This window comes from Humulus lupulus, chromosome 2 (genome assembly GCF_963169125.1).
Source record: "Humulus lupulus chromosome 2, drHumLupu1.1, whole genome shotgun sequence".
Lineage (NCBI taxonomy): Eukaryota > Viridiplantae > Streptophyta > Magnoliopsida > Rosales > Cannabaceae > Humulus > Humulus lupulus.
In genome coordinates, this window is record NC_084794.1 from 64,722,251 (window position 1) to 64,794,339 (window position 72,089).

General features: G+C 36.2%; 6 protein-coding genes and 1 long non-coding RNA gene across 11 annotated transcripts in view; 5 read left to right on the top strand and 2 right to left on the bottom strand.

Annotated features, from left to right (window-relative positions):
* Positions 1-7,113: 7,113 nt before the first annotated feature.
* LOC133817942 (early nodulin-like protein 17) lies at positions 7,114-9,537 on the top strand. Its single transcript, XM_062250594.1, has 2 exons — positions 7,114-7,410; positions 8,900-9,537. The coding sequence occupies exons 1-2, from the start codon at positions 7,209-7,211 to the stop codon at positions 9,241-9,243; spliced, it is 546 nt and encodes a 181-aa protein (XP_062106578.1). The 5' UTR covers positions 7,114-7,208; the 3' UTR covers positions 9,244-9,537.
* A 2,011-nt stretch (positions 9,538-11,548) lies between these two features.
* LOC133814347 (early nodulin-like protein 20) lies at positions 11,549-12,233 on the top strand. The gene is made up of 2 exons (XM_062247318.1): positions 11,549-11,725; positions 11,833-12,233. Exons 1-2 carry the CDS (start codon positions 11,566-11,568, stop codon positions 12,231-12,233), a joined length of 561 nt encoding a protein of 186 aa, XP_062103302.1. The 5' UTR covers positions 11,549-11,565.
* A 30,603-nt stretch (positions 12,234-42,836) lies between these two features.
* LOC133816079 (uncharacterized) lies at positions 42,837-44,006 on the bottom strand. The gene is made up of 3 exons (XR_009885004.1): positions 43,771-44,006; positions 43,605-43,662; positions 42,837-43,080 (listed from the first exon to the last, which is right to left on the bottom strand). It is a non-coding gene; the product is annotated as an uncharacterized LOC133816079 (long non-coding RNA).
* A 3,297-nt stretch (positions 44,007-47,303) lies between these two features.
* Positions 47,304-48,911, top strand: LOC133817943 (cell division topological specificity factor homolog, chloroplastic). The gene is made up of 2 exons (XM_062250595.1): positions 47,304-47,543; positions 48,133-48,911. The coding sequence occupies exons 1-2, from the start codon at positions 47,451-47,453 to the stop codon at positions 48,739-48,741; spliced, it is 702 nt and encodes a 233-aa protein (XP_062106579.1). The 5' UTR covers positions 47,304-47,450; the 3' UTR covers positions 48,742-48,911.
* A 3,432-nt stretch (positions 48,912-52,343) lies between these two features.
* LOC133814348 (pentatricopeptide repeat-containing protein At3g22670, mitochondrial-like) lies at positions 52,344-53,268 on the top strand. Its single transcript, XM_062247319.1, has 2 exons — positions 52,344-52,418; positions 52,564-53,268. Exons 1-2 carry the CDS (start codon positions 52,344-52,346, stop codon positions 53,266-53,268), a joined length of 780 nt encoding a protein of 259 aa, XP_062103303.1.
* Positions 53,269-65,433: 12,165 nt separating this feature from the next.
* Positions 65,434-66,363, top strand: LOC133814351 (pentatricopeptide repeat-containing protein At3g22670, mitochondrial-like). The gene has a single exon (XM_062247320.1). It carries the CDS (start codon positions 65,434-65,436, stop codon positions 66,361-66,363), a length of 930 nt encoding a protein of 309 aa, XP_062103304.1.
* Positions 66,364-67,676: 1,313 nt separating this feature from the next.
* Positions 67,677-72,089, bottom strand: part of LOC133816080 (mitogen-activated protein kinase kinase kinase 20-like) — a 7,991-nt gene continuing 3,578 nt past the window's right edge. For 3 of the 5 annotated variants that reach the window (XM_062248760.1, XM_062248759.1, XM_062248761.1), the window contains 3 exons: positions 68,442-68,713; positions 68,262-68,311; positions 67,677-68,121 (listed from right to left, as the gene is read on the bottom strand). The gene's annotated coding sequence lies outside the window, so the exon portion shown is untranslated. Of the gene's footprint in view, positions 68,122-68,261; positions 68,327-68,441; positions 68,714-72,089 lie in introns of all 5 variants that reach the window. The other 2 variants (XM_062248763.1, XM_062248762.1) reach the window with 2 other exon arrangements.

Sequence of the window (72,089 nt, forward strand, 5' to 3'; positions counted from 1 at the left end):
ATAACAAATATTACTAGTTCAAGCAGAAATAAAACATAATAGGTCAACTAGAATACAAACAAAACAATTTAACCTCGGTACTTGCAAGACGCTTTGTTGTGCCCTTTACCACCACACTTGCTACAACATCGTTGTATCACAACCTTGTCTCCATTAGAAGGATATCGATTTTTCCTAATTCATCTGACCTTTTGCTTCTTCGGTCGGCCTACAGGTTTCTTCTCAATCGGTACTCCAACTTGGATGTTCTTAATGTCTTCAGACAATTCCCAATCATCCTCATCACCAACTGGCATAATTTTCCCCTCATATGTGCTCTTCCAACACTCTCTTGTGTAATATTGAGAGCACAATGCGTACATGCTAATATTTCGTTCTTGAGCAGCAGCACATGCATGTGGACAAGGAATCTTCATGATTTGGAATAGGCCGCAACTGCATGTTCGTGCCTCCAAATCAACTATACCACCGCTCTGAACTGTTCCTCCGGGGTGGACAATAAATGTATAAGGTCCAGCTCTATCGACGCTTAAGAACCGAGATTTCTCAAATTGACATGACAAGTCCCCCTCCATAACTGGTGATAGAGACGTGCTACACTTTTCAGCGTTTTCCTTTCGAGTAGCAAACCATGTTTGAATAGTAAACCTGATGAATTCAACAAAAGCAGTGATCGGGAAGGCTCTTGCGTCCTTAGTTTTGCTGTTGAAACTTTCAGCCCAATTACTTGTCATTACATTGTAACGGTCCCCTGGAAAGTACGCACGAACCCATCTTTCAAATCCAATGCCCTCAAGATATAGTGCAACTCAAACATCCATTGTTTTTATCTTCTCAAATTCTCTTTCAAAATCTGTCTTCTTATACGAGTATGCACAACTGTAAATATGATCTGTGAAGCAATCAGTCTTGAACTTGCTAGCCACGTTCATAATAATGTGGTGGTAGCATGCGCCGTGGGGTGCATCAGGGAAGACAAGTTCCAAAGCATGAACAATGCTTTGATACCTATCCGATACGAATGCTAAGTTCTCAACATCACCAATCGCTTGTTTCAACTTCCTCATGAAATAGGTCCAAGAGTCGTGGTTCTCACTGTCAACTATTGTGAAAGCAATCGGAAATATGTGGCTACCAGCACCTCCGGATTTGTTTCTGGAACATAAGTCCCAACCTCACTACGAGTATCCTTAACAGTACTTGGTGGAGGATTACGATCAACAATGATATTCTTCTCCACTAAAGTCACAAAAAGGGGAACAAATTCATCTGGCTTCTTCAAAAGCATTGACAAATATAAGCTTACACCCTTGTCATTCCTTATAAGTTCAAGCCGATGCATTAGCCCTTTCATGTACTTATAATTCACTTCTAATTTCAGGTCATACTGCACTTTGTCAACCTCCAGCTCTGAGTACAAAAGTTCAACAAGTTGTGAGTAAGTTATGTCATTCTCCAACTCGAACGTTAAATTTTCGGCTCCATTAAAAACCCAATCTCTACCTTCACGCTCCCAAACACCATTATACATCAAGTACGCGAACAAAGTTGACCCTATCATGTACAAAGAAAAAAAAATCAGTAAATGGCAACAAAATGTCGAAATTTAGTTCGACATTTTTTATCATCGTACCAGTATCGGGCGGTATCGGGCAAAGGTTTATTTATGTTTTTGATCACTTAAAACACTAATATCGGGCCAGTATTGGGTACCATCGTGTACCATCGTACTATTAGGTCCGCGGTAGCTTAAAAACAAAAATCGGGCATATATCGGACTATTATCGATCCATTATCGTACTTAAAGGGCGTATAGATTCAAACTAATAATCGGGCAACCATCGGGTAGCCATCGGACCTTTATGACCATCGGGTAACCAAAACTATCGAGCAACCATCGGGTTGCCATCGGAACTTCGTCCCTAACCTTGAAACTCAACAACTATCGTGCCCATATCGGGCATCTATCGGACATTATCGGGCATTTTAGAAAAAACTCAGGGAACCCAAAAAAAACGCAGATTTTCACAGAACACGATTTTCACCCAAAAAACAGCAAAAAATACCAACAAACTACAAATCCAACATCTAAACAGCATTCTAAACCATAAAAACAACCAACAACAACAAGGATCAAAGAAAATCACTTACCCATTTAATCTCTTCACTATGAGCAAAAATAACACAAAAGCTTAGTGTTTCTCCTCAAACAATCCTCAATGTCCGAATGTGTATCTTTCTTGCAAGATTTTAGTATGGAAATCTTGTGTGTAAAACTTATGGTGAAGAGAGAGTGAGAGAAGAATGTATGGTGAAGAGAGGTAGAGAGGAAGAGGGAGAATAGAGAGGAAATGTGTTATGAGAAGGGTATTTTTGGTATTAAATGAAAGATGAGCATTGGTTTCATATGGTAGTTAACTTTGGTTCAAATTTTAATTATTAAGCTAATATAAGCATGATTAATCAAATAAATACTATCCCTTAAACATTGGGATTTACAACAATTAATACATTCATATGTAACTAATTAGCTCAGACACGGAGTTCATTACATCTCCAAGACTATCCGTCAATCGTGAGCTCGTCACCTAACTTCGCCTACGCTCAGAACAAGTAACCACTGACGAAGTCATCACATTCGAGCTTACACTTCCCGAGCTCAAACCATCTCGTCTTGAAGGCAAGAGATGCACCAGGGAAACATATGTGTCAAACCATGGCTATTGCAAGCTCAGAGCATATTTGAGGCTACACACCCTCAAGCTTTTCGAGGTTGTTATTTACAACAAAGCGGTTTGACTGAAGGATCATATGACGATCATGCATATTTTGAGCTTACACCTAGCGAGCCTAGATTTTGGGGTCATAACTTCTCATGTTCGAAATCTGGGTGTAACATTATATTTCAATGGAAATAATAGATTCCAATATTACAACTCTAGATAAGAAATACAATTGGACAAGGTGATTGATAAAATAAAAATACAACACTATGTTTAAAATACAAATAAATATAGACAATATAGAAGAAGTGAAGAAGATGAATACAAACTCAAAGTAAACGTTACAAATCAAACATAAAAAACAAAGAAGAAAACTCTCACAATTACACTACCTTAAGTGCAAAGTAGTAGGGTCACTAGACTTTAACAATGTTCGAAACCTTTGTCCAAAAGCTTATTTCCCCCTATTCTCTTAGCACTAAGAGACTCTCAAGTTTAAGAAATAGCTATCTGGAATTATCAAGTCTTATTGTTTTTCAGGCAAGTATTAAAATAGATGAAAAAACTCTTATTCACAAGTGGCCAAATAGTCTTTATTTATAGAGTTTTAAGACACCTTTTGAATTTCAAATTTCACAAATCTCATTGGTTGTTACCAATGTTAAATTGTGTTTATGGAATTAAATGGAAGATTTGAGAGTTACTTGAAGTATTCCAAACGTTCAAATTGATTAAAATGCAAAATAGAATTTGGCTGTTAGCCTCCTAAGTCGCAACCCGAGTCATTCTAGGCTGTGGTCATAAGGCTCTGCCTCCTAAGCCGCGACCTAGGATATTCTAGGCCGTGACCTGAGGCTTTTTGTAACCTCCCAACTTTGTATTTTGCCCAAAAAACGTCCCAACTCAATCCCTTTTTATTCTGTAACTTCTATACACCTAATGACATTCAAAATCACTTCTCCAATAGCTAGTTAACATAGTTCATGAAATTCAATTTGGAAATGTGTAACTCTTATTTTACACATTAATAGGTGACAAATAATTACTAATATTTTAAGATGTGTACCTTCTAAAAGAATGTTACAAATTTGGACACACACAATTGTCCTATTTATTTGTAACTCTCAAATTATGTTACAAAATATGACAAACTCATTTTGTCATATTTATTTAATCCAACGACCAGTTTTCATATTTCACCTCTTACTTGTCCATAACATTGAGAATGAAATCTAACACCAGCAATGCTCCTAAAAAAATAAAACATCTTAAATTACTATAAATTACAATCGGATGAATAACTTTTATCAAAATTAATTGGTAAATCACAATTTTATCTATATTTTTTAAGACAAGCTTACAGATAACTTAGTTATTTCTCAGTAGTTTTATATTAAAAAAAAACTAGTGTGGGACAAGTAGTAGATAATAAATTATAGGAGAAGAAAGAAACATTGGCAAAATCTTATTTTAACAATAAACTATGACAAAAATTGTTATATATATATATATATATGTGTGTGTGTGTGTTTGGTTGACTATGAAGATGGAGTGATTTGAAGCAATTTTGTTAACACAATATCGGAAACCAAAAAACATTGGCAAAATTGTGTGACGTTGAGGATTACCACATTGATCAACATATTTATGTCTTGTATACATACATATAGTTATATGACTAATATCATGACAGCTCAATCAAATCAATTTTCAAACACAAAAGACATCTTTGATTGATTCATTGATTGCGGCTTTTCTTTCCAACCCATATTCCATTTTAAAAGGCACCACATTATTCTAGCCACCCAGTCACGCCTAAATCAAATATTTTATAAAACCCTACATTGTTCATAATAAGCTCTAAAACACTATATTTATATATTTAATAATATCCACACAATTTATTGTGCAAAATTATCGTGCAAGTTAATGATTAATATGATACATCCAGCATGCATTACATTTCTTCACGTTAAGAAAAAAAAAAAACGTCTCGATTATGGCTGCAGAAATTCATTGATATAAATAAAATAAGATACTATATTATCATCAATTCTTTTTTCTTCATTAATTAATACTTTTATTAAAAGAAGGCTGTTAGGTAAAATCACAAATATCTAATCTATCTATCCCATTAAATATATGTATATAATATTTTCTCAAACACACAACCTGTGTACTGAATATTATGTTTATTCAATACTTAGAGCACTTTTTAATAGATGATTTACTACATATTTTAAAATTTATCCCAAAATATATATTTTTTTATTTAATCTCTAAATTTTATATTATATTTTTCTATATCATTTATATATTATATCTTTAAACATATTTTATTAATTAAAATAAAATAAAATAATTGAAAAATAATAATAAATATATATACTAAATAAAAGAGAGAAAGTTTATAAAGAAAAATAATAATATTAAAATATTATATAAATAATATGTAAATGTTATGTAAATGTAGATATAAATTAATTAGAGTTTGTGCATAGCTATTATAAATATATGTATAAAAGAGCTGATGGAAGATGTTTTTGTTAGTTTTAGCTAAATATTATAGAGAAAATGTATTACAAAATACACTATCAAAACATATTTTTTTTATAATTTACCTCAAACTTTTACATTATACTATACATCAGTTTCTCTATTTTTTCTCTACATCATTTAAATATTATATTTAAAAAAAACATTTTATTCATTTTAAGAAATAAAATAATTAAATATATATAATAGTATCATACTTATATATATACAAAAATTTATAAAAAAATAATAAAATATTTATATGAATAGTATTTCACTACATATAGAGAAATACTATTCATTTTGGTAAAAAAAATATAACTTTACATCACCTATTAGAAGACTATTTAATAATTTTTTCTCTATATTATAAAAAATTAAATATTTTACCTCCTCTATTAGGAATATTCTTACAATAATTTTTATAAAATAATATGTTATCCATTTTAATACCAATTTCTTAAAAAATAAATATAGTAATTTCTAAAAAATAATTTGAACGAAGAAGATCTGATAACATAACTTTTTTCATAATCGATTATTTGCAGATTTTGACACTGGACATAAGTTTAAAGTTGATCTGCAAGAAGTTTCTTCATTAAACTATATGGTTAATTCGATGAGAAGTTTCTTCTTCAGTGGATATAAATACAACATTAAATTTTATTTCTCATATAAATGGTAAAAATGTTAGAAAATCTCTCCATGTTTTTGTTATAAAATTGTATTTATTATTTAACGAATATGTGAGAATCCTTAGATAAAATCTTGGAAAAGAGAGAATCTATTTCTTGAGCTAAAGTCTCAACAACAGGAAGATAGGACGAGAGAAAAAGACACTGTAGAAGATCTCATCGAAAAATATGGTGAATTTAAGCTTTAATTGGTTTGGAATGTAAGTCTCGCAAAAATGGTGTCTTCGTTAAAAAAAAAAAAATTAAACTCTCTGTCATCAGACATTGCTTCTTAATTTCTTCAAAGTCTGAGATTTGAGGTTTGTTTTTGTTTGTTTAGGGTTTTTAATAAAATTATCAAATGCCCATCTTAAATGGCACACATAATCTTGCCATGTGGCCATTTCATTTTCCTTTTTGGTAAATTTAGTGACTCAATCCCTTCTTCTTTTTTTTTTTTTTTTTTTTTATATATTTTAGTGACCAATTTGGGTACTATGTGCTAATATTTTATACCATAATAGCATTCACTGCTAAACTTAAAACCTCTGTAGTTATAAAAGTTATTGACCAAAATAATGAAAAGTTATGCACTTTGCAGGTAAGGTTAATGTTGAACTTAACCCAATGACTCATTCACCTTTATTTTAACGTTCCCTTTCTTTAAGGAAAAAAAGAAGAAGCATATATGTTATTTGATGACTTTTTTTTAAAATAATTTTATTTTATGGCCATCTCCATCCCTATAATTAAATCTTATCACAATATTTTTATTTCATTCCAACCATAACACTAAAATTATACTAAAAAATATATTATTTTATTTTATATATAAAATAATATATGTTTATTATTAAATTATAATATAAAAAGTAAAATAGTAAATAATTTTTGTTTACGGTTATAAGGTGGAGTACTGATGTTTGATATAAGGTGGAGTACTGATGTTTGATATAAGGTGGAGTACTGATGTTTGATAGCATAATGGTAGAATAAATACAGTTGAGTTGGATTTATTTTTATGTATTTTTAACACTGTATTTGTTATTTTGCAGGTCCAGAGCTACGGTGAGATTTAAAAAAAAAAAACTAAAATAATTTAATATTGTTTTGCCTAGTGGCAGCAGTTAACTTGAGATCTAATTAAAACATATTATATATATATTTGGAGTTATAACATATAAGCCGAACACTCAAAATTAAAGGGCCCAAAAACAAAGAGCTTCTTACTCTTGCACCAAAGAGTTCTCTAGAGAAAAGTAGTATTACTGTGAAAATGAGCGGCTTGAGAAGAGGGCTACCGTTCGGTTCTCCGGCGGCGGTGACCGGGATGTTCGTGCTTCTATTCGCTGTTTTGTTTATGGCACCGCAAGTCTCCGCTAAGCGCTGGATTGTTGGAGGTAACATGGGGTGGACTACAAATGTTAACTATACTATTTGGGCTCAGGACAAGCACTTCTACAATGGCGACTGGCTCTGTAACTTCTCTTTCTCTTCTATTTCCTCTCTTTGAATGGTTATGGTCTTAGATTCATTTAGCTCATCTGTAGCTTCCTTTGCTTTTTCTCTGAACCACGTACTTTTTTCTTAGTAGATTTGAGTATTGGGTTTTAGCTCTTTCTAGCTTATTGTTGCAGTTGTTACAGTTAGATCTGAAAATGGGTTTTCCGTAAACTTTGAATTTATTTATTTATTATTTTGAATTGAGCTATTTTAACTTATCACTAATGTGCTTTCTGTGAAAAACTGAGACGTTTGTGCTTTGAAAAATGATATATCTGAAAATGTAAGATGTGATGTCTTGATAAAGTTGTAGACTTATTTTTTAATTTTTGAATCCTTTATATTTAGTAAACTAAGGACAGATTTAGTTTTATCATCTATTGACCTTTAAATCCTTCTGTAAACTCAGGGCTAATTGAGTCTTGGTGTGAGATTGCTATAAAAGTTACGGTGGAGAATACAAGAATTCAATTGTTGTAGCTGAGATTTATAGCTCATTTATAGGAAAGGATACGTTGAAAGATTATTCTTCCTTTGGTAATCAATCTGGTTTACCCAGATCTAAAATGCTTGCTACTATCTTCTATCTCTCTCCCATTCTCTCTCTTTAAGAAAAAAAAATTGCTTAAAAGTAGGTCAAAAGGACATTTCTTTACCGTTTAACACCTTTTCGTGCAATTTTTGAATTATTCTTATAGAGAAAAACATACTATTAAATGAGTTTTCTTTTTGTTATTGTATTTTTAATTCTTAAAAGTTTAAAAATTGAAAGGGTTTTCTAAAATTTGGTTCAGATTTTCTTATAATGATTGATTAGTTTTCATTAATATTTTTTAACAGATTCTGGTCAAAATTCCTGAGCCTCATCGCACATATAACCTTACAAAACACAAAAAATGAGATAGAAATAGATAGTCTATTGTGTCACCTAACGTTTTGAAAATTGGTCCCTTTCTATCCTCTTGTTAAGCTTAGTACATGTTGCAACTCATTTTGGTCTCTAGCTTATTTGAGCTTACAACTCGTTTTCAATAACAGAGGGTGTTCTTTCCTGTCTCATAGAATTAGTGTTGAACTGAACTTTAACATTAATGAAAAAAGTGATACTTAGTGAAGTCTTGTTGTTTCAATGCTAATAAGATGAATGTTTTAGCATAGGAAGTATAAATGTTATGCAGAGTTCACTTAGTTTTTACGTAGTTGTTTATTTATTTCATTTTCATACTTTTTGATAGAGCAGCTTCAAATTTCAATACAATTTCATGGAACGTGTACAGGGTTGTAGTCATTGTGTTCTTCCATAATGAAAACTTGTGATCTGTGAGAAAAGCTGTATACTTGGCTTGCTTTAAATGTTGGTGCTAGGATGGAATTTAAGTCGTAGACATGTTATTGCAATTTTTCATTCAATACTTGGCTACTCAATCTGCATATATTCCCATCTTGTGATATTTTTCTCCTCAGTTTTTGTTTACGATAGGAACCAGAATGACGTTATAGAGGTGAACAAAACAAATTACGAAACGTGCAATGCTGAGCACCCTGTTCACAACTGGACTACAGGAGCTGGAAGGGATGTGGCTCCACTGAATGTAACTCGGCATTACTATTTCATTAGCAGCAAGGGGTCCTGTTATGGTGGCATGAAGATAGCTGTCCAAGTTGAAAACCTGCCTCCTCCTCCTAAAGCTTCACCATTAGACGAGAAGAGTAGCGCTGTGAAATCTTCACACCGGAGCCTATTTATTTTGCCGGTTGTTTTCACCATTGGAGCAGCATGGGATGCCTTCCTTCGTTTCAGCTTGTAGTGCTGTTGCTTTCTGGTTTTCCACTGTTCATGAGGGACATTAGACTCGCTAGATAACGAGGGGATGAAATCTCCTCGTGAAATTTAATTTTTTAAACAGGTTTCTTTATGATTATTTTATTTTCTTGTGGGGTGGGGTGGGGTGGGGAGGTGTTGGTGATAATTTATGTCTACTTGTGTTGTTTGTTCTCCATAGTAGTTGACCCTTTAAACTAGGACCCTGGTTCAAGTTAAGGGGGTTGGTGGAGCTTGAATTTTTGAAATGTCAAAAGTGCTGAATTGGTTTGATTATGAATTTCATTTGGTGGGGGAGGAACATCCAAATCCATGAATTGCGCAATTAATTGTGATTTACTTGAATGGGATGAAGTATTGAATGTGTTGGCCATGTGGGTGTGTTCAGTATTCACCTAAAATCTTGAACATGTTTGAACATATTATATAATATAATTTACATTTCATGTTTGGTCATTTTGGGGTCAATGGCCAGGTGGGATTGGTTGGCTTGACCCTCTAAGGATTTATCTCTTTTCTTTTCTTTTTTTTTTACTGGCGAAATAACTTGTTAGTTTTGGTTAAATTAGCTATAAAAATAAGTTCATAATTTCCTTCGGCCAAGGAGACGATTAATCTCAATCTGTAGCTGCTAAAAAGAAAGGTAGTCTGCTCCACAGATTCATGACCAATCCATATGCAAATCAATAGCAAGGCCCTAGGCCACATGACCATGCTGAGACCAAATGATTCACCTCTGCTAATCAAACTTCAAAGTTCAAAGTAGTATGTCTTCATTATCTTTTGTTAAGAAACGACAATTTATTTAAAATAATGTTATATGTAATTAACATTTTAAATGAATTATAGACAAAAGTGAAAATAATGTTATTTCGTGGCAGAGCATAAATTAGCAAATAGCAAGTAACACAATACCGCTCTAATAATTTAACAAGAAGCTTTTGCGTTTCATTTTTCTTTCTTTTTCTTTTCTCTTCGGATCAAATTTGCTTTTACTTGTTCTTGCTTTCTTTTTGGATTGGGAAGATAAGAATTATTACTTTATTGTTAGTTTTGGTTTTTCTTGGTTAAAAATTTGACAATTAAACATAAAATATGTTTAGTAATTCTATTTTTATTTATTATTTTTTTTAATTTTAATTAAAATTTTAAAAATAGAATTTTTTTACTTTCAAAATTTTTTTAAATAGTTTTTAATTTTTTTTTTCTACTCTTCTTCAAGTCAACACATCATATTATTAAACAAAAAATAAAAGTAAAATTTATCCATCGCATTTATTATTTTTTGTTTTTAAAAGCAAAAATAGCTAATTTTAAAAATAAAGAAACAAAAATAAAATAATATTTCTGAATTTGTGCAAATATTTTAACGAACGGGCTCTATATGTTTGGAAAGGTGGTGTTATTAGGGATAGGGAATATACTCATTTGGTATCTTGTATTTTTGTAAAGTATTATTTTGGTACCATCTGTTTTCAATAATGCTCATATAGTACCCTGTATTTTAAAATCATACATATTTGGTACTCTAAACTCAGATTTGATAGATAAAATTTTGTCAATATGATCAAACTGTCATCAGTTATATGTAATTATATAATTAAATTTAAATTTGTAATTTACATAATTGACAGCAGTTTGATTAAATTGACAAAATTTTATCTATCAAATCTGAGTTTAGGGTATCAAATATGTACGATTTTAAAATACAGGGTACTATATGAGCATTATTGAAAATAAATAGAAGGTACCAAAATGATACTTTACAAAAATATAAAATACCAAATGAGTATATTCGCTTAGGGATATTATGCTGGCTCTCTCTCTTTAATGTTTCTGTTAAAAGAGAAAGACATTGTTATTGGAATACTGTATACATCTTTGCCAATCACGTGGTTTGCTTTTCTTTTTCTTTTTTGAGAAAAGAAACTTCTTAATCTTACTATCATATCAATGTCATGACACTTAGATTAGATACACACTTGATGTGGGACCAACAAATCTTCTAATATTCCTTATATTAACAAACGAATCACCTTCTGCCACGTAATACCAACGTGAGAAACCGTCTTCCGTTCCCATATAACCCACCACATGGAATGGGCCCATCAATTCTGCCAATCACACCGTACACGTGGACAGTGAATAGATATTGACCGTACCTATACATATGATAAAATGACCAACACATTAGTAGTAGTAATTTGTTTGCTTCTCTCCTTGGCTTTAGTCATTTTGAGCATTAGAGAATACTACTCAAAGCTGATTTATATATCACGAGAAGAGAAGAATATTAGCGAGGCCGGCAATGGCGGGGGTGGTGGCGGTTGTGGCGGCGTGGCTGGCAATTACAGCCACAGCCAAACCAGTACTACACAAAGTAGGAGGATCTCAAGGTTGGAACCAAAACGTCAACTACACTGAATGGTCCTCTTCTACTGGTCCTTTCCTCCTTGGCGATTGGCTTTGTACGTATTACCCTCTTTTGCTCTTAATTATTTTATTATAATTTTGATAATAATATCATTAAATATTAATTCATTATATATATATATATATTATGATATATATATAGATTTTGGGTTCGACAAGAGATATTACAATGTATTGGAAGTGAACAAAACGAGTTACGAGAGTTGCAACGACAGAGTTTTCATAAAGAACGTGACTCGTGGAGGTCGTGATGTGTTCGAACTCACTGAAGCCAAACCTTATTACTTTATCTCTGGCGGAGGTTACTGCTTTCACGGTATGAGAGTCACCATCTCCGTCTCCAAGGACGACGGCGGCCGCTCTGCTCTTCCGCCAGCCATCGCTGCTAGTACTTCTGCACCGGTGTTGGCTCCGGCGCCGGCGGCTGAAGCTCCTTCGAAAAATGGTTCCCCATCATTACTACGCTTGGATTTGTTTCTTTATTTAATTGTGCTTTGTGTGACTACTTATTATCTTTATTATCTGTTTAGCGTCTTAGAATAGGATGACCAATCTAAAAGAATAAAGTAAGAAACTAGAATGTATTATTACAAGGCATATATATAGGTAATGTTATTGAGTAATAATGTGATTTGGCATATTGTTTTGATTATTGTTTGAGTGTTTGATTGATTTTTATTACTGTTTAAGGAATTATATATCATTTGATCTGGATATAATTGGGCAACACCCCCAAAAAATCTACAAAAAAAAAAAACTATGAAATTTCTTTCTATTTTTTTTTATAAATATATTTGATTGATTTTATTCCTTTGATGATTAACAAAAAAACAAAAGCATGCATAATTATTATGAATTCTATTTATAACCTTATCATACAAATGTAAAGGTATAAATAAAATAATATACATACACTTATTTAAGATCTAAGATCTATCTAATCTAATTTATTTTATCAAAAGATTCGTCAAATCTATCATGCCTGCACTTTCTTATTTTGTTTTCATGGAAATATTTTTTTTGGGGAATTTTATTGTTCGTATTTAAAAAAAAGAGTACTATATATATTTTTTAATTTGATTAATATTTTTTTATCAATGAAAGACTTGTAGTGCTAGGACAAGTCTCTATACTATAAAAAAATCTTAATTTTAGTCACAATAAATTTTGTGACTACAAGTAAAAAATTTGTGACTAAAGAAAAGTCATCTTAGTTATGCCACCATTAAAAAGTTTGTGGCTAAAATTATTAGTCACAAAATCACAATTTGTTGTCATTAAATATATTTTTAGTTATAACAAACTTTATCACTAAAAATAATAGGTTGTGACTAAAACTACATTAGTGACAACTTGTAATTAAATAGGACTTTTTAGTCACATATAATTTTTTTTTTTGTTGGTAAATCAGCTATCTTGTATTATGCACAACAAATTACAAACACCAATCAAATACAAACACCTACTACTAACAAACAAAACCATTAATTACATTGTAAACGACTGACCCAACCTAAATCTTCCCTTCCTATATTCTTAGACAAACACCAGGTAACTCTATAACAAATTTGGTATTTTATACTCTGAATTATATTCCCAACCAGCGGAACCTGAAGCTTCCAAAGTGCTGAATTCCTAGCTCTCCAAATGTAGTAAATGCAGGCACTGATAGAGCTGGTGTAAACTCTTCTTCTGCAAGCAGAGTGTCTACATCTTCTAATCCAATTCAGCAGCCCAGACAGATCAAAGAGATTAGTACCTATCCCTAACCATGACAAGATAGGCCCCATGCAATTTTTACTAAACTGACACTCAAAAAACAGGTGTCGATGACTTTCTGCAAAACAACCACAAATGACACACATTATATCTTGAGTGATTCCAAACCGGCACAGTCTATCTCTAGTCGGCATCCTCTGTTTAAGCACCAACCAAGCAATAAACTTGTGCTTAGGATAACCATTCCTGTCCCATATTGAAGCATATTTCCATCTGTTCTCTGAACTGGTCTGCAACATCTTGTACATTTGAGCTATGCTGTAATGAGTCCAACTGGATCCTCCCTGAAGAAACATGACCTTTAGCTCATTCTTAATCCTAACTAGTTGCTTCCAATACCAATTGCTAGAGGTGGGTGCTACATAATCCCACCATTCATCCTGCTTTATGTAAACTGCATGTATCCACTTTACCCACAAATTGTCCTCCTTGTTGGCGATGGCCCATATATGCTTCCCTAAGGCACACTTATTCCAGAGCCCTATATTCTTAAAACCCAGACCTCCTTTCTGCTTGGGATTGCAAATCTCTGTCCAGGAAACTCGCCCATGACCCTCCTCATTGTCACCTTTCCTCCACAAGTAAGCTCTGCATATCTGGTTTATGTTATTTATCACTGAACTAGGCAGGGCAATCATTTGAGACCAATAAGTGTTGATGGACAATAACACAGAATTAATAAGGATACACCTCCCTACATAAGAACGGTTCCTGGTATTCCAAATACGAATCCTTTTCACCATTTTATCCACCAACACCTCACAATCTGCCTTGGATATTCTTTTGTTGCTAATGGTTATCCCCAGATATTTGAAAGGAACTCTACTTTTCTGGAAACCTGAGATCTCAGACAGTCTCTGCCAACAGTCCTCCTTAAGGCCAACTCCATATATTGCAGATTTTGCTTTATTAGCCAAAAGACCAGATGAATCCGAAAATAGCTGGAGCCCTCTCAGTAACAAATAAGCTGCTTTGAAGTCTCCTTTGCTAAACAACAATAAGTCATTAGCAAAGCACAAATGGGTCAATTTTAAACTGCCACATCTCGGATGGTACTGAAAATCAGGATGCTCGGCTACTTTAGCTAAGATTCTAGACAGATACTCCATCCCAATCACAAACAACAACGGGGACATCGGATCCCCTTGCCTAACTCCTCTTCTAGCATTGATAAGCCTCGATGGGACCCCATTAAGCATGAGTGAAAATTTGGCTGTAGTCACACACCTCATTACCAACTGAACAAACTGATCTGGGAACTTTAGGGCAATCAGCATTTCTTGTAAAAACTTCCAATCTAGAGAATCATATGCTTTTTGCAGGTCTATTTTGAAAAGGCAAGTTGCCTGAGCATTCCTCCTTCCATAACCTCTTACTAGGTCCTGACAAAGCATGATGTTATGAGCTATGTTTCTCCCCTTAATAAACCCACTCTGGTTCTCAGATATAATAGAAGGAAGCACCTCTCTTAGGCTAGAACATATCATTTTGGTTGCTATCTTGTAGACCACATTGCAGCAAGCAATTGGTCTATACTCACTAACATTCTTTGGGCAACTAGATTTGGGTATAAGGGAGATATTTGTGGTATTAATCTCTTTAAGTATTTTCCCAGAATGAAGAAAAGAAAGCACAGCTTGAGATAGCTCATCTCCTGTGATATTCCATGTTTGTTTAAAAAAACCACTATTGTATCCATCCGGACCAGGAGCCTTCTCATTTGGTATCGAGTAGAGAGCAGTCTTAACCTCTTCTACTGTGTATTTCTTTAACAAAAAAGCAGCTTGCTGATCTGAAATCATAGCCCCTGATTGAACTACTGAAGCTAAGACACTCCTTCTGTTTCTCATTTCTGATCCAAGCAAATCTCCATAGTACGCATAAAATGCATTGTGAACCTCTTCATGGCTATCATGCCAATTACCTTTCATATCCCAAATCGAGTAGATGGCATTCTGAATATGCCTATTCCGAATGCTGTTATGGAAAATCTTAGTATTCTCATCACCATGCTTTAGCCAATCCTCCTTGACCTTCTGCTTAAGAAACTGTACCATGTTTTTGTGAGCCAACTGATACTCTTTCCTTCTTGCAATCTCCTCTTCAATCAGCTGGATATTACCCGGATCATATTGCAATTGATCTTGGATATCAATCATCAGCTTATTTTTCGTTGCATCTTGCATAAACACATCTCCTTTCCCTTCTCTATTAAGATTTTTCAAATCAATTCTAAGCCTTTTAAGCTTTGTAATCAAACAATACATTGGAGTCCCCTGAACTTCCTTTCTCCAGCATTCAGCTACTATCCTTTGAAAGCCCTCTAGATTACTCCAAAAGTTGAAATATCTGAAAGGCTTTTTATTCTCAGGAAGAGATCCAAAGTTGACCATAAACGGACTATGATCCATGGTACCCTCAGGGAAAAAAATTACTTCAGCAGTTTGAAACTTCCCTATCCAGCTCTCATTGACCAACACTCGATCAAGTTTAGCATACACTCTATCTTTGCCCCCTTGCTTATTATTCCATGTAAAGAAAGTACCAGAAAACTTCATATCAGATAACCTGCAATACTCTACACAGTGCTGAAATGGAATTAATTCAGAACCATTACCATGATAAGGGTAACGGTCTTCGGGTGATAATACTGCATTGAAGTCTCCCATGACTATCCAGGGATCATTAATACTATTAGCCATGCTTTCCAAATCCTCCCAAAGCCTTTCTCTACCTAACTTATCATTCAAAGCATAAACCACTGTAACAGCCAACTGAATTCCATTTTTGGTTGAAACAACAAAATGCATCCACTGGCTCGAGCTCCCTCTAATATCCACATCAAAACTCAAAGGGTTCCAAGCTACCACTATTCTCCCATTAGGATGCTGCATTAAATTTGTAGTAAAGCACCATCCCCTGAACATATTAAGGTATAAAGACCCCATGTTGGGTGCCTTTACCCTTGTTTCTAGAAGGCTAACAAAACCAATTCTTTTGTTAGAGATCATTTTCATGACCTCCCTTTGTTTATTGATATTGTTAAGCCCCCTAACATTCCATCCAAATAGCCTATCCATTTATGAATGGAGGCTCTCCCCCTCCACTCATATTGGCCCTCATTTCCTGTAATGTTTCTCCAACGGTAACTTCGGCATCTGAATACTGTCCTAGCACCAAAAATGAGTTCGTCTCTTGCATCACCTTATTCTTATTCCCATTCCCAGTTTTCCCATTAAGTGATAAGTTCCCTTCTCTATTCTTCTTTCCTACCTCCTGCATCAGATTAGTATCTTTTCCAGTCACAGCAGGTTGCGTTGAGGGACCAATTTTCTTCTCTTGCCAAACTTTAGAAGGTTCTCCTTGATTCATCCTCTTCTTACAAACTTCTTTCCTGTGACCTATCCCTTTGCAGTGCAAGCATATATCCGGCTTCCAATCATACTGCACTCCAACATACACAAACTCCCCATTTTCATCTTCAAACTTGATTTGCTCTGGTAAGTCTTTTGTTAGATTCACTTCAATTAAGACCCGGGCATATTGTAGCTTTTCTCTTGCCTGAGTTGCTCTATCTTGTTTTACCATTTTCCCAATTGAACCAACAATCTTTGCCATTGAACTCTCACCCCAGTATTTCAACTCTAGATTGCTTAATTGCGCCCAAATCGGAACCGACATTACTGTTTCCTTAGTAAACTTGGAGTTAGGGTCCCAGCTTTTCATGATAAGTGGCTTCCGATCAAAGAACTGATAACCCCCATTCAGTATTCCATCCCTCTGCTCCATCGAAGTAAACCTGAGAATAAACACCCTTGGAGCTAATAGAGCTATTTTATCAATTCCCTTATCTCTCCAGATCCTTCGGAAATATCCTTCCATCGCTGAAATCGGTGGGTTTGCTCCCAGGACATAGCATACCAAAGCTGATTTCCAGTATTGAATCTCATCTTCAATATCTTCCGCTTCTATTTTAATACAATTAGCCTCAATATGTAGAACTGAGTTAGATTTAGAATTACCTGACTGCACATTCTTCCCCAAGTCTCCTTTTAGGACTCTCAGTCAATTATTAAGAGTTTGTTTCACCAAGGACCGACGAACCACTCCATCTTGATTCACCTCGGTATCACTCATCGATTGTGAAGTCCGATTAGTCACCTCAGTTTGCTCCAGCTCTGCTCCTTCCTTAGATTGAGGAGACGATTTCTGCAAAGGATCCTCGTTGGATTCTTCCAATCGACTTCGCTCTGTATCCTCTTCTTCCTCAAACACCATTGCCTCCACCCCTAAGATGCCAGCCATAGATTTTACTTTGATGACTGGATCCGAGGATGATGGCCCTTTCTTCTTCTTCCCTGGCGATTTCTTCTTCAATCTCGGTCTCCCTGCCATGGCTCCAGCTTAAGCTGAAAAGAGAGCGGGAAATTCAAAGTACATATAATTTTTTGTTGTGACTAAAAGTGGTATTTAGTCACACAAAATATATGTTGTGACTAAAAAATTGTCACTAAAGGTTACCTTTATTTGTAGTTGTGTGGCTACAACATTGATACCTCCTCACTTTTTCTTCCATCTTATATATTGGTGCATGAATGTATAATATATTTTGCTAATTAATTTATATAATCAAGCTTGTAATAGATATTTTGCTAATTAATTTTTTTATATATAAGAATATAATGTATATTTACAAGAAAACATAAATGCTACGTTATGAAATATATAAATTTCTATTAATATGTTCTCATAGCACTACTACAAAAAAGACTTTTCTCTAATAACCGCGGAGAAAACAATTTTTTATATAATAATTTTTTGGCATGTTTCTATATATTTTCAATTCCGATTATATAATATACCTAATTTTATTAATTATTATTATATACCTAAATTTTATATAATAATATAAAATACCTAATTTGATAAATTATTATCTAATTAAAAGATAACAAATAACATATTATTATATACATTCACATATATCATTTCTAATTAAAAGATAACATTTTACATTTATATATATAGGTAGTTTGTATATACATATATACATAAGAGCATACAAATATCATTTAACATATAAGTCAAGTTACCAAGTTACACATATGAAAAATTAGACTTCATAAACTAACCAATCACTTTGTAGTGGGAGGAGATCGTCCTTGCCATTGTTAACCTTTTTTTTCAAACCACTACAAAATTGAAAAGTTAATATAGATTAGATGATTAAATACTATATCTAGTTTTTCTTAAGCAAAAAAAAGTATTGTAAGGACCAATATTTTCTGTATGACAAATTAGGTCCAGTCGTGTCTGGAATGGTCTCTTGTTGTATCTGGAGTTTGTTCGTGTTTTTAGTAAGTATCCACGTCAGGCTGTGTCTGGTTTATACCTAATTGTAGCTAAGTATATATACTGGCCTGGTTAATTAGTTACAACTAACTCTCTTAGATCAGACTATTGGAGATTGTGTTTTGTATTACTCTTCTATTTGTTTTGTTGATTTTTGCAGGTTCTTGTAAGAAACTTCATTGATGGTGATTCAAGGTTTATGTGCAAGCTCTGAAGTCAAGTTGTGATTGCTGAAGGGATTTCAGCTGAGTCTTGATGCCATAGATCTGAAGGTGTTCGGATCTGAAATATTGTTGAAGGGAGCTCAACATTGAAGCAAGGGGATCTTGCATCTATAACCAAGGGATTTGGTTATTTTGGGTAAAATGCTTCACTGTATTTTGAGAAAGATTGTATAGTATACAGGTTGATTCTTGAATTGGTTATTGTAAAATTACATCTTGATATAGTGAGCGTTATTACCCTGGTTCAGGAAACCCAAGCACTAGTCGGCTGGAATAAGTTTTCAGTGCAGACGAAGCTTGTAATTTTGTGTGTTGACTCTTATGATTTTGTTGTTAATGTTCAAGCATAAATCAAGATAAAATCTAGATGAATATTGTAAAATTGGAAAGATAGGTAAAAACTTAGGTTTTTCAAGTATAAAATATAACATACTTTCTTCTTGATATCTTCTGCCGGATTCAATGCATTTATAAGATCATAAATGTATTTTAGTACATAAAAACTGCATTCATAACTTTCGGGTTGTTTTGGACAAGAACCTCTCAGCAATATTGTAAATGTGTCAATGTATTTATTTTCTGAACATTGTCCATATGCTCTACAAAAATTAAAATTAATTAACTACATATTATACTCTTAACTCTTAAAAATTAACAATATGCATACATTAAAATTGAAAAACTTACTTTTCCATAACCTCCTTCATTATTGGTGGAGATTTATGATTTTTTAAAGTGTCCAAAATTATGGTCATCCCCCGCATCTTCACAAGCATCAACATCCAATGTCAACTAAAACAATAATAAATTATAATTATTATAAGATTAAAAGCCAAGCATAGTAGTGATAATATTTAAGTAGTTTATTCTTACACAACAATCCAAGGAATGAAATATATTTGGCTTCGTCTATCCATAATCATCATCCATTTGGCTATAAGATACATCGTATCATTTTTACTTTCATCATTGCCAATAGAAAGATGTTCAATGTCAAAATTTTGTATAGCTGTCTTGAATTTGGGTGCATGCTTTCCCAAATGCATCTGTAGAATCAATCACGCATATTACATATTCAAAAACATTTTCAATTAATAAACTAATATCATAAAAAAAATGGGCAGAATTTCCTCTGCTTCTATAGCATATCCCAAATTATTAGTACCTATAAATTCTGTTGACTTCATTTTTCGATGCCAACTTAATCTGAGAGATTAATGGACAAACAAAGAAATAACACAAGGTTTTACATGGTTCAGGCTATAAAAGAGCCATAGTCCACGAGTCTCTATTATTTAGTGAGCTTGAAGCTTGTAGTAGCAAGCTTCAATGGTGATTCTCAAGCAGCATATATATTGCACTGAGTACAAAGTTTCTCTCTCTAAAAAATCGAACCCCTTACAAGGAGATACCCATGCCCTATTTATAGAGGTTGGGGTCATTAATGTTAATCATCTCTCATTAATATCATATTCCCCCTCTTGGGGTATTAATGTTAAGTTAATACAAAAAAAAAGGGTCGTGCTAAGATAAAGACCATGACCCACACGGATTCTATGGGGCCCATTGCATAAAGTCACACACCAATTTTACGTGGAACATATTTGTGACTATCAGGGTGCGGCGCACGTTTTCCCATGTTAGACGGCGTTGTGGGAAATGTTGATTGTTGAGTGTACGAACTTGACACCACTAATCGAGACTCACCAAAGTTGTTAGATGATCCTCTCGAGGCCCACAACCGCAGTGACTGACACCTGGCATCAATTTCGGGCCCGAGGAACAGAGTTCGAGACTTGGAGAATGGCCGAGTGAGAAGGGCCCCTCTGGCCGTGACCTCGCCTGGAGACATCCTCTTCTCGAAAGAAGATTGGGGCATGGCCTCACCTGGAGATATCCATGCTTTGGAAACTGGCTCGGGACGTGGCCTTACCTGGAGAGATCTTCGCCTTAAGGGAAGACCTCGGGGTGTGGCCTCACCTGGAGACATCCATGACTTGGCTGGACTGGACATCATCGAGGAACTCACACCCCGAGGACTTCATGGCCTGTCGTCGATTACTCTTAATTTCCACGTGTCGGACGACCAAAACACGGGCAACAAATTCAATTCAAACAAAGCATACAACAAACAAGTAATGTGCCTATAATACTTTCGCACACATTTTTTTCTATATGCTTGACATCCAAACAATGTGGAATGAGTAAATCTTTCCAGTAAGGGAGATGAAAAAAAATTGATTTCCTTTAGAAACATCCATTTACTTTCTTATTTTTCTTCATTTTTCCATACTTGAAATCAATTTTCTCTACTTCTTTAAGAATTTGTTGCCCCGAAAGTGGAAAATGAAAAATACCTTGTTCTTTATTACCATAAAATGCTTTTTTTCTTCCTATAACGATGATTTAGGGACAAGTATCATCTATGACCGATATAACACATTTTGTGCCCATTCGACAGACGAAGAGCTCTTGTGTTAGTGCAACATATTGGACATCCTTGGTAACATTTTGTGCTTAGCCCTGATAGATTACCATAAGCCAAGAAATCATTAACAGTCTACAACAACACAACTTTTAAGTTAAAGATTTCTTTCTTAAAAACGTCATGTGCGTCAACACCATTTTCATACAAATCTTTCAAATCATCAATTAATGGTGTCAAATAAACATCTATATCATGTCTCGGTTGTTTTGGGCCTAAAATCATTAACGTGAGCATCAAAAACTTTATTCTCATAACTAACCACAGAGGAAGATTGTACATAACAAGAAAGACAGGTCATGAACTATGCCTACTACTTAGATATTTATGTGGATTTACATAATCAACAGCTAGACCTAAAGGAAGATGTCTTACTTCAATTTTAAATTATGGATTTAAGTTATTAACTTTTTTTCAGGCATGCGAATCTGCAGGATGTCGGAGTTTACCATCTTTCACTCGCCTAGTCTTATGCCATATTAAGTTTTCAAAGTGTTCTGCACTTCAATATAACCGCTTAAGTCGCGAAATCAAAGGTAATTTCCACATCACTTTCTGAAGAATAAGTTTCCTAATCTCCTTACTCTTGTTAGGTTTGTAGCGGGGTAAATCACATTCTAGGCAAGTGTCCATGTCTGCATACTCTTTACGATATAACACACAATCGTTCAGACATGCATGAATCTTCTAATACTTCAACCCTATGCAATTTAAAGTTTTCTTCACTTCATACGTAGACTCAAGGAAGAAATTGTCTGACGGCAAAATCTCCTTAAAAGCAACTAAAACATTTATCACTAACTCCATTTTATGCTTTTATGTTGTAAAATTTCATCATCATTGGTAATCTTTGTTTAAGACAGCCATTGGATAATGGTTTATCTGTATCTCTAATCAATTTATCGAATTTTGAAGGATCATCAACAAACTCTTCTTGTGCTTCATCAAGCAATTTCATAGGATGATCGTCAAAATCACTATAACCCATATCATCAACCCTCGCCTTCCGAATGGATAGGGATTATCATTTTTCAATGATTCCCCATGCTAATACCATGTACAATAACTTGTATCAAATCCCCAAGAAAATACTGTTGGGAAAACTTATCCAGGATCTTATTTATTTTCATGTAAATCTTATATATTGAACAAATTAATACGAGACAACCTAGAAAATGTTTCTAAAATTGAATTTGAACAAAAATATGATAAGAACACTTACATTATACGCAATGGAATGAATGAGTCATTCCTTTAGTTTCTCTAACCCTTGTATCCTTTCTGTCGTAGGGTATCACCAAAAAACTGAACCGTTCTTCAGTTTTCTTCACAACCTTCTAAAGTATCCTTAGAATCACCTAGAATGGTGTGAGAAATTCTCAACACATGAGATAGATACAGAGAGAAGAAGATAAAAGAATATTGAGGCTTAGAAAATGATTTATGCTGTAGAGAGAATCTAAAACCTAGAGCATCAAGACTAGATCTTCTTATCTTCTCAAAAACAAGTTATTTCAACTCTCACTTAGCATTCCTTTTATTGGCTCAATTAGGTCATTTATTTAATTAAAAAATCAATAAAATAATAGCCAATTATCAGCCCTAGGTCGAAATTATCATGAGCTTTAGGCCCGTGAAATTTCTCATTTTATTATAAGTCTATTGGACTTAAAATCAAGGTTGTATTATTTTCTATTGATTTAATTAATTAACCATTTATCATATTAAATATTTATAATTTGAACATTGATTTAAACTTATTTATTAATTTAGATATCAATTTATCTTAATTAATAAATCTATCGTAATTTTTCTTTTCTTCTCTAAATTACACAACTCTATGAAACTATTCAAAATTGACGTAGTCAACTTTGATAATTCTAATTGATAACTAAATTAATTAATTGAGACTATCTAGATGATTTTATCCAAGGTACAGTAGAGACCATGAGCCTATGAAATCAAGCTCCAATAAGTTATCATAAATTTAACAAATAAATTTACTAACTTATTAATTCCTCGTGACTCCACTAAAGTCTCATAATTGCACTCTTGAATTCATAGAACGTTCTATAATCAATATAGATACGTTATTAATTATCCATTGTTACAACCATTATTGTCACTCAATTCTTTATAGATGATCTACAATGAGATGGGACTAAAATATCGTTTTACCCCTCATTGTATTTTATCCTTAAAACACTTAGTTCCTTGTAAATGATATTTCAGTAAACTAATATTAATTACTGAAATGAAATCTCTATCATTTAGCACCTTGAACCAAACTAAAAGTAAACCATCGTTTCACTTCTTCATCAGAAGCTATAGATGTTAATATCTATGATTAACACTCCCACTCAATTATACTACCGAGTTCCCAAGATATAAGTATGGGCTAGTCTGTTGGGTAAGCTGTTAACGAACAAGTCAAAGAACTCAAATAATACAACCAGTTAGAATACTAACCACACAGAATTGAGAATGAATTGACATATGATCATTTATATGATATGACTAGAATAGATAATAACGGTATGTTTACTTATCAAATACATCCGATATCATCTACTTTGCTAATGTTCTGGAAAGAACATGACAATACAATGTGTAAGTAGATCATATCGTAGATTGAAAAGTCAAAGTAAATCCTGTGCATTGACCAATCTTAGAACTAACTTATATTTGAACATATAATCATATTATATTCCACTGTGATTACGTCACTATAAATTTGATTAGCTATATGATCAGGATTTAATAGAAGTTTATATTAAACAAATAATCATGAAAATAAAACATGTGAGCAAAGTGATTGACCAAGTCAAAAATTGATTTCTATTCTTTTATTGATAATAAAATGAGATTACAAAGAAAGTGAGTTTTAATTAAGGCATAAAACCCCAACAAATACATGATTCTTTATCATGGTAATGTTTCCTTTTGATCCATTACCGCAATCTATACATGGACAATGAATTCTTTCCGGATCACTACAATTTGTTTGGAAAAATTCTAAAAATTGGTTGAATTTGTCTTGAAATTGTTGTGTTTCTCTATTCTCAAGAATCCATGATTTATCCATAATGATAATATCTACCTAATTCCTAAGTCAATAATGAAAAGAAAATTAATATTGTAATTGAACAAAAATATATTCAATTAATGAATTCTAAAATGAAATGAGCAGAGTTTCATCTATTTCTATAATATATCCAAAATTCATATGTATTTAAAATTTCAAGATAAACAAACATAATTATTATATATATTAACCTATAAAAAATGTTCAATTAACATATTAATCTTTAAAAAAAAATTGGGCAGAGTTTCTTTTGTTTTTATAGCATATCAAAAGTTATTAATACCTATAAATTCAAATTAAACGAAACATACAACAAACAACATACATGCTCTCAGCCATAAGCCACCGCAACACACGGAATTCGCATAAACTACTTCACTAAGACACACTTGTTCTCAACATTCTGTTATCTCCGTAGTACATAATTTTATCTCAGAATCTACTTCACTAAGGATGAATATTTAATATATTAAAACTCATTTAACAATAGTTTGTAAATATCAAAAATAAAAATAAAAATTAAGTAGTGATTATTACCCACCTTCAAAATTGGTTAGTAAATATATGGTAATTGAATTGATCCTAAAATAATATAATTAACAAAAATAAACTTTAAAAAAATTCATTATGTAAAAAATAATATTATAATATAAAAAATTATGTAAATAACAATATGTTACACCCGGATTTCGAGACCTGAGATTGTGACCTCGAAAGCTGGATTCGTTAGGTGTGAGCTCGTGATATCTAAAGCGCATGTTTGTGGTCCAGATGTCAAACCCTCGAAGCAAGGCAGCACCCTCGAAGATATGTAACCTCGAAGTTCTTTCTAAGCTCGAAAGAACTTAGCATCGGGAAATATCTGATATCAGGTGTCTCCGGGTCAGATAACCCGAGCTTAAAAAGAGTACAAGCTCGAAGTGTAATAGCCTCGAGTATCTATCTGCTCCGAGCTAACCTTGGAGTAAGACAGCTGGTTCCTGACTCATCCGTAAACCTCGACTGACTTGATGCTGGTTGCCGACCTCGAAGAATGTGATGAGTCATCTGATGTAATGCTCTCTGAACATTTAAAGATATTTATTGTTGTAACGTCCCTACATTAAAGGGATATTAACGATTTTGTTACACGTTTCCTGGTCTTCAGGAGACGTTTCCTTGTAAATAGGAGTCACCAAATTTAATATCATTATTTTCATTAATAAACATGAGTATCTTCTCGAAATATGTGGGAATGAACTCCAAAAACTCTCTATAAATAGAGAGTTCATGAACATTTGTAGAGGACGGATCTTTTGATATCTTGAGAGAAATTCTAGAGAATTCATCCCTGAAGGATCTCCAAAAAACTCCAAAGCCTTAATAAAATAGACTCGTGGACTAGGCAGAATTAACTACTGAACCACGTAAAACTCTTGTTGTTCTACTGTATTATTCATCTGCGCCATAGTTCCTATTGTTTAATTGCTCTACATTTTAAGTTGACGAAAAATGGCGTCAACAGTTTGGTGCTTTCATTGAGAGCCTTAAGCAGTATAATCCCTGATTAGCTATGGCCGCGAATGATCAGAATATTCCTGAAGAAAGCTATCTGCGACGCCCTGGGAAGCAGCCAATAATGAATCTAGAACCAGAAGAGAGAAGTGAGTCCTCCGATTCTCGAGGACCTCCGGTTCCCAGGGACGATGAGGACATGTATTATAATCCCGAGCGGTACGTCCCCATTGTGGAACTTGAAAATCGACAGTTAAGAAAACAATTGGCTGAGGCCAAGAAGCAAAATGAGGAGTTGGCTAGGTTAGTTGTGGAGGCACAGGCGGCTCAACCTCAGCCTCCGCCTGAGAACCAAACCCCACCTCTGCGGGACGTTCATGTTCCTCCCCGCAGGCCTCGTGGGCGACCTCAAAAGAATGCTGCCATAAGAAGAACGGAGCAACCTCCACCACCGACAGAACAACATGCTCCCTCGATGCCCCGAAGAAACACCCGGGCTAGGGCTCCGGTTAACTCAACTGCTGAACTACCAGCTAACACTGGGAATAACCGAGCCCCTGCAGAGGCTCGGACTCAAAATCTTGGTAACAGGCAGAATGTTACTAAGACGATATAGGCAAACTCGAGACCATCCAGACCCCGAAATGGGTGGCAGCCACCGTCACCCATACGGTTCCCTCCATCGCCAATAAGATATCCCTCACCGCCTCGGAGGAACACACAACCGACTCAAGGTGATAGGGAAAGGCGGGCTTGACGGAAGCAGGGGAATGGAGAAGCGGCTAGGGAACAAAGAGGCACCCAGCCTACGAGAAGCCAAATGTCTCGGTCTCGCACTGTAGAGACGAGGCAGCCTGAAAGGAATCCATCTCGAAACAATCAGGTGATGAGCCTCGCCAGTGACGACTCAGGAGACACCAGATCAGTCAGTATGTATGATCAAGGACGTAGAAACACTGGGAGCCAAAGGAACCACCCTGACTTGCGGGAACACCTGAATCAGAATCGGGGTAGTGGTAATCCCTTGAACCCAGATCTGAGAGATCGCCTAAATGGGCGCAAGGATCCCCTGTGAAGGCGCATGCCTAGAATTGTAATCAATGATAACCAATTTCAGGCGAGACCCCCTGTGGACCCAGTTCAAGATAGAATTGATCAACTGGAAAGAGCGTTTAGGCTCTTACAGAATGAGCGAGGTCGGAATCGGGACGAAGATTCTGATGAGGAACTCTAACCATTCGCTCCTCACATTTCCAACACTCCGTTTCCTCAAGGGTTTTGGATTCCTCATGTCCCACCTTTTGAAGGGAAATCTGACCCGTATAGTCATTTGAGTACATTTAACATTAGAATGAGAGCAAGTAATGTGGGTTATGAGCTCAAATGTATGTTAAAACTAGCATCGCTTGCAGGACCAGCGAAAAAATGGTTCGAAAAATATAAGAGACATTCAATCACTTCTTGGGATCAATTGTCGAAAGATTTCAAGAAGCAGTTTAGAGCCATGATCGGGGTAAGACCCGAGGCGTCGACCCTGACCAACGTCCGACAACAACCAAATGAAACGTTGAAGAGCTACCTTACAAGATTCAATATGGAAGTCGCCCGAGCTTGGGATGCAGACGACAGCAGTCATTTAATGGTCGTCCAAGCTGGGGTAATGCCAGGAAGTCCCCTCTGGGATGATATGCAGAGGAAACCTATGAGGTCCATAACCGAATTTAATCGACGAGCTCAGAGGTTTGTCAATGTAGAAGAGGCGAGGTCAACGCTGAATATGACCTCTCAGCCCATAACTACAACAATAAACATAAAATCTGCCTCGACCTCGGCGGACCCGTCAGCCTCGAAACCCTCTGCCAAAAATCCTTCCAAAAGAAAGAAGAATGAAGGAAGTAACCCCGAGGCAGAAGGGGGAAAGAAGAAGAAAGGGGAAAGATACTTCTCCGTGTACAAGGTGTACAGTGAGCTCAATGAGTCTCAAGAGAATATTTACCTGGCTAATGAAAACCAGGTCCCTTTCAGGCGTCCAGACCCCATGAGAAATCAAAAGTCCAAGAGAGACTCCAGTAAATACTGTCGATTTCATAGAGATACTGGGCACACTACTGATGAATGCAGGCATCTGAAGGACGAGATCAAAGTACTGATCTCGAGAGGATACTTCAGGCAGTATGTCAGGAACCAGAACAATAACCAGGCTTCTACCAGCCAGAGGACAGCTGCGCTGCTGCCTGCTCAAAACAACAGTTCTCGAGCTAGGGAAGAAGAGAGACCCCCTTCGATTGATGGAGAAGATGTGGTAACCATCTCGGGAGGGCCTCACCTTGAAGGATCGGGCAAGAACGCCCATAAGCAATACATGAATGAGCTTAAAACTGGGGACGGGTCCCCTTATGAACCCGAACCCAGAGCTCCGAAGTACCAAAAGGTTGAATCTCAGCCTATAACCTTTACTTTGGATGATGCGTCCCATGTTCAATTTCTCCACAACGACCCTCTGTTCATCACTCTCCAGCTCGCGAACAAGAGGGTTCACCGGGTTCTCATTGATAATGGGAGTTCAGTGAACATTCTCTATAAGGCCACCTTAGAAAAGATGGGACTCACACTTCGTGACCTAAAAGCTTGTGCAACGACGCTGTACGGTTTTTCAGGAGAAGGGATTGCCTGTATGGGTTCCATTGAACTCCCTGTGACCTTGGGAGACTACCCAGTCTCAGCAACCAAGATGATGGAGTTTGTAGTAGTGGACCTACCATCGGCATACAACGTGCTACTCAGGAGACCCACCCTAGTAGGGCTAGGGGCAGTCTCATCTGTAAGGCATTTGGCCATCAAGTTCCGGACTTCTAGTGGCATCGAGGCACTGAAGGGAGACCAGTTAGCCAGAAGGGAATGCTATAGCATTTCCATAAGAGGAAAGAAGCAGGCAAGCGCACAAACGCTCGTCGTTATTCAAACCAAGGACGGGACAGTCTTGGAGATAGATGAAGAGATTGATCCCAGAGTGGAGGAAAGAGCTGATCTCGAACCATTGGAAGAACTCGAAGAAATCAAGCTCGAAGAATCATACCCCCCGAAAACGATAAAGGTCGGGAAAAACCTCCACGAAGAAACCAAATAGCAATTAATTTTCTTTTTGAAGAAGAACCAGGATGTCTTTGCATGGTCACATTCGGACATGATAGGAATAAGTCCAAATGTAGTGAGCCACGTGCTAAATATCGATAAAAGCTTCCCGCCGAAGCAGCAAAAGTGAAGACTACTGGATGATGATAGGAAGAAGGCCCTTAAAGAGGAGGTCGACAGGTTAAAAGCAAATCGATTCATCAGGGATGCTTTTTACCCCAATTGGGTAGCCAACCCGGTGCTAGTCCCAAAACCTAACGGGACGTTGCGAACCTGCATTGACTACTCGAACCTCAATAAGGCATGTCCTAAGGATTGTTTTCCTTTACCGTGGATCGACCAGCTCGTGGACACCACGGCAGGGCATGGGCTCATGTCACTCATGGATGCCTATTTTGGATATAACCAGATTGCCATGCATTCCCCTGACCAAGAGCATACGAGCTTCATAACAGACAAAGGATTATATTGTTATAACGTCATGCCATTCGGGCTCAAGAATGCTGGAGCCACTTACCAGCGACTCGTAAACATGATGTTCTCCGAGAAAATAGGTAATAACATGGAGGTTTACGTTGATGATATGTTAGTTAAATCTTAACTTAACAATAACCATGTGGATGATCTCGAAGAATGTTTTGCCGTGTTACGGAGGTATAACATGAAACTTAACCCTCAGAAGTGCTCTTTCGGAGTATCTTCAGGAAAATTCCTGGGCTTTATTGTAAATGCTCGGGGGATAGAGCTAATCTAGACAAGATCCAGGCTTTGATCAATATGCCTTCACCTCGAAAACACAAGGATGTCCAGAGTTTGACTGGCAGGATGGTGGCACTAAATAGGTTTATCTCAAAATCTACAGACCGTTGTCTTCCGTTCTTCAACCTGTTGAGGGGAGGCAAGAAATTCGAATGGATGGAGGAGTGCGAGTTGGCCTTTCAAGAGCTCAAGAAGCACCTCACAGAACCCCCCATCTTGTCAAAACCCGTTACGGGAGAAGTTATGTACCTATACCTCGCAACGACCGAGCACGCCATAAGCGCGGTACTCGTGCGGGAAGAAGAAAAAGTGTAAAGGCCCGTGTATTACGTCAGCAAAAGATTATTGGGGGCAGAATCAAGATATCCCTTAATGGATAAGTTAGCTCTCAGCCTAATTCACTCATCTCGAAAGCTCCGGCCCTATTTTCAGGCGCACCCCATCCATGTACTTACTGATCAACCACTACGACAAGTCTTGTCCAAGCCAGAAGCATCAGGTCGACTACTCAAATGGGTCATTGAACTTGGACAATTCGAGATCACTTATCATCCAAGGATGACCATTAGGGGGCAGGCCTTGGCAGACTTCATAGTGGAGTGTACAGGTGTGGCCAACGATGAAGTTATAACCCCGGCCCACGAGCTGTGGAAACTTTATGTTGACGAGTCCTCTAATGAAAATGGATCGAGAGCAGGAGTAATTTTGATCACCCCTGCAGGAAGTCGATTTCACTATGCCTTAAGATTTGACTTCGACGCGTCGAATAACGAGGCCGAGTACGAGGCTCTACTGGCAAGACTTCGCATAGCCAAGGAGCTCAAGGCCAAAGCAATACATTGCTACAACGACTCCTAGCTGGTGGTTAACCAAATTTTAGGAGAGTACCATGCTCGTGGTATGAGGATGGCGGCTTATTCAAAAAAGGCAAAATTGGCATTGGAATATTTCGAGTTCTATGCGATAGAACAGGTCCCCTGAGAACAGAACTCGAACGCGGACGCCTTAGCCAGGCTTGCTACTTCTACCGAGAATGGCGAATTGAACGTCGTGCCTATCGAACATCTCGAGACGCCCAGTATTGACGAGCCAGAAGACGAGGATGTGTGTATGATCAACTTTGAGCCAACCTGGATCACTCCAATAGTCGAGTACCTTGAAACCGGTGTTCTCCCGGAAGAAAGGGATACCATTATAGATGGAAAGCTGTATAGGAGAGGATATTCCATGCCGCTACTCCGATGCGTGACCCCACCCGAAGCTAAGAAAATCATGGAAGAAATTCATGAAGGGTTCTGTGGAGACCATACTAGGAGGCATAGCCTGTCCAAGAAGATCATACGTCAGGGATACTTCTGGCCTACCATCAAATCAGACTCGTTTGACTACGTCAAGAGGTGTGATAAGTGCCAACGGTTTGCCACAATTCCTTGAGCTCCACCATCCGAGCTAACTATGATGACCTCCCCGTGGCCGTTTGCAGTTTGGGGATTCGACCTCATAGGCTCCCTTCCGACTGGAAAGGGTGGAGTAAAATACGTAGTGGCCACCGTAGATTGCTTCACAAAGTGGACTGAAGCCGAACCTTTGGCAACAATGACCTCGAAGAAAGTCCTTGACTTCGTGGTGAAGAACATCATCTGCCGATATAGGATGCCAAGGAAGATTGTATCCGATAACGGTACCAGTTCGACAGCGATCTGTTTACCAAATTTTGCGATAAAAATGGGATAATAAAGAGCTTCTCATTAGTGGCCCACCCCCAAGCGAATGGCCAGGTCAAAGCTGTAAACAAGACCCTAAAGAGTTCGCTAAAGAAAAAGTTGGAAGAAGCTAAAGGAAGATGCCCCGAAGAATTGCCCCAAGTCCTATGGGCATATAGGACCACGGCCCGTACATCAACAGGACATACCCCATTCTCTCTGGCGTACGGTTGCGAGGCTATGTTGCCAATCGAGGTCGAAATTCCCACAATTCGAGCCCTCGCTTATGATCAAACCTCGAACCACTCTCAGCTCGAAGAAAATATGGACTTGATCGAAGAAATAAGGAACGAAGCTCAATTAAAAATGCTGCATACCAACAGCGAGCTACTCGGTACTTCAACAAAAGAGTTCGAGATAGGAAATTCGACATAGGAGATTTGGTGCTAAGGCGGGTATTCTTGGCAACGCGGGATCTAGCGGCTGGTGTGCTCGGGCCAAATTGGGAGGGACCCTATCAGATAGAATCAGTCATCCGACCCGGCGTGTACAAGTTGACAAGATTGGATGGAAGTCTGGTACCACGATCATGGAATGGCGAGCACCTACGACCTTACTATCAATAGTGTAGGACGGATGTCGCCTATAACCGTGCTTATTTGTCTATACTGTTTTTCTGTTTTCGGATTTATCAAATAAAGTTTGATTTCGTTTTTATATGCTGTATTTTTTTTTTTTGCAATCTCTCTTAATTTAATAATCTATGGTCGCATTCATAGGATATTAAGGGGGCATTAGTGGTACTTATACCATCAGCTTGAAAAAATAAAAAGCATATATAAAAAACATACAAGTGTTTGGATATAATCAAATGCGCGAGCTAAGATAGTTTGGATATTTCCAAACTATCATAAACATACAAGTGTTTGGATATAACCAAATGCGTGAGCTAAGATAGTTTGGATATTACCAAACTATCATAAACATACAAGTGTTTGGATATAACCAAATGCGTGAGCTAAGATAGTTTGGATATAACCAAACTATCATTATCATACAAAAGTTTGAACATAATCAAATTATCAAGAAAGAAAAATATAAGTGTATGGATTACAAACCTAACATGACCTTAATAGGTTTGGAACAAACCAGCTAAAACTAATCGACAGTAAGTTGGAACATAACCCACTTCGTGTTAAGTCGAGATCAAGGCTGGAGTATCTTGCAATACAATAGTTTCGACCTCATAACCTCGGGGAGCTCACCGAGGACGAGAAAAAGTAACTAAAAAAGTAAGATATAACTAAACCATTTGCATTACAAGCCATATAAGCACTTTCGGGTGCATGGTAAAAGTAATATCCGACCTTGACAAATAACGAGATCGGAAGCGGATAATTCGAGCAAACTGTGCATGAATGCACTGAACCTCGAGCTTAAATCCAAACTATGTTTGTATGAATAAACAGGCATAAATGACATTTTGATATAAATTGTGCAAAATATTTCAGCCCGAGAAATGTAAAGCATATATATTAAAATAAAAACAAAAAATGGTATCTCAAATATCATATAAAGGCAGCTCTTTTACGAGCTGTAGAATTGTCTTGGCCCTATGGGCATAAATAATAGATCAAACATAAAAGGGTATTACAAAAGATTCTGAGGGATGCAGCCTCGAGGCAAGTATTAAGAAGGAACATTCTCCTTGGCCTTCTTAGCATCAGCGTCCCCTCCGGCTCTCTCCGCCTCATCTTGAGCAGTCTCCTCATCGTCCAGCAGAGCCTGCCATTGGGCCACGAGCTTCGCTTCAAGAGGGCCTAAGAAGCTGGTGTCGAGGTCAACATTGTTGGCCCAGATTCTGTACATGGCCATGTCGACTGCCTGGTCCTTCTTCTCCTTAAACTCCTCGAGAAGACGACTCTTTTCACTTTCCATGATCTCGAAAGTGGCGGCCTTCTCTTCTTCAAGCTTGGCATTGGTCTCCTTGACCTGAGCATTCTCCTTTTCAAGCTCCGCGAGTCGGGCATTCAGCTATTCAAGCTCAAAAGATTTGGCCTTTAGCTCCTCAGCCCCTACCTCCATCTTAGTTTTTGTTTCCTTGAGCTCGTCATTCAGTTTTACCTGGAGATCCTTCGCCTCCTGAGCAAAGGACATGCTCGAGTGGACCTCGTTGTTCAGCTTATAATTGAGCTGAGCAGAGACAGCAAGAGCCTGGCACACAAAGAAATCAAAATTAGCATATGGACCAAGTGTAAATACGGATGATAGCGAGAAAATAAAGGTTACTGCATCAGTAATGTAACGACCTGGCTACCCCAGAACAGTTACGGTGAACGGTGGACCGGAAATTTGACTCGTTGCCTGAGTCCTTTGGTCAAAAACGTGCTCTAAGTGTAATTAACGAGTTAAGGTATAAAACCAATAAAAAGGAAATGGAGATTTTGTTACAAACTGCTCTGCAAAGCTAAGCAAAACATTTACAAGTGGTTCTCAGTTCAAAATGGTCAGTACAGTTTAAGATTTACAGTCCCGCCGACCTAAGCGCAAAAATAGGGTAAACCCCCTAGTTCCTCTAAGAACACCTTGGCCGTGGTGGTCAAGCGGCCGCATATGTACACATCACCACTTCAGCTCTCCACTCAAGGCTAAGTGAGCTTTTCTTTCCCTTTACCTGCACCACGTAGCACCCATGAGCCATAGTCCAGCAAGAAAACATAATACTTTTCATAAACATTATCAAATGATTATCATTATAACCACACTGAACATAAAGCTTTCAAACAAGCAAATGAACAACACATGATTTTTTAGCGGGAGAGTGGCTGCTAGGTAAGCCACTAGCCTCCAAGCTCTCTTTTTAGCGGGAGAGTGGCTGCTAGGTAAGCCACTAGCCTCCAAGCTCTGTTTTCTAGCAGGAGAGTGGCTGCTAGGTAAGCCACTAGCCTCCAAGCTCTGTTTATTCATCGACCCTCAGGGTCGGTCAGACATTAATGCTCCTTGAGTCATTAAATGCTAGTAGTCGATTAGATCTAATCTCTGTTGGCTTGCGTGATTCACGCTAAGGCCGTTCTGACAGATAAGTCAGCGCTACCTGACCTGTGTCCAGTATCACTGCCGAACCTGACAAATAAGTCACAGCTTCACAGCTGATACTAACACTTTTGTCGATTCTGTACTCAATCCATGTCCATATTTATACAATCAACATGCCTCACAAATATCCATGCATGTCACACTTTGGGTGCAGTTTTCTTACCTTTGATTCGAGCTAGAATGAACAAAAGAACAACCTTTGAGAATGGTTTAGCTTTTAGTCCTTTAGCGGTTACCTAATCACAACACATATGGGATACCATAAATAATCATGATAATCAAGGGTTCTCAAACCATTATCTAGCCTCCAAGAGATCAATCCAAACTAATCCAAGTAGTAAGGACACTCCCAAGGCCTAAAACTAGGTTCCCGGGGTCAAAACGAGCAAACGGGGCGAAAACAGGGCAAGGGCTGCGGCCCTAGCACCTTGGGCCGCGGCCCCCAGGGTTCTCTGAGGGTAGGGCTGTGGCCTAGGCCGCGGCGCCCAGCAAGGCCAATTTCCTGACACCTGCTTCTTCGAAATAGGGCCGCGACGCTCAAGATTAGGGCCGCGGCCCCCAACCCCGGGCCATTCCCAAACGCGTTTCCAACACTCCAAAGCTTCCAAAAACATACCTAAACATTCCCCAATCATCAAAACAAAGTTCCCAAGCTTCCCCATGCATCAAAACCCTCAAAACCCAAGGCTCGAACGAACCGAAAACTCAACAATTCACAAAATCAATTCAAAGCTTAGAAACTCGGAAAAACTCAAAACTTAAACTTCGATTACCTTCAATTGGGTTATTTTCCGTCGAAACCTTTGGTTAAGAAGCTTCTAATCTTCCCTAGGATCGCTATGCCTCGATCCTCACTCGATTCTGACTCCTAGAACTCAAGATTTCGTCAAATATGCTCCGGGTGGCGAAAACGAACTAACAAAGGGAAACGAGAGGTTTTCTATCGTATGTTCTATCTGATAAGCTACTTCAACCTTAAGTAACCTCAAATAAAACCTAATGCTCGGGGTCCCGAAAATACCCCCGGGGAAATTATAGTCAAAACCTCCAGAATTCCACCCTGATCTCAAATATTCCCAATTTATCACCAAATGAACATTTCTATTACCCCAAAATTGATCCCGTTATGGTAAAACCGCTAATCCACTAAAAATAACCGTCTCATGTTTCTTAGCTCGAATATATCTCCATAATAATAGAATCTCATTCACAAATCATATCATGCACCCAAATACACAAATTACCCTCAACGGGCCAAATTATCATCACACCCCTGTAATTGTAAATATGGACTCATATGCATGCATTTTACATCATATCATAATATAATCAACATATACATGCATTTAATCAATTAATAACATAATTAAGCAAGTATGGCCCTCCTGGCCTACTACTCATGCCGTTAAGCACATCGGTGATTTCGGGGCATTACAAGTAAGCTCGACACTCTTCTCATAAAGTGTATTGCAGTCTCGGGCGTTGTTCAAAAGCTGCCAATGTGAGGCGTCGAAGCCACTAAAGCTCTGACCCACTCGGGATAGGATGTCCGAGCCAAGTGTAGCCCCATGGGATCCAGCAGCATTGTCACTTACATACTCATCGACGTGAGTAGAAACTGACAACTTGCGTGTTGTGGAAGCTGAAGGTTTTTTTGGAGGTGGGCCGAGTGTTGAGTGAACCATGATTGGAGGGGGTTAGAGCTCGACCGTAGTGGACGCTTCAACCTGAGGAGTCAGCTCTGCAGCCGGTTTCATAGCAGCTGGAGCTGGTGGATGAGGTGTCTTTTTAGTCTTCTTGAGGACCTTGGCGGGACACTCAGATTTCCGTGAGCCTCTCGGGCGTTTGCTTCTTTTGGCCCCACTACTCTCAAGGATGTTTTCAAGGTCGGAGTCCATCTGACCTGCACATTTACACCACATTATGAGCTACCCCAAAAACAAAATAATTTAACATGATATGGACAAAAGGGATAAAAAGCCAAGTGGAGAGAAACCTAACTGGAACTCTCCCCCAAGCTTGTGCTCGGCGACCACGAAATTCCCCATCTTCAGAAGAGGCGGGGGGAGTACCTTCCCTATAGGTGGATGTCAACCTCGAAAGGTCCCTATAGTTGTTAGTCCCGTATTGGACTGCTATTTCGTTCCATCCTCGTTCAGGCTATACATGGTGTCGTATTTCCCAAGCCAGCTATCGAACCTATGTTCCCTCTCATCTACCCAAGACCATACATAAAAATGGTTCCTATCGTCCTCACACAATATTAATCTATCGGTTCTATGTTTTAGTAGTGAGGGGGACCACATATTCGAGCTAAGGATGATTGTACCTTATTCATCTGAGCCCGAGCTTGAGGCCTCGTCGTTGGCCACATTCCCCGATTGTGGATTCCTATGACGAGCTGGAGATGGAGGCCTCGCATCTCTCCTTGAGGGGAGGTTGCCAGTTGGTAGAGGCACGAGCTCCCACCGGTCGTATTTTTTATTGGACTAGTCTGATGTAGATTGATCCTCCCCTAAGAGCCCACACGCCCGGAGCTTGTCTTCATGAAGGAGGTAGGAGAGGGACCTCTTGCTATAGGGAAGCTGGAGCAGAGTCTCTCTGTACTCCCTCATCTCATTGGTGGGAGTAGGGCGATGATAGTTGGCTGGAAAATCAAGCACATTTCAGCTAAGCACGAGCCTAAAAACAAAGTTCGAGCACAAAAAAGAAGGAGGTTGAGATACTTACGAATCCGTCTGAACGAATAGAATCGAGATGGGGCTAGACCATCTGTCCAGAAGATGGCCTTCTTGAAGTCAGGAGGATGATTGGGAAGATCCTCGAACATCTTCTTCTCCTTTGGATAGCTTGAGAGGTAGTAGAAGCCGTCCCCTCCCCGAGCTCGGGAGGGATTTCTTTTCAAGCAGAAGAGATATAAAATCTCCTCTGGTGAAGGTCCTACCCACTTCAACTCGTGATATAGAGACCTCAGGGCAGACAATACCCTGTAAGAATTGGTGTTGAGCTGGAAAGGAGCCAGCCCAACAAAATCTGTGAAGTCCTTGAAAAAAGACTTCAAGGGTAGTACCACCCCTGCCTTCATATGCTCCTGGCTCCAAGCTGCGTATCTCAGCTTGCTGTCAGAATTTCCATCTCCTGGAGCGCGGCAACTCCGCTCATGGGAGGTCGGGGCTCGACACCTTAGCGAGCCTAATAGTCCTATGCTGTGAAAGGCCAAAATATCGGTTATCTGGCCTAGTGACGTAACCGAGCTCCAGTAATGCTCGGCCTCGAAAAATTCTCTCCTTGGCTGCGAGGTAGAGGGTTCCCCCATCAGTGAAAACTGAAGATCACCAGGCTTGAAGGCGATTGTCACCTTAAGCGTAGGGTCGAGAGGAATCGGTCTAGGCTCGGTGTCCGGATCTGGATGAAGGGTGACCCTTAGTCTTTTCCTTTTCCCTTCTTCGACCTCGTCTATCTGACGTCGGAAGTGGTCTCGAGTGTCCTCTTGCTCACGCCTCAGTTCGTGCTCCCGAATTAAGCGTTGGTTTCGAGTGAAAGGAGATTCCGGGCTCGAAGTTACTGGTGAGTAAGGAATTGCGAGCTTTGATCCCCACCACTTTCCTGAACTCTGCGACATCTAACAAGAAAGTAAAAGGGTGAGGGCCAAGCGAACAAGAAATTAAGGGACAAATAGTACCTAAGCTCGAATGATCGAGGCTACAAGGCAAGCTCGATCCAAAGGATGAGACCAATCTCAAAGCGTGTTTTCCACCGAAAGGAAAGAAGGTGGATATGTTATGGGAAATCCCAAAGTATTAGGGAAAAAAGGTGGCGGTTGTCTAAAATGTGATATTTTTGGGAATCGTGCATTCTTTAAAAAACCCTGATTTTGTACCTGATATCTTGGTGTGCAAGATATGGTTTCTAAATTTTTGAAAACCCAAAAAAGGAACCATTTTTTGACCCTTTTTCACAAAAACTGGGTATGAGTCTAATGTCTATCAGTCGAACCACCCTAATCCTAGTACCCACGGTGCAATAGAAGCATAAACATACGTGAAACAAAAAAATATATATATGTATAAAATGCAAAGAATCCATGTACCAAAAACTTACACAATGTGATCAGAGGAAATAGAGATATGGATGATTGTATGAGTAGTTGCAAGTGCGATCTCACTGAGTCGAAGAGTACAACGTTGCTTTGTCTTCTCGGCTTGGAAAACATGCAAGAACTGGGCAAAGAAGGGTCTGGTCTTTTCTTTCTTTCTCTCTAAGAATTTGAACGTAGAAGGAAAAATGAAGAGGACGAACAAGGATATATTTATAGGCCTTCAAAAAAAAAAATTTTAAAAAAAGGTTGGGTTAATTTGGGCCATTGGCCAGATTCCGTATCAGATCTGACGGCCAGGGACAAATGACATGATGTACCATAAAGTTGGCAGGCAAACGATCATGGGCAGAGTTCCAAGGCACTCAAGTAACTTGAGTGAGCAATACCCAACTGACGCGTGTCCATATTCAAGTGTGTGACGGAACGGTTCCCGAAGGAAGTAGTTCAAAGTTTCCTTCTCATAGGATTCGAACTAATACTTTTGAGGGGGCAAAATGTTACACCCAGATTTCGAGACCTGAGAGTGCAACCTCGAAAGCTGAATTCGTCAGGTGTGAGCTCGTGATATCTAAAGCGCATGTTTGTGGTCCAGATGTCAAACCCTCGAAGCAAGGCGGCAACCTCGAAGATATGTAACCTCGAAAGAACTTAACATCGGGAAATATCTGATATCGGGTGTCTCCGGGTCAGATAACCCGAGCTTAAAAAGAGTACAAGCTCGAAGTGTAATAGCCTCGAGTATCTATCTGCTCCAAGCTAACCTTGGAGTAAGACGGCTGGTTCCTGACTCATCCGTAAACCTCGACTGACTTGATGCTGTTTCCCGACCTCGAAGAATGTGATGAGTCATCTGATGTAACGCTCTCTGAACATTTAAAGATATTTATTGTTGTAACGTCCCTACATTAAAGGGATATTAACGATTTTGTTACACGTTTCTTGGTCTTCAGGAGACTTTTCCTTGTAAATAGAAGTCACCAAATTTAATATCATTATTTTCATTAATAAACATGAGTATCTTCCCAAAATATGTGGGAATGAACTCTAAAAACTCCCTATAAATAGAGAGTTCATGAACATTTGTAGAGGACGGATCTTTTGATATCTTGAGAGAAATTCTGGAGAATTCATCCCTGAAGGATCTCCAGAAAACTCCAAAGTCTTACTAAAATAGACTCGTGGACTAGGCAGAGTTAACTACTGAACCACGTAAAATTCTTGTTGTTCTACTGTAATATTCATCTGCGCCATAGTTCTTATTGTTTAATTGCTCTACATTTTAAGTTGACGAAAAACGGCGTCAACACAATATTATAATATAAAAAATAATGTAAAATACAATACATTTTAAAGATTTAATATAATTAATATTAACATTATTAAAAAACTACTAAATTAGGTAAATAAATACCCAAAAACTGAAATATATATTAAAAAAAAGTAAAGTTTTAGTAATCAATATATGTTTTGAATAATGAAAATTTCTTCCAATCCTCTATAAACGTTAAAAAGAACGTTAGAAAAAAGCTTGAAAACCACCTTATGAACATACATTGAAACTTCATTAAACTCACTGAATATTTCTTCATTTTTGCCCTAAAATCCAAAAAATAAATCAATATTATGTATATTTACATGATTTAAAGCATAAATATGCAAGAAAATGAAGAAGAAAAAATAATGAAAAATTGTGAAAATTGACTTTACCGTGGCTGGGGACGAAGGGCTGAGCCATTCTCTTTCGTGTATGTCAAATGAAAAATGAGCAGGGAAATAGGTATCTGGTTTGTTTTGCAGGGAAAATTAGGGGTGAGCACGGTGTGGTTTGGACGGTTTGAACACTTTTTAATATACCAAGTCACAAATGCGGTTTAGTAACTAGAACATACCATGCGGTGTGATTTGGTTGCACCAAACCGACCAAACCAAACCATTTTTTGCAGTGTGGTTTGGGCAGTTTTCCACGATTTGTGTTAAAAAATATGTCATAACAAAATTTAAATTTTTAAAAAAAATACTAAATCCTTAGTTCGTAACAAATCCTCAATAAGTTCTAAACAACATCACAAGTTATCAATTAAGTTCAGTGAAACACAAAAAAAATATACAAGTCTCCCATATTGGGTAACTATAAAAAATGGTATATATGTAAAGTTTATTTTTTTAAATATATTTGTAAGTATGCGGTGCGGTGTGGTGCAAACCAAAATTTCACACTGCCAAACCGCGCACCGCACGGTTTAGCTCAAATACAAACTATACCGAACCATTACACTTTCACTACAACAAAATAGATGTTTTATGACTTTAATGGGGAGACATTGGAAGTCTACAATGTCTCTCACTTAGTGAGACGTTGTTGCTGGGGTCATTGTAGGTATATATCCCACGTCTCCCGTTGGGAGACGTGCCTCACTTCCCACGTCTCCCACTGGGAGAGGTGAAAAGTCAAATGTTGACTTTCCACCTCTCCCATTGGGAGACGTGGGAAGTCACTCACCTCTCCCAATGGGAGACGTGGGAAGTCCATAGGAGACATCCCACGTCTCCCATTGGGAGAGGTGAGTGATTTCCCACGTCTCCCAATGGGAGAGGTGGAAAGTCAAATGTTGACTTTCCACCTCTCCCATTGGGAGACGTGGGAAGTCTCCCACCTCTCCCATTGGGAGACATTGAAAGTCTCCCACCTCTCCTAATGGGAGACATTGAAAGTCTCCCACATTTAAAAAAAATAAATTAAATAAATTTATAATTAATATTATTAATTTAAATTGAATAATTAATATTAATTAATTATTAAATTAATATTAATTAATTTAATATTTAATATTATTAATTTAATATTATTAAATTAATTTAATATTTAATATTATTAATTTAATAATTAATTAAATTGAAATAATATTAATTTAAATTTAAATTATTTTAATCTAAATTTAAATTAATTTAATAATAAATTAAATTGGAAGAAAAAAATATATTTGTTAGATATATACAAGAAATACAATATTTGTTAGAAATATTCAAAATGAACAAATATTGCATTGTGTATGAAGAAAGAGTTAAAAAATTAAAAAAAAAAACCTATCAACGAGGTCGGTAACTTTGGATTATCGGCAACATATATGTCGCCCATTCTTGTCGCAACTCATCAATTTGTGCCTCTGTATATGATGTGCTTGTTAGCTGCAAGAAATATAAAGTAAAATATATTAATTAATTATTTGATTACATTTATAGTTTCAAAAATAATTTGTAAATTTTAATTAATAATACCGTTCTCAAGTAATGCCCAGGACTCGCATGCTCAATCAAATCCTTCAACATCCTCATTAAGTAGTATCCACATGCCACATTGTCCGGTTGGTGTGGACACTAATTATTTAAAAATATGAGTAATTTATTATTAAATTGAAACTTTTTTAAAAAAATGCATACATATTATTCTACTTAATTATTATAAATGTTCAAAAATTTCTGCTAAAGTTACTTACCTGAGGTTGCTTAATGCGTAGAGTATCAGGGATCTCGACATCAGGAAGATTCATAGAGAAAAAAAGATTGAAAGCGCTGACGATCACTGATACAATCTCCTCACGGTTATTTAGCTCTGAATTCACCGGATCACAACAATAAACATGATATGCGTATGGTGCCAAAATAAGCAACATCCAATGTTCACTGTATAAGAAAAACAAAAAAATTATAGCTCAAATGTTAAACAATGAAATTATTGATATGGGTCGGAAAAATGACAACTTTTTAAACTTACCCATGGTTCCAAGGGACAAGCATAACTTGTTCTTTTGATTTTACGTCATTGCAACGTCTGAACAGATTCTGAACACGATCGTCGAATGAACTCCCTTGAGTGGCGACGATATTAGGATTGACAAATAAAAACTTATTTTGGCGACCTTGTTGTACCACATGGAGCAATCGGAGCTATCTCCCCATGGTAATACCAAATTCTGTAACTCTTGTCGATCCCATTGAAATATAAGTGTTCTTTAATCTTTTTAAGATCCATCTTTTTAACATTTCCACACTTAAGACATGGACAATAAGTAAAATTTGGGTCTTTCACATTTTCCGAACAAAACCTTAAGAACAAATCAACCCCGTTCCTAAATTCCGCAGATAACCTATTTGCTGACATCCACTGTTTATCCATATATTCTTCTATGTCTATGGAAAAGAAAAGAAACAACACTAAATAAGCACGTGATAAAGTTGTATGTCTATATAAAACTAATTTTTTATTATCCTAGATAAAATCGGGCAGCATTTCCCCTATAATAGTGACCTAACCATCTGCATGTGAATATCAAAACAAACAATTCAAACAACATACAATAAGTTTCTTCCTTATAGAATGTCTATATAAAACTAATTGTTTATTATCCTAGATAAAATCGGGCAGCATTTCCCCTATAATAGTGACCTAACCATCTGCATGTGAATAGCAAAACAAACAATTCAAACAACACACAATAAGTTTATTCCTTATAGCTCCGCAGCACACAGTAAAATTTATCAGAACCTACTTCACTAATACACACAAGTTCTCAACCTTCCGTTATCACCGCAGCACACAATTTTAATCTCAGAACCTACTTCACTATGGATGAATATTTAAGATATTCAAACTCCTCTAACATTTGTTTAATAATATTAAAAGTAGAAGTAAGAGAATATATATGTACCTCTTGCAATCTTTAATCCAAAAGCTAGCAAAGTTACTTCACTTAGTAATCAAATTCGCTATTAAATCCACAAACCAATAAAATTAAATTAATAAATAATAAATAAAACATCACTAAATATCTAGCAATATATAACGTATTATTGTAATTTTAGAAACTTAATTACCTCAAATGTGTGATTGATATTGGAATTTTGATGCAAAATACTCTCTAAAATCTCACCACAAAAATCACAACCTATGAAATTAAATTAATTAATATGTTAAACATTACTAAACAAATATCACTAAATATCTAATAATAGTAAATGATATTGGTAAACAAATAAAAAAAATCCCAATGTGCCGCTAATTATAACTTCAACAAAAAATCAATATAAAATTTCATAACCTAAAAACTTAATAATAAACAAAAACATAAAAATTTTAATATATTTCTATTTTATAAATTATTTAATAAATTTATTTTAACATAACTATTGATATAACAAAATAGTTACAATTTAAAAAAAAATTCAAATATACAAAAATATATCTAAATTTCGAAATAAAAATTGATAAAAATTTAAAAAAATCATGAACATATATACTCTAATGAAATATATACAATGTGATAGGTTAAATTAAAAAAAAAAACTAAAAAATCATAAATCCCTAAAAACTTCCATTGAAAAACCACAAAAACATACAATGTATATAAAAAAATGCATAAAAATGTAAAACTAACACAAAATCATGTATATTACTCATCCTAATGCAAAACCTATAATTTATTTGCAAAATAATTAACTAAAAATCAAGAAAATAAAAAAAAAACTTACCTTAGAACCTTAAAAACGCAGCCCCAAATCGCTCAATTCTTCTCTCTGGTTTGCTCTCGGGTTCGTGTGAGGAAGAAGAAGGCTGGTAGTGATTTATAAGTGGAGACATCCAACGTCTCCCACTGGGAGACGTGCCACGTGTCCCACGTCTCCCAGTGGGAGACGTTGGATGTACCCATAAATCACTACCAGCCTATTTCCAACGTCTTCCACTATTTTTAATGTCTTCCAATTGTAACCATTAATATGCACTTTCAATGTCTTACACCATTAGCCATTTAAAATCCCTTCTAATTTTTAATGTCTTACACCAATGGTGTAAGACATTGTAGGGAGTCATTGAAAGTAGAATTTGTTGTAGTGTTTTGACACCGCGGTTTGCGGTGCGGTCGGTCACCGCGGTTTGTCGGTTTAGATGCTCACCCCTAGGGAAAATGGTCTTTTCTTCGCGGTTCTTTAGAAAAAACTACAGAGAAAAGAAATTTTTACTAAAAGAACTGCGGAGAAAAATTCCCGCCTCAAATATTAAAATTGCAATAAAATAGTACGTAAATATTAAATGTGATATTTTAGACTCATTCAAATATTTTCTCAATACTTTTTCTTTAAAATTGAAAAAAAAAACAAAAAAACCTATATTTATAGTAGTGTAACAATAAATTCTCACGTGTTAGTGTAGAACCACTTTTTTGGTGTATTCTAGTATTTTTGTTAAAACAACAATTCATTACTCAACATCTCCGATTTACTTGTCTCCTACATCTCCGAGCTTGGGTTAGCAATACTACAACAAGAACAAGTTGATTAGCAAAACCCACAAATTAAGGCACTGAACAATTCAAACAACCACTCGTAAATATATATTTTGAGACCAGTGAAGTTTGTTCAAAATCAAATGCTTAAATTACGTATATATGTAATTTAACTACCATTAAAAACATCTGAATGTGGATAACACATAATCCTACTTTGATTATTATTATTATTGGCTTTTACTGATTTTTTTAACCAAAAACAACCGCAAATGAATTGTTTTTTTTTTAATAAAAAACTATGTATAAACAATGTCTTTGAACTACTTTTTTTTTTTTAAGAAAAAGAAAAAATTTTACACCAATTTTTAAATTGATCTATGTTTTTTTTTTTAAAATTCACTACTAAGAGAGGTATTACACTAAAAAAAACTCAATTGTCGTAACAGAATGAGATTTCGAGGGTGTTGCGTGAGAGGAAAAAGTCATAGTAAAATTAAGGATAATTATATCACAAAAATTAAGAATAATTAATGGGTATATACTTTTTTGATCCTGTATTTTGTCACATTATTTATGTGTACCCTGTATTTTGACAAATTACTTTTTAGATCCTATGTTTTGTAAAATAGTTAAAATAAAACCCCAAACTCAATTTTGATGAAAAAAAAATTGAATATAACAATACAATTTTTAAGCAGAATGATTTTATTTTTATTCTGAATTATTAGTTTGGTAAATTATTTGTGATTTTAGTTGAGAAAACATTGATCAAAATCGGGTTTAGGATTCTATTTTAACCATTTTATAAAATATAGGGTCAAAAAAATAATTTGTCAAAATACAGGGTTCAAACAGGTAATAGAACAAAATACAGGGTCTAAAAATGTATAAACCCATAATTGATTGATAAAATAATTATGGGTACACTTGTAGTGATTATTTTTAATCACTATCTATAGATATTTTTAGTACATAAATAAATTGCAATTCTAAATTTTTTTTAAATGACGATGCATAATATAGTTACATGAGACCACATACAAATTTTCAAGAAAATCTGAATAATTTAGGATGCCGAAATCAATATTCAAATAATTTATTACACGAATGCTTATTTTAATATTTATACACGTGTGCAATAAGATATTTAAATCCTAATTTGGTTATTTTAAATTATCTATAATTTCTTAAAATTTTGTGAGAGTTTTCATGTAAATACATTATTTACTATTATTTAAAAAACATAACATTACAACTTATTCATATACCAAAAACACTAAAACACTAAAACTACTTATCGATAACATTAAAAATATTCACTACTCAAAAATTTTCTAATAATTATTTTTCTAAATTAAAGTGTATATTTTTTCAGAAAAATAAAAATAAATAAAGTGTATGTAATATAACCTCCTTTGAAATTCAACAGCTAAATAATGAGATTTTACCCTAAAAAAAGAACAGATATTTCTAAAGACAATAAGACAAAACAAAATTAACTTAAAAGCACACCGAAACTACAACACAGAAAGCGACGATATAGGTTGTGTCCGGTAAAATTTTTGTTTTTAAATTTTTTAACACAAAAATATAAATATTATTTTATTTTTGTTTTTTTATTTTTAAAAAATAAAAATATATTTGATAACTATTTTTGTTTTTTGTTTTTAAAAATAAAAAATAATAAATGTGCTTGATAACTTTTATTTTATTTTTGTTTAAAAATATGAAGTGTTGATTTGAAAAAGAGCAAACAAAAAATGAAAAAGTAAAAAACGGTTTAAAAAAATTTTGAAAATGAAAAAATTATATTTTCAAAATTTAATAAATTTTAATTGAAATTTTAAAAAAATAATAAATAAAATTTGAGTTGCCAAATATATTTTATATTTAATTTTTAATTTTTTAATTAATTAAATAAAAAACTTTTTTTTTTTGTAGGGAAATAAAAATCTTTTTTTAAGTGTTAAACAGCACCATAATTTTTTAAAAAAAATTTATGTAATAATAACTGGCCATAAACAACGACGTATTTATTTATTTTTGTTAAAAAATAAAAATCCGTTACTTCGTCATCATTCAATATCAACGGTTATTATTCCACCGATGCCCAGTCCAAACTACATAAGCCATTTCTTTAATTACGAATATACCCTCGCTGGAGCTTCTTCACTTCGTCTTCTGCAATTGTGTTAACCTACCCATCCCACGCAGCTCCACAACTCCCTAAGATCTTGAAACAAAAATAGTGTGGTACAGAAGGAGAAAGCTATGGCGGTGTCTGGAGATTTGAGGGTCTCTGCAACAATGTCTTCTTATCCTTTCAAGCACCACAATTTGGGAAACTCACTTCTGCCTTCCCAGGTTTCGCTTTCGTTTTCATTTAGTTTTCAGCTGAAATTCCTGGATTTTTTTACGCATATTCTTAAAATATCTCTGGAATTGGCCTTTAATTTCGTCGACCATAACTTGCCATTTTTCAAATCTTTGTTAAATTTTTTTGTCGAAGTAGGATTTATTGGGTATCTGTTTTGTTTCTTCTACTTGGTGTTTGTCTTCCGGTGAAATCCCAGCCTTTACTGCCTCACTATCATCTAATGTAAATCTAAAATGGATAGGGAAGTAAAATAATACAAGATGCCTAGAACTTTCTCAAAATGGGTTAGTAAAGCTACTCCCTCATTTGAAGAGAAATAGAAAGTTTTATGCACATTTCCTTTCCCAACCGCTGTTCTTGGTAAAATTCAGGTCCTTTTCCAAAAAAAAAGTAATAACTAAATATGGGAAACTATAACAGTAATGCAATAAATTTTACATTTTGAGAAAAATGGTCTGATTTAAATCGCATTCCTGACATATTAATTGGGGATCATTTTCATTGTTTTTATATCTAGAACTGCCCCAATTATATGTTTCTTTCCCACGTTTTGATGCTGTGTTTTCCATTATGCAGGTAGCATTTAAAGGCTTAAATGGTGGATTATCTACTAATTCCAAGGTCCTTTTCAAATGGCCATGCTTAGATCTGGAAGGGAACAATTTAAAGTGCCATTATCACCAGTCATTTGGTGTTTCTAGAAACAATAATCTTTCACCAGAACCTGCAACTCAAGAGACCGAAAATCTTATTCTCAATGCTGTGAATATGAAATTTTTTGAGCGCTTGAACTTGGCATGGAGGATACTGTTCCCATCACCAACTACAAAAAGGAAAAGTGTTGCAAATATCGCTAAGCAACGGTTGAAGATGATACTCTTCTCTGATCGATGCGCTGTAAGCGATGAGGCGAAGCAGAAGATTGTGAGCAACATTGTGGGAGCTCTATCTGATTTTGTGGAGATAGATTCACAGGATAAAGTTCAGCTTAGTGTCTCAACAGATACGGATTTGGGCACTGTGTACTCAGTCACAGTCCCAGTAAAGCGTGTTAAGCCTGAGTATCAAGCTGTGGATGACTATGGGACCATAACAAATGTTGATTACAAGGACAATGGAGAAGCATCTGGCTCTGTTGATGTTACCTTCGATTTTTTCATCCCTGATGAAAATTCTAGGTTTTAAGATCAAATATGTCTTGTTGTCCTCGTAGGTGAATGTTTTTCATTGTATGCCAAGCCAAAAAAGAAGAAACTTTCGAGATGTCATTGTTTAGCTTCCTGGTTTTTGAGACTTTAGCTATTTGTAAATATAAATTTTCCTTATTTTTATTCAGAATATATTTCTTTATGGTAGATGCTGCACAAAATGTTGAACAGCAATGTTGCACACACATGGCTAGATTTTGAATCTCATATTTCAAAGCCATCTATCTAGATGCAAAAACCTTGATGATTTTGGAAACTTTTACCTTGAGGAGAAAAGAAAGAAAGAAAAGATAGCTAGGTGGTGCAAAAGAAGGTATTATAGAATACCTATTTTTTTTTTCTTTCTTTTCCTTCTCTACAACCCTCGAACCTTTTACCTTGAGGCAAGGTGTGAGGCACTCTACCATCAAGAAGGCTGGAGGGTTATGCTATTAAATGGTTTGATTATTTTACTAACCAAATTACTTAACCACCCTCAAAAATAATAAAAATCCAAATGCAAACAGTTGGCATTGTATAAAACCGGGTGCTAAGTACGAAACGAATGATCAACTACAAGTTTGTATCTACAAAAATAAAAAAAACGACAGTAAAGTGTAGAAAATAAATGATGTCGTTTTAACAATATTTTGTAAAAAAATTATTATAGCCTTGATAAAACGAAAAAGCTATCCGCATAAAAGTAAATAAAAACTGTACTATTTATTGAATTAATAAACGTAACTTCTAAAAAAAAAAATCAAATTTTTGTATGGGTAAATTATGAATTCAAATTTTGTCAAAAAAATTATGAATTCAAATTCTCTTCCTCAAATTTTTTTGTCAAAGACAAAAATGTTGGGTTTTATGCCCTTATAACACTATGTTGGACATGTAATACAATTTTATATTGTTAATAAAAGTAGTAGAAATAATTTAGTTTGATAAATGTGTTGCTTACTTGCTTTATTACATAATTATTGAAATAATACAAACATTTATAAAATCTCGAACATATGGATAGTTACAATTATAGTGATTATGTCACAGTGAATTATAGTTAAAATTATATGCTCAAAAGAATGAGTCATAATATTAGATCAGTGCATTTGATTTTCACTGATTAGACAATCTACGATATGATCTACTTACACATTCGGGGTGTGATATCTTATCCAAGGTATTGACCAAGTAGATAAGATCAGATGTATTTGATTACATTGGACTAGGACCGACATTGATTATTGATAGATAAATAAGTATCGTTGTTATCGAATCTAATCAATGTCACAACGTTGACTATGGGTAAAGTCAATTTTAATTCTAAGTGATAATATTTTGCTAATTATATTTTTTAAATATTTTGACTTGCTTGTTACCAGCTTACCTTACGGTCTAGCCCATACTTACATCTTGGAGATTTAATAGTGTAATTGAGTGAGAGTATTATTCATAGATATGAAATCTATAACTTTTGCACAAGAAGTGAAAATCTGATTTCCTTAATTGCTTTGTTCAAATGTTAAATGATTGAGAACTCATTTCTGTGATTAAGTTCACGAAAATATCATTTATAAGGAACTTAGAGGGAGTTAAGGATAAAATACTAATGAGGGGTAAAACGATAATTTGCACCCAGCTCGTTAGTAAGTCATTGATAGAGAATTGACTAACTGTAATTATTATAACAATGGATAACGTATTTGTGGTTTGGAAAATACGTTATATGAATTAAAGAGTTCAATTTCGAGTCTATAGTGGAGTCATAATTAATTAATAAGGAAGTGAAATTATTCGTAAATTAATTCACGACAACCTATTGGAGCTTGATTTCATGGATCCATATTCCCCGCATCACCTTTGAGTAAAACAACTAAAATATCTCAATTAATTTATTTAATTATCAATTATGATTTTTAAAGTTGACTAGGTCAATTTTGAATTTTTTTTTACAGAGATATGAGATTTAGAGAATATTTGAACAAATTTATTATTCATAAATTTGTGTTAATATAAATAAATAATATTAAATCAAGATTCAAATTATAATTAATTAATTTGAATAAGAATTTAATTAATAAATGAAAAGATAAATAAATATAAATGTTTTGAATTTAGGCCCAATTGAGATTTAAATTTTAGACAAATAGATTTGGCCCAAGTCCATTTGTGGGAGCCAAGGCTTTGATTTTTTGTTTCTTGTTTTAAATTTAAATTTAAATTAAACTCACTAAGTTGCATATATAAGGAATATGATATCTAGAGTTTTCATAAGTTAGTCTCAGTTGATTCAATGAGTAAGTGAAAACCTTAATAATCTTATCCTTTCTTGGCCACTCACTCTCTTCTTCTTTTCTAGATCTCTATCTCATGTGCTGAGAACCAACCCACACTAGTTCTAGGTTGATCAAAAGCTTGATGAGGAAGATTGTGTTGTTGATCTAGTTCAATCTCTTGATAATATTCTACTATTCCGCTGCATATATGTAAGTTTCTCTTATTCTTTTCTAGATCTCTATCTCATGTGCTGAGAACCAGCCCACACTAGTTCTAGATTGATCAAAAGCTTGGCGAGGAAGACTGTATTGCTAATCTAGTTCAATCTCTTGATAATACTCAGCTACATAAATGAATCAAGGGTTGGAGAGATTGAATGAATGAGTTGTTTCAGTTCCGCTGCGTATATATAAGTTTCTCTACTTTACACTATTTTGTATCATTTTCATAGGAGCATTGTCTATGAGTTTACATATTTGTTTGATAATATGTAAATTACATGAAAATTAACAAAGATCATGTTATATGCAATTTCCTACAAAAAAAATATTTGTATGATGTTATTGGCAATAGGTGCACGTTCCTAATAAATTTTTGATTCTCTTGTTCATTATAAGTGATAATTTTATAATTATTGTGAATTTAGTATTTTTGTCCTTTATATTTTCATCCTACATTTTTTTCTCTCATTTACTAATATTGTTTTTGTTTGGATGATATTTTATTTTGTAGGTTGTTTCTCAGATATACAAACAAAAAAATGAAGTATATAGTGATATTGGATTAAATTCTTTCTACAAATGTTGTGGAAACAAATTGTTTAACAATGGTATCTACTTTTACTAAGAAAAATATATTTTACATTGACATTGGATTTTTGTTATAAAATATAACAAGTTTTTTATCTAAATTTTTTTTAGAAGTGTCTCCAATTCATGTTTTTTGTTTTATGAATTAGCTGTGAATGTTCTTTGTACATAAAAACAACTTGTTTGACAGAGGATATCTCTGATTTTTTATTGAGATATTTAGATGTTTTAAGTTGTCATTGCTACAATTATTTTTTCTTGTTCACCCTATCTCACCACTGAGGAGCAGCTACTGTATTTAAAATGACATTTTTTTTTATAAAAAAATAAATTATTATTTCAAATAAAGTGAGGGAAAAGGAAAAGTAGGAGAGAATTAATATTTTAAGTCTGTTGAAGAAAATTTTCAGTTATTTCTGGTTTGGGCTAACCTCGGCTTGCCCTTCTCTTCGGCCCGATCCAACATCTCCCTCATCTTATTCTCTTCTATTCTCTAGGTGTCAGTGACGAACCCATGCAGCATCTACCACCGCCGGCACAGTGGCGACTTGGTCGCTCGACAATCAACGCTGCCAGTTATTCCGTCACCGTAGTGATTGTAGCGTGTCAAATTTAGAGGTTAAACGGATCAAAATTATGAACAAAGGTTTAGACTTTGAAGGAGTTTAAGTTAGAAGACGTTTGCTCAGTTCGAAGGCTTGACATCTCAATTCTAGATGCTGTTAAAATTGCAGGTAGCTACTCTCTTTTCCATTCCAAAACCCACTACCATTGCTTTGCACCGTTACCTTCTTTTTAACTCACAATGCACCAAGACCGAGTCACCTCAGGAAGAAGATGATGATTTTGTTATTCCGTCTCTTGTTTATTGGGTCGAATCTCCGAATCAGAGGCTTGTTGAACTCGAACCCCGTAAACAACTTCGACAATCTCTCTACGACACTGCTGAGCGGATTCTTAATAGACGATTTTCTTCACCTGAACAAGTAAATCAAGCTCTTAATGATTGTGGTTTAACTTTGTCAGATAGTATAGTACATCAATTTTTGATGCGATTTAGCAATGAGTGGGTCTTGGCTTTCGATTTTTTCATTTGGGCTGAAACACAAACAGATTATAGGCATTCCCCGGAATCGTACAACTTAATGGTTGATATCTTGGGGAAAGCAAGAAAGTTTCAGCTTTTGTGGGGATTGATCGAGGAAATGAACCGTTTGGATGGGTACTTTTCGTTGGTCACAATGACAAAGGTCATTGGGAGACTTGCAGGAGCTCGCTTGTATAAGGAAGCCATAGATGTTTTAAGGGGAATTGAGAGATTTGGCATAAGCAAAGACATCACATCGTTGAATATTCTTATGGATTCATTGGTCAAGAGGAATGGCGTTAAGCATGCTCATGAGGTTTTCTTGGAGTTTAAGGATTCAATACCAATGTGAAGGTGCAATATCTAACTTCTTGAATCAAGAAATTATTCTACTAGAATGTAATAGACAATTAAAGCAAAGTAAAATCACACATAGAATTTTACAAGCTTCATCTGCACTGGAACAATTTCCAGCCGACTAGTGCTTGGGTCGGGTAAGATGTAACTTTCACTAACAAATAAAATGTTAAGTACAATGACTAGTTCCAAAATGAAATCAACGTCTTAACACTACTGAAATTACAGATTACCCTAAAAACTTGAGTAACCACTCAAGAACAATTTCCAAATCCCTTGGAACTTATGAATCGAATCCCTCGATTCAAAAACGCTCAAGATCCCCTCAAGCACGCTAGTTGAATCCCTCTACTAGCTAGATCCGAACTCCCTTCGAATCTGATCAGAACTTCCCACAGCTCTGCAACAAGCTCCCCCTTCAACAATGGCGAACCTGCAAAAACACAAGAAAGAAAGAAAGACAAGAGAGAAAAACAAGATTCTGTTTTCTCAACCAAAATGAACAACTAACAGAAAGAGGGTTAGGTTGTTAGGAACAGATTATTATATTTATAGCAACCCTAACACCTAACTGATTAACAAAACGACCAGCTAAACAGATTTAACATGTTTCCAAATATACTGACACAAGCTGACGTGTACTCATTAATCTACAGCATCCAGTAGATGAAACTCGAGACTAAGTAGTACGAACAGAGACAACATATTCAAAATTCAATTCAAAGACTGATCAACAAACTCTGTAGATGAAACAACACAGACATATTTTGACAACCATAACAAAAAGGCTGTTACAATCTCCCCCTTGGAAAAATACGATCACTGATAAACAGCCAACAAAGCAACACTAAAAAGAACCAACAGATACATAAAAACTCAATCTTGCACAAATAAAATGAGCTCAGTCAGAAAAGATTAAAAAAAATATCCAAGCAAGATGAGAAATACAGGAACCAAAAAGAGCAGTCTTTGATACGATATTAAGCAGAAGTAAACATAAAATTCTCAAACTCTCCCCCTTCAGAGATCATATTTCTTTCGACCAGAACGAGTTTTGGGAAGACGCCTCATAAAGACTTTTGGAACACCATCAGAATTCAGAGCAGCTGGAGTGATTTCGAACGAACGCTCCCCTTGAATCTATGGACCATGAGCAGCAGAAGATAACTCCCCCTGAGAAGGAGCAACTGGATGGACAGTAGCTGAGGCAGATGGAATACACTCCCCCTGAGTTTGTGAAACTTTTGCAACAGGAACCACGAAAGTCGTAGCTGGAGCAACTTGAGTTGCATTAGGAACCACAGGAGTGGCCTCAGAAACCCCAGGAGTGTTATCAGAAACCAGTGGAGACTCAGGATGAGAAGCCTGTGACCTAGACAGATGCAGCATAACAGTTTCTCGAAGAGAATCCACCTGTTGAGACATGGAGACCTCAAATGCCCACTGTCGTTGCTGATCTTCATCATATCTCTTTTCAAAGGCTACAAACTGATTTACAAATTGAACCTGCCAACTAGAAGGAGCAAGACCCTTGATCGTAGTGCCAAATGCACCTGGAGGTGGAGAAGATGGATCTGGAGGTGACGAAGTAGTAGGCAGAACCTGTTTGGACTTCAGAGCTTTACAAGACTTGCCAAATGATGGAACAGCTGAAGGCACATCATGAAGAGTCAATGTTGGACCACTTCTTAATGCGATTTGATGAACTAAGCAAGGAAACGGGAGAACATTCCTTGTTCCCGTGGCTAAAGCAGCATCCACAATCTTTCCAAAAATAAGGGTAGGTAAATCAATCGAGACCCCAGTACCAATAGCAAATAAGAACTTACCAATCTCAATTGTGATTGAAGTGGTACGAGTATTCAGCAACCAGTTATTTAAAGCAATGCGATGTAGCACCTTGTAAAAATGAGATAAAGCAGGAACAGGAAAATCACCATTAACCCATTCAAAAGAATCAGAACCAGTCAAAGCAACCCCCATTTCGAGCTTAGATGGTGTAAATTGAGGATTAAATGCAGGAGACAGCTCTTCTCTAACAGACAACACCCTGGACACAATTGAGGGAGAAAAAGGAAAACGTTTTCCCCTAATGTAGGCTCGGTACTTGAGAGCACTTGTGTCACTAAGGATCCTTTTATCAATATTTGCATAGAACTCACAGACCAAAGTCGGACAAGGTGGTGTGAGATTTGTAACTGTATTGAGCCACCCCCGAGACTCTATTAATGCTTTATGGAGGGGAAAATCATCAATAACAACATTGTACTCAAACCATAATTTTCTCTGAGAGACCTCATCCCTATATCGCAGTAGTTTATGGTCCGAGAAAAAAGGATGGGTAGGCTGACTATGGTGAAGAGTTGTAGTGGTTGGAGGAATGGAAGAGGTAGCTGGAACCCTAGAAGTTTTCTTGGGACGCTTTGGTGGAGACTTTGGGGAAGACGGAGGTGATTTTCTTTTTGATGATGGGGTTGGTTTGGATGTGGGAGGGGTTGGAGGGATTGGGTGAGGACCGTGGGGTGGATGGACTGGACGAGGCAAGAGAGGACCTAGTAAACCGTTTAGGAAGTGAAGTAGGTGGAGAGCTCATACCTTTGGGTGAGGGAGGCGAACCCGTGGGTGTGGAGGATGACGGGGAGGGTGACCGAACGTGAGGCAACGTCGTGGGTGAAAGAGACGACGTCGTGGGTGAAAGAGGCGACGGCCGAACAGGAACAAGGCCTACGGACTGTGACGGAGAAGACGCCGGAGGAAGGAGAGGCCGATTGGCATTTTTTGTTTTGGCCATTTTTTTTTTTTTTGAAAAAGTAAAAAAAAAAAAAAAACTGAGAAGAAGAAGAAGAGTCGGACTGTAAAAAAATGAGGTGGGAAAATGAATATCACTATTGAAATATAAAGTCGAGAACACAAAAGAAAATGAAATGACTCATTTACCCTTTTATGTTGAATTTTTTTTTTATTGCTTAGAACTCAACAGACTTATAGTAATCCAAAAAAAAATGTATTGACAGCACTCATGCAACTCAATTAAAAGAACCCACACTCAATAAAAAAAATGATATCAGTGTATGACAAATGAGACTAAGACAAATCTAAGCTGAGTATTGTAACTAAAAACAAATGAGGCAATGAACACACAAAAAACCATTGATGCAAAAAGAGACATTGTTAAAAAGAATTGCATGCTTGATCAATATGAGAATGCTCATTGAGAAACACCCAAAAATACTATAAACATCACAGTATTAACCCCAAGCAACATAGGACATCTGAGCTTATAGAGAAGATCAAAGCACATACCTCACTCTTGATTGGCAAACAGAAGACCCTCAGCCAGAATTCTTCATGTGTGTGTGAAGATGTCCTCATGTGAGCTTTGATGCACATAAAGCAGAAAGCTCACTCTCTCTTAAAATTTTTATGTTGTTTTATTTTTTTTTTTCACTCTGAGTTTTTTTTTAAAAGCAACCAGCTACGGCTTTCACTCCTATCTAGAGATGTAGCCGTCTCCTTAGGTTCAAGCATGTACCAAGTGGAAGGAGCAAACTACCCAAGGTACATATTTACTGAAAAGTCAGCTCTTCCCATTGCATCTAGATAAGGTAGCCTTTTTAGCTGAGAAGAACTAGGCTGAAGATCTTTGTTTAGATGAGCAAGTTAAGGTTGTACTTTGACCAAATCACTAAACCAGAAACCACAACTGCAGGGAACAAAAACTGTGAGCTACAGAAAAAAAATGCGATCAGACAAAACAAGAGAACTCTCAGATGGTACAGATACCTATACTTTGTCTCAAATGAATGTAGGTTTTTGCATCAAGAGCCTTTGTGAATAAATCAGCCAGTTGTGCATTTGTAGGCACATGAGAAATGGATAACAACTTAGACTCAACCATATTTCTTAGAAAATGATACCTGATATCAATATGTTTGGTTCTTGAGTGTTGGACCAGATTTTTGGACATGTTTATTGCACTTGTACTGTCACAGAAAAGGACTAAAGAATCTTGGGAAAAACCATAGTCTGTTAGCATCTTGTTCAACCAAATTAGCTGAGTACAACAACTACCTGCATCAATATACTCAGCTTCGGCTGTGGAAAGAGAGATAGAGTTCTGTTTTTTGCTTAGCCATGACACAAGATTATTTCCTACAAAGAAACATCCCCCTGACGTACTTTTTCTATCATCTACACTGCCAGCCCAGTCAGAGTCACTATAACCAACCAAGGACATGGTGGTATCACATGAATACCACAATCCTAAATCTATTGTACCAGCTAAATATTTAAAAATTCTCTTGACAGCAGTAAGATGGGACTGTTTAGGATTGGCTTGGTACCGGGCACACAGACCAACACTAAAACTAATATCAGGACGACTGGCAGTTAAGTAGAGGAGACTACCTATCATACTCCTGTACATAGTTGGATCTACTGACTCGCCAGTTTCATCTTTGGTCAACTTAGTAGTTGTACCTATGGGTGTATGTGCATGCTTTGAATTTCCTAGACCAAACTTCTCTAACATGGTTCTGGTATACTTGGATTGAGAAATGAAAATACCAATCTCTAATTGTTTGATTTGAAGTCCTAGGAAGTAGCTAAGATCCCCAATTAAGCTCATTTCGAATTCACTAGTCATGAGGGCAACAAACTTAGGAATTTCACTTGCACAAGTTGAACCAAAAATAATATCGTCCACATATATTTGAGCCACAAATATACCTTCAGTTAAGTACCTGATGAACAGGGTGTTGTCTGCACTTCCTCTAGAGAACCCATGTGACATCAAAAACGTAGTAAGACGGTCATACCATGCCCGTGGAGCTTGCTTTAACCCGTATAAAGCCTTGTTGAGTTTGTACACATGATTGGGGAACTGTGGATCTTCAAAACCTTAAGGTTGGTTGACATAAACTTCTTCCTGGAGGACTCCATTCAAAAAAGCGCTCTTGACATCCATTTGGTGAAGTTTAATCTTGAGATGACATGCAACAGCCAGTAAGAGACAAATTGATTCCAAACGAGCCACAGGAGCAAATGTCTCGTCAAAATCGATACCTTCGACTTGCTTATACCCCTGAGCAACCAGTCTTGCTTTGTTCCGTGTAACCATTCGAAACTCATCTGACTTGTTCTTATAGATCCATTTTGTACCTACCACATTTGCACCATCCGGTAAAGGAACCAGAACCCAAACACCAAGTCTCTTGAAATTTTCCATTTCATCTTGCATAGCAGCTAGCCAGTATTCATTTAAGAGAGCTTCAGCCACGTTTTTTGGTTCGTGTAAAGCGACATAGCAAGCATAAGCGATTAAATTTGTAATTTTCCTTCGTGTGACCATAGTCTCATTTGGATCCCCAATAACTACTTCTAGTGGATGAGCTTTTTGAATCCAGGTAGGTGGTCCGTTCTTGTATAGCTTGGCATGAGCGGTTGAGGATTGTTGCTTACTGGTGACTGCAGTATCTGGATCAGTTGGATCTTGGAGGTCCTCAGTGGAAACAGTCTGATCAGTATTTGTGGTGGAAGTAGGATTTTGATTATGAGTCAAAGGACCAGGAATACTTCCAGGAGGACTGATTAGCACAAGTTGATCTTCTTCTTCTGGGGACGCTTCTTGCACTTCCAGATCATCAAACTTGACATTTATAGATTCTATCACCGAATGAGTCTGTTTGACAAACACACGATAAGCACGACTGTTGATCGAATACCCAACAAAGATACCTTCCTCACTTCTGGAATCAAATTTTCCAAGGTGCTCACGATTTTTGAGCACATAACACGCACAACCAAATATATGCAAATGACTTAGGTTTGGGGTTTTACCTTTCCAAATCTCATAGGCTGTCTGAGTAGTTCCAGTCCTGAGATGTACTCTATTACTGATATAGCAAGCTGTATTCACAGCTTCAGCCCAGAACCTTTTGGTTATTTCCTAGCCTCCATCATTACCCTTGCCATTTCTTGAAGCGTCCTATTCTTTCGTTCCACGACCCCGTTCTGTTGAGGGGTTTTTGGGGCTGAAAACTCATGCAAAATCCCCAGCTGATCACAAAAATCAGAAAACAACCTATTTTCGAACTCCTTTCCATGGTCACTTCTGATTCTGTACACTTTGACAATCTTTGTTGATTTTTCATTCTGGAGTTGTAGACATAAGGCAGAAAAGACTCCAAAGGTATCTGATTTTTCTTTTATGAATGCCACCCATGTGAACCTAGAGTAGTCATCGACACAGACCATGACAATGTTAGGAACGAGTTTCCTAATACGCAGCGGAAAGGTGGTGTGGTTGGCCCAGTGTACAACAAAAATTTTGTAACATATTTAAACTACCTTTAAATATGCGGATCCATTAATATACATACATTAATCATAAGCAAGATAGTGATAGAAATCATACCTCTTGAAGCCTATCAAGTGTCCTTGCTATCTTCTCGTATTTAGAACGATCTTCCTATCCAAGCCGCTCCACGTACTCACACCAAGATCTTCCAAAGTGTTCTCTACACCTCAAGAAATGTGTGGGCACTTAGAGAATGAAGGATAGTTTATTTGTGATTCTTCTTGATGTACTCAACTCATGAGATCAAGAGAATAAGCCTGAGAATTGGTTCTTTATTTTCAGGGAAAGAGAAAACTATCGTTCTATTTTTCACAGAGCGAATAATCTGAGTTGTCTCACACTCACTTCTCTCATTTTCTTATCTGAATAATTTTCTGATCAGTCATACTTAACAGAAAAAATTCAAAATTTAAAAATTAAATCTGTAATCATTTTACAATTTAATTTTTAATTAATTAATTATTCCATTAATGAAAAAAATCCAAAAACCAATTTTTGAATTATCCATTAATTTATTAATTAAATAAATAAAATTGAAAATCCCATCCCTGAAAAATACCATGCCCTACACGCCACACACAGTCTATGGACTATGTGTGAACGTGTAGCTTCCTAATTTCTAGGGATATTAGTTTTTCAAATTTTATTTAATTATTTATTCAAATTTATTTGTCAGATAAGATCTAACAACCTGATAGCTAATTCAAATTTGAATTCAAATTAACTATCTATTTAATTAATTATCAAATATAATTAATAATTTGAAAAAATATTAATCTTTTAAATTCAAATCCAATTTGAACTTATCAGATTATTTTCTCCCACTCAAATAAAGATATTTAATTAATTCTACTAATTAATTAAACCCAAAATTTTCGAAAATAAATATTTAATTAATCATAATTTCGAAAATAACAATTAATTAATTTATTTAATTAAATTTCGAAAATTAATTTAATTATTTAATATAATTTCGAAAATTATATAATAATTAAATATTAATTAATTTGGTTAACTACAACTAATTTGTAATTAATTAATTAATCACCATTATCATATAATTGCATATTTGGCCTGAAGAACAAATTTCTTCCTAAATATGTCTTTAAACTATTTTCCCTTCATTTCAACTCTTACCTTGAACAGTGTTGATAGAGCCGCTATGGGGACCTATGGACCTATAATTCTAAGCTCCAATAAATTTGAGATTATTAATTAAACTCTTTAATTAAATAATCTTAATTTATTAATCTCATGATTATTCCACTATAAATATGAGATTGAACTCTTGTAATTATAGACATTTCATTTACTGAGTACTTTATAATCATAAAGCGTCCATTGATTTAATCATTGCATACAACTTGACCCTCTAATAATGGTTCATAATTAATCAGGAATAAAATTACTGTTTTACCCTTTTAATTATGTCTTGTTTCCTTAAGTACCATTGACTCTACTAGTGAAGGTTAATTCATAACTAAATTATGAATTTGAGCTCAATAACCTTTCAGTCCCAAAAGTCAACCCTTAAGAGAACCATCATTCAATCTCTTGCAAGAAGGTATAGATTCCATATATGTATACTATGTCCCCAGCCATCTATATTAATGAGTTCCCAAAACAAAAGTTTTTAGCCTGATCATTCTGACAGACCCTAACAAGTGAATCAAAGAACTCATATAACATAAACAGGAGTTCATAGTAACCTCAGGATTAAGATCTATTTGTATATGATCATCAGTTGATATATTTAATTAATACTTCGAAACGGTATTTAACTAAGTATTAATAAACATATCTGGTCCAGTTCTATATATTCTCTAATATATAAAGCACCTCCACTAAAGTGTCCTACCACACTAGTGATCCGGATCTAGATCACATGTATTCATAATACTAGTGGACCGTACTTGCAGTAATTAATCTAAAGATTCCATAACTTTATTTTACTGCGAACTATTCAAGTTCATTTATCTCAAACACAATCATCTCGTACTAATACGTGTTTGAGATTACATTCATGAACTTAGGAATTTTCCTGATATTTACATAATATTATCATAGAATAATATAGTCCATAAAATATATGCATAACAAATTCAATTTATTTATTTATTTCATAAAAACAATGTCCACTACATATGCTTTCAGGGCACATTTCCAACAGACAAACCTTTTGCCGCTTAAACTTTCATTCTGCATGGGCCCCATGAGGTCAATATGAAGCAATTCCAATACCCGGGATGTTGCAAGTGCACTCACTGGTGGATGTGAGGCTCTAATTTGTTTCCCGAGTTAACATGGTCCGCAAAGTCTGTCACGATTAATCTTTAACTCCGGAATCCCTCTTACTGCCCTTCGTTTCACAATTCTGTTGAGATCTCGATAGTTCAAATGTTCCAAACGATAGTGCCACAGATCAGGTTTGTCCAAAAACACCCGTTGACACTTGATTTGAGTGGACAATGCATAGCAATTATCAGCTGTCCTGTTTCCTGTCAAAATGGAACACCCATCAAATGAAACTAAACAAAAAGTTTTAGAGAAACTTACTGTATAGTCAGCGTCACAAAGCTGACTTATGCTGATGAGATTGGCCTTGAGCCCCTTCTGATAGTGGACTGACTCCCGGGATTTGTAGCTCTCCTTTATCAAGAATTTGTCCTTTGTTTCCATCTCCGAATGTGACTAGTCCCTCGCTTGTGTCCTTAAAGTTCATAAGGATCTCCTTATTCCCTGTCATGTGACGCGAGCAACCGCTGTCGAAGTACCACATATCATCTTTGAACGCAGCAAGAGATGTATGAGCCACCAAAGCTACGTTTCTATTACTCTTGAAACGCTCATCCCTTTTTGATGTCTTATCCGGAAATATTGTGTTTCGCTGGACAAAGAGTTGGATATAGTTCTGTAATTTGTAGCACTTGGGACGAATGTGGCCTCGTCTATTGCAGAAGTGGTAGATGGGGACAAATCTGCTACCTTGGGCGGATTTGTGTCCAGAAATATGTTTTCCTCCAGTGTTGTCCTTAATGCTGACATCTGTTCCCTCAGCCTTACCTACAGGCTCATCTCCGCTGGGATCAGATTTGGCTATCACGAACGATGGCTCCTCAATTGACAAATCATTCCCCTTTTTGTACAACATTTTGTATCCAATTGAGGTTCTGTCACCATAAGGCTTCTGAAGCTGTAACGTCTGATTTATAGCAGCTGTACCAGGAGGAATAAACTCTAACGATTGCTTGGCTCGGACAAGCTCAGCTGTGATCTTGTAAATCTCACTCTCTTTTTCATCCAATAGCTTATTGAACTGCTATACTTGGATTTCTAGAGCTTGTTTCTCAGCTTCAAGCTTTTTGTTAAGGTCATCCAGGGCTTTCGTCTTTTTTTCCATGTACCCCCACTGAGCAAACATCTGCTCATACGCTTCTTGTTTCTGGGGACTCTCCTCATCGGACCTAGATGATTCTTCATCCTCTGAGGTTTCGGATTTTGAGATTCTTGCCATAAATGCCACCATTTGTTTTCTCCATCAGAATCGCCACTGCTGTTTTCTTCTTTATCTTCGTCGCTGTCACTCCAAGTTACAGCAAATGCCTTTTTCTTTTTAAGTGTGTTAGCACCTTCGGCTTGAATGTGACCGAAACCTTCACACTCACGACATTTGATTCCACGATTCTTCTTTTCAGGTTGTTGACCTTGTTTGGGACCGTTGTAGAACTGCTTTCTGTTTTGATTTTCCTTCCCGCCATAGTTATTTTGCTTGAAGTTCTTTTTGAGGAATCAGGCATAGTTTTTGGTCAACAGAGCGAATGTTTCATCAGACATGTCTCCAGACAGATCTACACTTTTGGATTTTTCTTCTTTGTGAACAAACGCCACTCCACTCTCTGGTTTATCCTTCTCAGAATCTTTTGGCTTCTTGTTCTTGCTCCACCTCTTCAAGGTCATCTCATAGTTTTGTAATGATCCGATCAGCTCATCAAGATCCAATGTCTCAACATCCTTCATTTCTTCAATGGAAGTAACTTTGGACTTGAAACGCCGTGGAAGGACTCCCAAAACCTTTCAAACTAATTTTGCATTGGAGTACGTCTTTCCTAATGCATATGACTCGTTAGAGATGTCACAGAGTTTAGCATGAAATTCTGCAACTATTTCATCCTCGTCCATTGGCAGATTTTCAAATGCCTTTGCAAGAGATCTAAGCCGAGACTTCTTTACCGCATCAGTTCCTTCGTTCTTGATCCTCAATTTCTCCCAGGCATCCTTGGAAACCTCACAGTTGGCGATCACCTTTAATTTATTGGTGGAAACTGCATTGAACAGAGCATGCATGGCCTTGGAATTGTAGTTAGCCAGCTCAATTTCCGCAGGAGTCCAGGCACTCATTGGTTTGGTTCTTTCGATTTCGCCATCTCTGTCCCTTGGTGCGATCCAACCTTCCTCAACAACCATCCACACTCTTTCGTCCACTGCCTTGAGAAAGGCTCTCATCTTCGTTTTCCAGTAAAGGTAGTAAGCCCCCTCTAGCATAGGTGGACGACTAGTAGAACCTCCTTCCCTGAACATTTCCATCATACACAAAAACAAACAAACAAACTGGTGACACTCTTCGAGATGGAACTCCAAGAGGGTTAGTCGCAACAGAAAGTTCAATAGTAGATAAATGCAAGAAACAGAAACAAGAACCGAGTGAAAGACAAACTAGGTTAAAGGCACCTTATAGAACCCCAGGAAATCACTGATTCTCATAGAATCAGATGGCTCTGATACCAATTTGAAGGTGCAATATCTAACTTCTTGAATCAAGAAATTATTCTACTAGAATGTAATAGACAATTAAAGCAAAGTAAAATCACACATAGAATTTTACAAGCTTCATCTGCACTGGAACAATTTCCAGCCGACTAGTGCTTGGGTCGGGTAAGATGTAACTTTCACTAACAAATAAAATGTTAAGTACAATGACTAGTTCCAAAATGAAATCAACGTCTTAACACTACTGAAATTACAGATTACCCTAAAAACTTGAGTAACCACTCAAGAACAATTTCCAAATCCCTTGGAACTTATGAATCGAATCCCTCGATTCAAAAACGCTCAAGATCCCCTCGAGCACGCTAGTTGAATCCCTCTACTAGCTAGATCCGAACTCCCTTCGAATCTGATCAGAACTTCCCACAGCTCTGCAACAAGCTCCCCCTTCAACAATGGCGAACCTGCAAAAACACAAGAAAGAAAGAAAGACAAGAGAGAAAAACAAGATTCTGTTTTCTCAACCAAAATGAACAACTAACAGAAAGAGGGTTAGGTTGTTAGGAACAGATTATTATATTTATAGCAACCCTAACACCTAACTGATTAACAAAACGACCAGCTAAACAGATTTAACATGTTTCCAAATATACTGACACAAGCTGACGTGTACTCATTAATCTACAGCATCCAGTAGATGAAACTCGAGACTAAGTAGTACGAACAGAGACAACATATTCAAAATTCAATTCAAAGACTGATCAACAAACTCTGTAGATGAAACAACACAGACATATTTTGACAACCATAACAAAAAGGCTGTTACAACTTAATGGTTGATATCTTGGGGAAAGCAAGAAAGTTCCAGCTTTTGTGGGGATTGATCGAGGAAATGAACTGTTTGGAGGGGTACTTTTCGTTGGTCACGATGACAAAGGTCATTGGGAGACTTGCAGGAGCTCGCTTGTATAAGGAAGCCATAGATGTTTTCAGGGGAATCGAGAGATTTGGCATAAGCAAAGACATCACATCGTTCTTATGGATTCATTGGTCAAGAGGAATGGCGTTAAGCATGCCCATGAGGTTTTCTTGGAGTTTAAGGATTCAATACCAATGAATGCACAAAGTTTCAACATTTTAATAAAAGGTTGGTGCAAAACTAGGAAGCTTGCTATTGCTAGGGAGATTATGGAGGATATGGAGAAACATGGGTATCAGCCCAATTTGCTTTCTTATACATGTTTCATCAGATTTTACTGTGAGCGCAGTCATTTTCGAAAAGTAGGTACCATTCTTGATGAAATGAAGGTCAAAGGTTGTGCCCCAACTATTGTCACGTACACCATTGTAATGAATTATTTAGGGAAGGCTAAACAAATAAATAAAGCTTTGGAGGTTTATGAGAAAATAAAGGAGAGTGGTTGTGCTCATGATACTTCTTCTTTCAACTCTTTCATTTTCATTCTTGGCCAAGCGGGAAGATTGAAAGATGCTGAAGATGTGTTCGATGATATGCCAAAGAAAGGAGCTGCCCCAAATCTAGTAACCTACAACACTTTGATTTCTATGCATTGTGATCATTCGCAAGAAAAGGAAGCTTTGAAGTTGCTTAAGAAAATGGAAGACACATGTTGCAAACCGGACCTAAGGACTTATGCTCCTCTGTTGAAGATATGCTGCAGTAAGAGGAGGATGAAAGTACTCTACTTTCTGCTAAACCATATGTATAACAACAATGTAAGTATTGATGTTTCGACCTATGGTCTTCTGATTTGTGGGCTTTGCAAGAATGGGAGAGTAGAAAATGCTTGTTTTTTCTTCAAGGAAATGGTTTCAAAGGAACTGATTCCCCATAACACCTCGTATGATAGATTGACAGAAGAACTTAAGGCCAGGAATATGGTTGAAGAAAAAGAAAGGATTGACAAGTTAATGTTGAAGGCAAAGAAGACTGTAACAATTTCTTAAGTCTACATCTTGTTCAGCCACACAATCTCTAACACCACATGTCAAGCACAATCAAGTTCAGCAGTCCAGGCGGGAGGAGTAAATCCGAATTCCTTTAGTTCCAGAGGCAGGAAGCATTACTCTCATCGACCTCCAGGTTGATATAAACCACGCTCGACCAGCTCTAGGGGCACCATAAAAGGAGCACTCGCCCTGAAACTCAAATATATACTGTACACAGAAAAAGTACCCGCCATAAAAGCAACTACTAACGTCACAGCTCGATAAGGAAGCAGGAAACACAGTACCAAATTCGACCTCCACCAGACTACTTGTTGTACATGTACTTTTTGCCACATGTTCTCCATTTTTTCCTATTTTCCCATTAAACAAATCTGTCCAATAATGTAAATTGGTGATATGCTGATAAATAGGAGGAAATCCTCTCTTAGAGTCTGAAAAATTGAAGAAAGGAATTCTAAATTCCAAATGCTAAAAGTTTTCCGTTACTCTCCAAATTCTTATTTTCATTCCTTGTCTTTCATTCAAGTCTTTATTACAGAGTTATATATAAGAGTGAATTAATTTGATTTTGACAACAATTTTATTTTATTTTGTAAAATTTTGTATTAACACTATCTAGTGTTGGTAAAGAGTGGACCACTTGAAGCTTACCTTACGAAAACTATGTAAAAGTTAACACAACTGTTGTGTTGGGATTGGATTGGACATACTAAAATTTTGAGATTTTAAATTAAAGGTAATTTATGTAAATATACACCTAATTAATTAAATAATATAGAATCCATGTAATTTACTTATATAATAATTTTTCTTTTATACAATTTGAAAAATTATTATATGGATTGATAAAATTCATTTAAGTAATTAAGTTATTTAATAAAAAAAAAAATCTAATTTGTTAAACTATTGCATTATTTTAAGGGAAATTGGTGAAAATAGCATTTTTTTTAAGTCATTTTGCACTCTGGCCTACGTTTGATAATTTTTTGCAAAATGGCCTCTGTCTAAAATTCGACCAGGTGTCAAAAATTTTCGACGAGTTGTCTAAATTTTTCGACCAGCTGTCAAAATTTTCGACTACCTGTCTAAATTTTTCAACCACCTGTCTAAATTTTCGACTACCTGTCTAAATTATGAGAGGTCATTTTGCAAAGAATTATTAAAACTAGGCTAGAGTGCAAAATGACTTAAAAAAATAGGCCATTTTGCCAAGAAACCCTTATTTTAAATCAATATTGTCGGAGTTATTATTGAAATATATATAATGTTGACAAATAAAACTCCATATTTAATATATTGGTTAATCTCCATTGACGTCGAAGCTGAATCTCTTCACCTATACAAAAATATTTTTGCCGTGCTCGTGCATTTACAATTTTAAGTAGAATATGTTTTGTTTGGTACAGGTCTTCGCTGGGATTCCTACTTCATCGATCATTAACAGAGATTCAACGCAGAGGGCACATAATTCAAAGAAACTTTGATCTACATTCTAAGCAATTTGGCCCTTGAGACTATACATTGGACTGAACAATTATATATATAATGCTGAAATCAATTAATAATAATATGTAGTATATTGTATCACTCTCAGTACGTCGTGTCTTGTTCATTCGGTGGATAGATATAGATTTAGAGAATGACTTGAGATAGATTGAGAGTAAGACTCTGCTAATTAAAGAAGAGGTTTCTGAAAAAACATATGGATGGAATCAATATTAATGGTGTTGAAATTAATTCCCCATATAAGCTGACCTGTCACAAATACAACATGCAGTTAGAAGCAAATCCAAAAGACAAGTTCAACCGTACTATTACCAAGATCAGAAAACAGTTAGTTATTCCTAACTACTCAGACCCTATAAATAGAAGAAGGAGAGTTCATAAACACTTACAGCTTATAACGAAAATCTCCAGAAGAAAGAGAAGTGATCCTGAGTGAAATCTAGTGAGAGAAGCTCTCAAGTTGAGAGAAAGAAAGAGAAGTGTTAGAGAGAAGAAAAAAGTGAGGGATCGGTTCAATCCAGAGAGAAGAAAAGAGAAAGAAAGAGTGATTGAGAGTTTTTGATTCATACCTGGTTGAAGCATCAAGATTATCAGCTGACTTGTGGCTGAAATCTCCAGAAATCTGTTGTAAACTGTGATCTTGATAATGGATTTGACTCGAGCTTTCTCTGAGGTAGCTCACCAAGGATGTAACCCCAAATTTTGGTGGTGAACCTTGTAATCTCTCGTGTTTGTATCTCTTTCCCTCTCATCTCTTTTCTGGTTTGGTTATCTTTGAGCTTTGGTTCTGTATTGATGTGTTTACCCAATTTTATATATACTTGTGGTGTTCTCTCGAAGCCTGTTCAAACACAAAGTAAAGCATAAAATTGGTAAAGTTAAAATCAAAGACTTTAAAAGAATCAACAAAGATAACGTGTCACTATTTTTGTCCACATATATCAGAAACATATAGAAAGATCAAGAATGACCTTGTACACTAATGTGTGTGTGTGAGTTGTGTAGGGATAAAAGGGTAAAATAACCTACAGTGGTATCAGAGCCAGGTTCTTAACAGCAAGAATAACTCACAAGAAGTTAGAGGAGAAGATCAAGACTGGAGGAATCAAGTCCCCAAGGAGGAGCACTTGACCCAGAAGAGTTTGAGGATATCCCATTAGACAATCAAACTGAGTATCCTTTAAAAGAATCTATTATTGTTTCTGAATTTACTAACATGAGTAATATAAAAGTGGACATTGACAGGTTCGATGGATCTGGAGACTACAGAATTTGGAGAAGAAAGATCAGGTCATTACTAGCACAACAGAAGCTGCTTAGAGTGCTAGAAGACCCAATCGAATGGCCTGATGGAACATCCAAAATTCAGAAGGAAGAGTTGCTAGAAACAGCAACTGGAATTATAATTTTCAACTTGTCTGATGCAATTATAAGACAGGTTGACAAAGAAGAAACCCCTGCAAAGATATGGAGGAAATTGGAGGAGCAATTTCAGAAAAAGTCCCTAACTAACAAGATATACCTAAAGGAGAGGATTTTTGGATTCAAAATGTCACATTCAAAGACATTGGAACAAAATCTTGATGAGTTTCTAAGATTGCATATAGAGTTGGCTAACTCTGGTGAGAATGAAGCCTTGAGTGATGAAAATCAGGCTATTATAATTCTTAACTCTTTACCAGAATCTTATAGAGAGGTTAAGAATGCAATAAAATATGGAAGGACTGAAATCACCTTAGAATAAGTCATCTCTGCCTTGAAGTCAAAGGATCTTGAAATGAAGACTGAAAAACACAGTGGTTCAAATGGGGAATTAAACTTAAGCAGGGGAAGATCAGATCAAAGAAAATCCTGGCATAAGAAGGGAAGAAGTCAGAGTAGGGGATCCAGCAAAGAACACTATTCAGGGAAACCAAGGTTTCAACCAAAGAATCCCAAAGATCCCAATGGCTGTTACCATTGTGGGAAACTTGGTCACATGAGAAGAGACTGTTACTTCTGGAAGAAAAGTAACAAATACAAATCTGAGGGACAAGATAATGGTCCACAGAAAACAGACAGTTACAAGCACAGAGATCACCAAGAAGCCAACTACATTGATGGCTATGACAGTGGGGAGGTTTACCTAGCTGTAGATACCTTAAAAAATGACTGGATCCTAGATTCAGGTTGTACATTCCATATGACTAACAACAAATGTTTGTTATCTGATTACAGGGAAATCAGGGGAGGAAAGGTCATATTGGGAAATAATCAAACATGTGAAATTGAAGGCATAGGCACTGTGAGCTTCAAAATGTTTGATGGAATAGTCAGATCACTAAGGGGGGTGAGGTATGTACCTAACCTATCTAGAAATTTAATTTCTCTAAGTGTGCTTGATGACTTGCAGATTGAAAGTAGAATCAAAGATGGACAAATGAAACTGTGTAAAGGGTCTATGGTGATCATGAAAGGGATGAAGGAAGATGGCCTGTACTACCTATGTGGAGATCCTATTGCTAACTGTAATAACACAGTTCCTACACCTGAAGATGATAGAGCAACTTTGTGGCATAGGAGGTTGGGGCACATCAGTGAAAAGGGCTTGCAAATAATCAACAGCCAGAACCTACTTGGAAAAGATAAGGTATCTAAGGTAGATTTTTGTGAACACTGTATTTTGGGAAAACACCACAGACTGAAATTTAACACTGGCTCACATAAATCAAAACATATCATGGAATATATACACTCTGATTTATGGGGACCAGAGAAAGTAAAAACCTATGGTGGATGTTCTTACTTCCTTTCTATTGTTGATGATTTTTCAAGAAAAGTATGGGTTTATTTGCTTAAAAATAAAAATGATGCTTTTCAAAAGTTTGTGCATTGGAAAACCTTAATGGAAAACCAAACTGATAGGAAGGTCAAAGTATTGAGAACTGATAATGGGTTAGAATTTTGTAATGATTTGTTTAATCATTACTGTAAGGAACAGGGTATTATGAGACACAAGTCTGTGAGGCACACACCACAACAGAATGGGGTTGCAGAGAGAATGAATAGAACCCTATTAAATAAATCTAGGTGTATGTTGTTCAGTTCAGGTCTGTCTAAGGGGTTCTGGGGTGAGGCAGTTGTAACTGCAGCTTATTTGATTAATAGGTGCCCATCTAGTGCCATAAACTTAAAGACACCAGAAGAGGTCTGGTCTGGAAAGCCACCAGACCTATCCAACCTTAGAGTTTTTGGTTGTGCAGCATATGCACATCAAAACATTGGAAAGCTAGAACCTAGGGCTGTTAAAGGAGTTTTCTTAGGCTATCCTGATGGGGTCAAAGGGTATAGAATCTGGCTTAGAGATCAAGGGGGTTTAAAGACAATCATAAGCAGAGATGTAATTTTCAAAGAAAATATATTTCCTTGTATTTCTAACAACACACCTAGTGCAGGTATACAAACTAACCCTGCAGGCATATCAGATTTTGAAATACAACAGAACACACTGGATAATACAGAAGAGGACCCTGATGTGAATCAAGTGGAACTTGTTCAGGTGGAACAAGTTCAGAGAGGCCCAGAGACTGAAGATCAAGCTCAGGTGGAACCAGAACTTGAAAGGACAATCCCAACTACCTCAGGACAAATAGAAGACCATGTTGATACAGGGACAGATGAGGGAGATCAAAGTCTAAGGGATTATCAACTGACAAGGGACAGGAGTAAGAGAGTTCCTAAGCCTACACAGAGGTTTAGTTTCAATGCATGGAATGAAGTAATAGCTTATGCTTTCCTAAGTGCTATGGAAATTACAACAACTACAGAACCTAGTTCCTATGAAGAAGCTGTGCATAGTAAGGATGCTAAGAAATGGTCAAATGCTATGGATGATGAGATGAGTTCCCTACAAAAGAATAAAACTTGGAAAGTAGTCAAGAGGCCTCCTGGCAAGAATGTGATTTCATGCAAATGGCTGTTTAAGCATAAGGAAGGAAACAAACCAGGTGATCCAGTAAGATTTAAAGCAAGGTTAGTGGCTAAAGGGTTTAGCCAAAAGGAGGGCATTGACTATACAGAGATATTTTCACCTGTTGTGAAATATAAGACAATCAGAATTATGTTGGCTGTGGCAACTAAATTCGATATGGAGATAGAACAGATGGATGTTACCACTGCATTTCTAAATGGAGAGCTAAAAGAAGACATTTACATGGAGCAACCTAAGGGGTACATTA

Excerpts from the sequence above, each read along its gene's own strand:
- LOC133817942 (XM_062250594.1), top strand. The coding sequence starts at position 7,209 with ATGAGCGGCTTGAGAAGAGGGCTACCGTTCGGTTCTCCGGCGGCGGTG. Across the intron at positions 7,411-8,899 it reads CTACAATGGCGACTGGCTCT|TTTTTGTTTACGATAGGAAC; the intron begins GTAACTTCTCTT and ends TTTTCTCCTCAG.
- LOC133814347 (XM_062247318.1), top strand. The coding sequence starts at position 11,566 with ATGGCGGGGGTGGTGGCGGTTGTGGCGGCGTGGCTGGCAATTACAGCC. Across the intron at positions 11,726-11,832 it reads CCTCCTTGGCGATTGGCTTT|ATTTTGGGTTCGACAAGAGA; the intron begins GTACGTATTACC and ends ATATATATATAG.
- LOC133817943 (XM_062250595.1), top strand. The coding sequence starts at position 47,451 with ATGGCGGTGTCTGGAGATTTGAGGGTCTCTGCAACAATGTCTTCTTAT. Across the intron at positions 47,544-48,132 it reads ACTCACTTCTGCCTTCCCAG|GTAGCATTTAAAGGCTTAAA; the intron begins GTTTCGCTTTCG and ends TCCATTATGCAG.
- LOC133814348 (XM_062247319.1), top strand. The coding sequence starts at position 52,344 with ATGCAGCATCTACCACCGCCGGCACAGTGGCGACTTGGTCGCTCGACA. Across the intron at positions 52,419-52,563 it reads CTGCCAGTTATTCCGTCACC|GTAGCTACTCTCTTTTCCAT; the intron begins GTAGTGATTGTA and ends TTAAAATTGCAG.
- LOC133814351 (XM_062247320.1), top strand. The coding sequence starts at position 65,434 with ATGGATTCATTGGTCAAGAGGAATGGCGTTAAGCATGCCCATGAGGTT.